At 32.8% G+C, this 72,089-nt stretch overlaps 1 protein-coding gene across 2 annotated transcripts; it reads right to left on the reverse strand.

The window, feature by feature from the left end:
- Positions 1-23,029: 23,029 nt before the first annotated feature.
- Positions 23,030-50,174, reverse strand: LOC142318172 (trypsin-3-like). Of its 2 annotated transcripts, none has more exons than XM_075354717.1 (6): positions 50,083-50,174; positions 49,819-49,934; positions 43,765-43,844; positions 34,985-35,234; positions 26,010-26,150; positions 23,030-23,432 (listed from the first exon to the last, which is right to left on the reverse strand). In XM_075354717.1, exons 1-6 carry the CDS (start codon positions 50,123-50,125, stop codon positions 23,268-23,270), a joined length of 795 nt encoding a protein of 264 aa, XP_075210832.1. In that variant the 5' UTR covers positions 50,126-50,174; the 3' UTR covers positions 23,030-23,267. The 2 variants fall into 2 exon arrangements, with proteins under 2 accessions (XP_075210832.1, XP_075210831.1); XM_075354716.1 differs by having other exon boundaries at positions 49,819-49,937.
- Positions 50,175-72,089: the final 21,915 nt, after the last annotated feature.

Genomic DNA, 72,089 nt, shown 5'->3' on the forward strand with positions numbered 1-72,089 from the left:
CAGAACATCCTTTACGAAATAAAATAATATTTTTGAAATCAATATATTGGATAAAAACATAAGTTAAAAATTCTTTAAAAAATAATTAAAAACCAGTGGTCAAATTGAAAATTTTCTGTTTTTATTGTAGTCAGTTAAACGTAAAATTACGAATGTTTTATCAAAGTAAACTTAACATATTTAGACTTTTATAACATTCCTGAATGTTTTTTCCTCTGAAGCGATTTTATTGTTTGTTGTAAATATTTATATCAATTGAAGTAGATATCACAGAATTATATTTTTTATATATACGAGTATTACTGAGAATTGCCTACATTTAGATAAAGCACGCGAAGGAATATAATTGGATATTATTTGACTGCTCCGGGTCTTATTCCCCGAACTTCACGTACTGATTCAGGTCACCAAAATGAGCAAAAAAGTTCATATCAAGTCATATTTTTCTTTATTTTCCTTCAGGACTCCATTTTGTGGTTCGCAAGAAAAGCATATTTCTCAGGAACGGATAAACCTATTCTAATTATATTTGGCATATTTAAGATTAGTGTCTTAATCGACAAAACACAAAAATTTGAAAAAGTCACCTTCAAAAATGTCGAAATGTCGGCGATCTTAATTTTTTAATTTTCATTATCTTTGTTTGTATCTTGTTTGATGAAATTTTTACTTATTATTTATTTGTACTTATCCCCTCCTAGACTGATATAATCGAATACTAATTTTGTAGAAAATAAAACAAATGAATGATTTAAAAACAGCGTAACATTGTTTTTTTTTTTACATAGGATAAGAAATAGTCCAACTTCCCAATTATAATATTAATATTAATAATTAATTTTATCGCAGAGAGATTTGTAGAAATTCCTTCAAAAACAAATTTTGTCGTTTTTGCAGACGATTATTCTGTGTAACACACAGCCCGCTCACGCTTACTCTCAGCTACGTGATCCGCTGATAAAAAATGAGACTACATTTGAGATCGTATTAGTTACAACAAATTGAAAATAAGATACGCCTAAAACAAGCAGTTATTTTTTTAATTTTTACTAACTAAATTACAAGAAGCAATTTTGTTTGAAAAAGTGAAAAGGCATCGACAATCGATCAGGATTCATTGTGATTTTTTTTTATCAATACATTCTATCTTTTTCAACAAAACTGGATTAAAAACAAAGTTGGACTCATAATATTAATACTAATAATAACAATAATAATAAAAATATATATTCATTTCTGCTGTTACAAAAATTTCAAGTATTAATTGCAACAAATTAATTAAATAGTTAATCACCATTTCTAGTATGATTGGTAGTATTATCTATTTTATGAGGTCGGAGGCCTAGGATAGTGGGATCGCTTGTGCGCAGCACCGGGGGGCCCCTACGGGACGCCGCTGCTGATTAGGTGCCCGAGATTCCCTAACCCATCTTGAGAAGGTCCGAAACGAGAGAAGGGAACCATAAAAGGTGAGAGACAACACAAGGAACCACAAAACAAGAACCCGCGGATGAAGCAACAAGCTGTGAGTTGCGCTGATAGGCGGGTATCTGGTCTCTGCTGTTTAAGGGGTCGGTTTTTTAGTCGGTGAAAGCCCGACACTACCGTCTTATGCGGGCAGACGGTGGATGGCAGAGCTTTTTCCCCCTTCTACAAAACAAAGAAAAAGGTTATCCAGTTAAATTAAACCATATTATTTTAATGGGGAAATATTTTAACAATGTAGATATATTTGTTTGTTATTTTAAAGGAACGAGATATTTTTAAATCTATTGATTGAAAAATAATATTAAAATAATATTATTCTATTCCTATGATTACAATCATTTAAAATCGGACTAAATATTGTGGTGATTTTTTCGGAGTTAAAAATCACCACAATTATTCTTGATTTCCAACAAGAATAAAATATAAAAATAAATAAATAAAGCAAAAATTGATATAAAATTAATTTGAATAAGTTTTTAATGCAAGATCTGCTGACTGAACAATAAATTAACAAATTACATTTTTAGCGTGAGTTTATTAAAAAATATAAATCGATGTAAATATTAAATTCTACGGTTCACTTATTGTTGAAAAAATGGGAAAATCCTAAATAGTTAAAATTCATAAAAGTCTTAATTACAAATGATCTTAAGGTATCATCTGCTAACTTCATGTTCAGATGGCAGATGTAAGGAATTTTTGTGTAAGCCGAGTTACCAAAAAACTAAATAATTTTACGGTACGCTAAGAAAAAAGACGGGAAAATTTATATCATGATGATTAGATGAAACTTTCAGTCAAAACTTCAATCTGATCTATTTTTACAATAGACTCAATCGATTTCTGTTATCATTTTCATTATTAGCAGTAAATAAAAAGAAAAGTTGTGTGTTCACTCTGTAAATACCAGTTATTATATTTGGCACTCATAAAATTAGTTTGTTTTATCATATTTAATATTATAATAAATTTAATTGAGCTATGCTACTTTCATTCGTTTATTTTATTATTGTCGTGTATTCTGATTGAAATTAAAGAAAGAATTTAAAGATAAAAAAAAACATAAATTTCTTAATTTTTTCCTGCACTCTTTTTAAGTAACCTGTTTTGTGGGGAATGAAATTATCTACGAAAAATGATTATGTTTTTTTACCCTCACAGCATAAAAATGGGATGTAAATATTATTTATTCGCTCTAACTGCATACTTCACTCAAAAAAAAAACCGTTAATTTTACATTAAAAAATAATCTCTTAATAATTTAAAATTATATTTTTATTTTTTGTGAAAACAAATATATGCACCAGTTGTTTGATATTGTACCGACATATACATTAATATATTTTATAAATGGTAGTATCTTTTTAAACAGTAATTAAAAAAAAATAACAATAATACTTACATCAACAACATAGTGCTCCACCTCATTTTGTTTCTTTATTCGTTAATGAGTTTAATTACTGTCAAGAAACAGAGCTCTCTGGAAATTTTATTTACATTCCGTTTCTTAGTCTTGTTTTATGACTTTATTAACTTACTGTTTTAATGGTGTTCAGTCAACTCCTTAGCAAAACTCCGTTGGCCAATATAAGGGAAAATATCGAAGTAGAAAGTCGTTGCCCACGCCAGATTTGTGACAAGATATAACTGCAAGGATGTTGTATTGGATTCTCTCCGGGTCTAATACTATTATTACTGTTATTATATTATACCTGTTACAGTAAAGATCTAAATAATACCATATATATTTATCAAAATAATTATTTTTAATTTGATAAATATTTCTGCCTCCTCACTATCTTGTATAATAGTTATAAATAGATTCTTTAACAAAAATTAAATATACGCCTTATGAAATAGAGTATTATTCAGTTTTTTTACTGTTTAATTTTCCGGAAGTCTTACAACCGTTGTAACAGCTATCAAAATAATGCAATTATTTATGTTAATATAATTTTATCAGTAGCATTTTTATTCGTAGTACAGTAACAAAGAATCATTCATTCCCCATATCACATGGCTGCAAAGGAATGACAACATAACGAATTCCATTCACTACAACTGCTGTTGCTTTCAACTGCCTTGTTGTTTGCTATAATTAAATAACAATAAGCAGAAATATATCACATGTAGTATACTAGATTAATTTCTGCAAGTTCAAGGATCTTTACTCAACATTATTTAATTTCCTAAACAGACTACAACTTCCATTAAAATGGACTGACCTTTCCTTATCAACTTTATAGAATATGTTTTAAATGATTAAAAATAAAATCATTGTTTATATTAAAAATGCTTTCAGGAATAAAAACTAGCAGATTTTATTAAATGATTTCTTAAAAAAGTTTATAAGCATGAAATAAAGACGCATGATACTTGTTGCAATACTCATAAGCTAATTTGAATTTAACAACATAAGAAGAATAATCAAATATTCCAACCATTATAATTCAGCACAATAATCTGAAAAATATAAATAGACATAGCTTTTAATAGCAATTTAAATTTCACGAAAGCATCCTGGTATTTATAAGCATCCTTTTTCAAAGAAATTAAGTGGAGTTTTTTAAATGTGTTTTAAAAGTATCTTTTTTGTTCACAAATAATCATAGATTGATAATATAATAATAACAATAAAATGAATAATCATAGAATGAAAACTTTATTAGTTTAGATGCATATGCATTCTTTTAATGATCACTAAATTTTTAACAATTAAATTAAATAAATGTAAAATTTTGTATTTAAAATACCCGAAGAGGAAGAATAAATAATCTCTGAAAAACAATCAATAATAATCATGTGATTTTTTTTTATACTCCTCCAAAACGGGTAATGAGAACAATATTCTCAATACACGTTTTTTTGGAGGAATATAAATTTACTGTTAAGAGAATTTTCCCAATACTATATTATTTCATAAGTAATGATAGAATAAGTATACGCACAATGCTCAATTTTATCTGTTTTAAATTTGACTACATGAGAAAAGGTTAAAAAACCATGCGCTTTTTGGAAGACAACTCTCGTATAATCAATAATATCAGTTTAAATAATTATTAAGACTTTGTAAATTATTATTGGCAAATCGAAACGTTTTGACGTTAGAAATTTTAGTTCCGTTTTAAGGATTTTCTAAATCAAATTTAAATTTTATAGAACCGATTTTCAATTAATAAAACATCTCTTAATGTTGGTGGATTTCATTAACACTTTCCCAAGTTAAACGATTAAAACCACATAAAATTTTTTTAATTCGTTTGATATTCCCTTAATACAAATGCGATTATAAAATATAATAACCCTTTTTTATGAGATAATAAAGTTGATTTAATGCAATTTTTTGACCTACTAACAATAAGCGAATAATACTACTTTCGAAAAAAAAAACATGATAATTACAATGACATAATTAAAAAAACAAATCAAACAGGTTACATGCAGGAGAGAAGGAAAATTATTTTATGAATGAATATGGGTTCACAAACTTAAATTGCATGGCAAATCTTTTTAAATAAAAATACTGCAAATTTTATATAGAAAAACAAGATATTGCCCTGAGGTAGATAATCCCCACGTCCGGAACACAACATCTATGTTCCACGTCCAGGGCGGCAACAGCTGTACCTTTGTACATCACATATAGCTGGCTAACGGGGTTCCGAGTAAATTCCTCGGTTATGCTTTGTTAAGTTCGACCTGGTTCCAACTTCAGGTCACTAAACGGACTGGATTTTTGGCTACCTGCAGGAAATGGAATAACAAACGATTTTGTAAATTGATTCATACCACTCTTAGAGCTGGCGATGTGGCGGCCAGGGTCAATGTTATTGCAGGTGTAACGGAGACCCTTCCGTTGTCCACATGCCCCCTGCGATGGCAAGCATGTAGCAATGGTTCCCATGTATGTCGGTGGATGGGAGCTCTGAAAGCTTCGGTGAGTAGGAGCCTGGAGTCAGTGTAGAGACTGCGCATCCGCTCTCTGCCAGGACATATGCCGGTTCCACCGGAGTACCGGATCGGACCTCCAAGGTTAGTAGCCCTGGAGTGGGGGTGTACCCCGGCGGCTAGCCTTGCTACAGAAGGGATCCACTGTTCATGAATATTGAACAATCAAACGTGGCAGAGGGTGCACGTAAACACCCTCGTTTAGAAACCTCCGATTCGCCGCAAGCGAAGAGGAAAAAAAGTAAAGAATCTGATAGGATAAAGAAAGATGCTGATAGAATCAGTAAAGAATTAAAGAAAAGTCTATTTGGCTATAGCGCACCAAAGCCAAGATTTTTAATTATTACAAGGGAGAATGGAAACTTTCAAAAAGTTAGTCCATTCCTTATCGCAAGAGAAGTTACAAATTGTGCTGGTGGTCCTGTCAAGGAAATTCGTAAAACTTTTAATGGATTGCATGTCGAAACCATCAACGACATGCAAAGCCAGAAAGTTTTGGCGTTGAAGAAGATCGGTGAATTTGCGGTTTCTGTCCAACCGCATAGCACACTGAACTCATCCAGAGGAGTTGTTGTTTGTCGCGATCTTCTTAATTGTACAGAAGAAGAAATTGTACAAGAAATGTCGAGTCAGGGAGTAACTCAATGTCGCAGACTTACTATGAGAAGAAATGGTGAGATTCTTCCTTCGGCCTCGCATGTTTTGACATTTAATAGGCCGAATCTTCCTGAAAAGGTACGAGCTGGCATCCATCGGCTTGATGTACGAGCTTTCATCCCGCAGCCGATGAGATGTTTTAAGTGTCAACGATTCGGACACACAGCAGCAAGATGTGAAGCGCAGGAAATATGTATATATGGAGAGAAAACACATGAGGGTTACCCATGTAAAGACCCTCCAACCTGCATTAACTGTAAAGGGCATCACAATTGTCGTTCAAGAAACTGCCCTACATATAAATTAGAAACAGCAATTCAGGAAGTTAAAACGCTTCAGAAGGTAAGCTATCCTGAAGCAAAGAAGATTGTTAATAAGCGTACACCACGACCATCGACTTCTTATGTAGAAGCAGCGGCTGCCCCTTCCACATCTAAAATTAATGTGGAGCAGTTGCTTAACACGATGGCACCAAGTCTTGCGACGATGATTGAAAGAATCATTGATTCAAAGATTGAGTCTACTCATCAGAGAAAACAAAGTAAAGATGAGAAGGCTCATCCCCGGACTGACGCCGTTGGCATGAGAGACACACCAGCGCCGTTTAAAAAACCAGCTAAATCTGCGATTGTAAAGGCACCAACTTGTGTAAGAATTAAAAATCTTGATTTATCTGACAAAGAGAAACAGATCGCTCCGTCGTGTAGTCACAAATCTAAGGAAATTGTGACAAGAAAACCTGAATCTGCGGAAATGGAGGTGCAAGTTATTATAGAAAAAGCACCAGGCGCAGATGAAATAAAATCTGTACCAATAGAGCCTCCCAAAGCGCAAAGACCAGCTTCGGTGAGAGCATCTATTTCAGCCGGACCCAGTACTGCAGTAGAGATAGAGTCCGGCTCATCCGCCGCGGAGACATCATCGCACATTAATTTAGATTCTTTAGCAAAGATGCTAACAGCGCCGGCGAAAGTTTCATCAACTGACGTCAGCCGAAGAACGTCACTGGCATCCGAAATAGAGGAAGACGATGCCATGTCTGAGGCCTCAGATACGCTGTCATCAGAGGTTGAGGCCGTCAGAAGAATGGAGAAACGTAAAAAAGGATGGCCGAAAGGAAAGCCTAGAAAGTAATTTTATTGGATCAGAAGTTATAAGAAAAGTAAAATTTTGATCATTTTTTTTGACACATGAAAATGTGAATTATTGAACCCTTTTTTTATTTTTTTATTTTTTTTGAGGTGGGATGGGACTAATGACCAAAGTAGTCGATGCCCCTAAAAACCTCAAAAAAAAAAAAACAAGATATATAATGTAGGAGACGTTGATTATGAACACGTACCGTAACCACCCATTCATTAAAAAAAAAAAATAAAATAGTTTGATAAGTCACATAAAGAAATAGGTAGCACCAAAAAGGTCCTACCTATTTGGTGTTCTTCCAGTACAACTACAACAAATATTCACTATCTTCTCTAAGCAGCCTCTTACTTGCAATGAATCCTCTTTAATACAAATGTTGCTTTAAGATTTTACGTTTCATCCTAATACAGAATTTTTGTCATAATGCAAGCTTACAGTAAGTGTTTAAGGATAAAATAAAATATTATGTTTTGTCTGAACTAATTGAAAGTTAACGGAAAGTTTCTAAAAAATTAACGGAATAGTTAAGTTAATTGACTTATATCTTTATTAATCATGTAATCAATTCTGCAGTTATAAAAATTTCAGTGTAAAAACAATACCGTTTTGTACAAAATATCCGGTAATGAACTGAAAATGGTTAGTTAATGATAATGAGAAATCGTTGATTTATTGTGCCAAAATTTTGGGGGAAGTAAATTTAAAAGGGACTGACTAGAAACTTTAAAATATTAAATAAAGCTGCAACTGCAGACGTTTCAGCTGCTAAGAATATTCTTAATAGTTAGATAATATATCTTAAAGTGGTAAATTTTCAGATATTTAGAAATTGAATATCAGTGTAGAAGACCCTTAATTGATTTACATCAACAAAGAAATGTTTTATAGAAGAAGACATATATATATTCAGTATACTTTTCGTATATGTATATTCGGTAAGTTTTTGTAAGGAAAACTGTAAGGCTGATTTACCAGCCTTAAATCCGTGTGTCTTAAATAAAGACAGCGTAACATTTAATAATATTGGGAATAAGGTAATAATATTTTATTTCTTGACAGGAAAATGTCAAATAAAATCATATTTTGAGTTCTAGGGTGCTTTGTTAATTATTCACAAGGAAAAATACATCTTAGAAGTTTTGTTAAAAATTAAACAAACAAAAATTATATTCTTTCAGTCTATTAAAAACAACGAAACTTTAAAAATGTAGATTATAAATGAAACAGAAAAAATTACATTAGTATTTAAAAATTTAGAAAAAGACAGTAAAATGTAAGTATTGTTACACGGCAATTATTTGAAAAAAATGGAAGCGCTAGCAAATGACATCTGATATCTGGTATCCATCTGATCAAATCATGACGACTAACATATATGGTATGCAAGGAAATTTAGTCCTGATTTAACAATCATGTGGGAAAGCCACTTTTAGTAGACGTTTCAAGAATAATAATTTTTTTACTATTAATCATAATGACACGTGGTCTTATCAAATTGGGCCCAGTGAAAATTTTCTTTACGTTTCCATCAGCTTATGTATGACAAGATGGAAACCAATATAGAAAGTTGCTAGGAGATACGAAGATCCATTTCAAAAAAAGCATGAATAAAAACCATTACTGGAAATGCTTTTTACTGTTGTTTAGATAATGTTTGATGACCACTTTATCAATTATATATAAATATAAATATGGAGGAATTCATCTGACAATGATGATTGAGAATATGAAATATATACCACTGTTATATATACTGCGTTGATGAGATTGATGAAGAATTTGTAATTTCCAATGAAATTCATAAAACGGTATTGCCTTAGATTCATTAACATAAATGACTGTATCTTTTACAGTGACATGGAAATTTGAAAAATTCTATTTAGGAAATAAGGTGATATGATTTTAGTTCTATCATATCACAAGATTTTATGATTTTATATGAAATCACTAATGCAATAACTTCAATGGAAATCAAAAAGTGATGTAAAACAAATGGAATCTTGCTTACTTTAAACTAAGAAATGATGTGGGGTGATATTTGTTGCAGGTAATTTACAATTAAATGATGATACTTCTGCGTAGGTTCTTGTATTATAGTGTCTTCCTTGATAGGATTAATTTTATGCAACAAGTAATTTAGTACAGTTTTGCAGCAGCAGACTCAAATACAGTTTTACAAAATCCTGCATAACTAAGAAAATTGTAGCTTTATTTTTAACATGATTTCTTTGAAAAAGTTTGCATATTCATCAAGGTAAAGATACATTATAAAGATAAAAATAAATAACAAAGCATTAATAACAAAAATAGAAATATCGCAGTTGGTTCTCGAGATGAATATTCAGTAAATTCAATGACAGTTGCATAACCTTATTTAATTTCCTAAATAAAATAACAATTTCTTTAATATTGTTCGAGATTCCTCAACTACTTACAAAATAATTTTAAAAAAATTTTAAATAAAAATCAATATTTATCGTAAAAAAAAATCTTCCGTGAATAGCGTTTATCAATTCCAATTAATTAATTTATTTTAAATTAATAAGCATAATTTAAACAAGCACGTTACTTGTAGAGGTAATAATAATTCAATTTAAATTGTACAATGTAACAAGTAGAATATATGATGTTTTCTCCCATGATATATCAATCAAATTGTTACAAAAATATTAAAAATCTAAATTCAACATGTTTTATAGTAGCAGATTTTATAACATGCTTAAAATTTCAGGCACACGCTGAAATCAATTGAATTGTAAAAATTGAGGAGGGAAAACCTTTTCCATTGTAACAGGACCGGTACAACGGAACAGGGTAACGGATTTCTTTAAATTAAGAAGGAAAAATGAAAAAATAATAATGAAATAAAAATCAAGAATAAACTAAAATAGATCCATTTATCAGAGTAACAGGTATGTTTAACAACCTGTTCTTTGTAACAGATAATGCATTTCTAAAAGCTGTTTTTTGGCCAGGAGGGTTATGAACAGGAATAAAATTTTATTAAGGGCACGTACGATGAAAATGATTACGCTTTGAGAGTGAAGGGGGGTATTTCTGCAGGCCAGAAAATATAAATTATGGCAGGAACCAATGAAGAGCGTCAGTAGTTCTGCGAGGCAGTACTCGACGTAGTAATGATAAAAAGCGAAGACAGAGTCGTTTCGCAAGCCGGAGTTCGACGCGGTTGCGGTGGTGGCGATATTAGTAAGCGTGTGATAACTATAATTCAAGGACGCTGACGCCGGAGACGGTGCAGATAGTCATACAACAACCGATGGCCCAGGTCAATACAGTTGGAGAATCTCATAAGACGGTGTACTGGTGGTCGCCACAGCTTGACAGGTTACGTGGTGAAATGCAGGCTAGTAGACGGCGCAAGCAACGGTTGCGACGAACTGGTGATACTACTGAGGAAGTGGTGCAAAATTATGCCGTATGCAGAAGGGGTCTGCACAATGAAATCAAACGATCAAATTGTGAATTCTGATATCAGCTGTGTGAGAAACGAAACAAAAATCGATGGGGCCAGGCCTACTGGATCGCGATTAAACGTTTCGGTAGGCTGTTACCAGTGCTGACGAGGGAGCAGGCATGTGAGGTGTAGCTGAGCCCTTTCCATGTACTGAAGATGAGGTTAAGGAAGTTATTACATGTGATTCAACACGCTTCCCTCTGCGAGAAGTCACAACCGCAATTCAACAACTGGGGAATAAAAAGAGCCCGTGCCCGGATGGCATACCAGCTGCAATCTTTAAAGGATTGGTAGTGAAGATACCGTGGGAACTAGTCGATGTGACCAGTTATGGCGTTGAGAATCGATGTTTTGCACGATGTTGGAAACAATATAGTGTATTGTTTCACTCAAAAAACAAGTTAAATGATGAAATAGTACCTTACACACCTCTGAATTTAATAAATACCGTGGGCAAGATGGCAATGAAGATATTATCAGCCGGCATCATTAAGAACTCAACGATTGTGAAGGCATTAATATAAGCTAATTTGAGTTTTGGAAGGGTCGTTCAGCCATACAGGCGGTTGAGAAAGTAATGAGTTGGGTCAGAGAGATAAGATCCGGTACTTGGGGGACCCGTGGAATTCCTCTGTTTAGACATTAAGAACGTGTTTGGCTCGGTGCCGTGGCAGGTAATTATGGTTGCTATGCAGGATAAAGGTATAAGTCAATATCTCTGTCGTCAAGTCAGAAAATATTTATCCGAGCGATGGAATACTATTGAGACACAGGAGGGTAGGATCGAATTTCAGTCGTTTGTAGAGTCCCCCAGGGCTCTGTGCTGGAGCTCTTGCTTTGGGTTCTAGCTTATAATGGTCATGAGACTTATAGAAGGTTTGGCTGCAATAGCCTTTGCTGATGACCTTGCTTTCTTAATCGAAGGCAAGACTGAAGAAGAGGTTGTAGAGAGGGGAAATTTTTCATTAGTCATGGTCAATGACTGATTAAAGACACGTGATCTAAAGCTTGCACCAAATAAAAGCGTATATACTTTAACAAAAATATAAAAACAGTTTACTCCTATCAGGTTGCAAGTTAGTGATTAGCCGATTCAATACAATACATACGTAAAATATTTGGATGTCAATTGTATAAGAACTGAAAATTCACGGAACATATCTTGCAGAATTGCACGAATGGAAATTGAATATCCTCATTTCACCACAAAGAGTACTCAAAATATCGAAGGGAAGGTTGGTTATGCCACCTTAAATGCTATACCACTTATGAATGCTATATGCGGCAGCCGTATTTGGTGCATCGATTGCCATAAAGTGGATTTAAATAGAACGTAGATGGTTCATTTAAGATTGTTGCTAGAAGTGGAATCTTCTTACAGTACATTGTCGTACCAGGCGCTATGCGTGGTTGTCTCAGTACCACCGATTGACCTTCAAGTTCGGGAAAGAATAGGATATCTATAACGGTGTTCCTAAAGACAAGGCAAGAAATAGAATACTGGATGACTGGAAGGAGAAGTAAAGAGCTGATGGAGATGTTGCCGTGTGGACCAAGAGACTAGTATATGATTTCCACACTTGGCTAGGAAGAATGCATCGAGAGACCAATTACTAACTGATACAAAGCATTACTGGTTATGGTAATTTCGAAGAGTATTTGAAGAGGTTCTGGAGAAGGGAATCCTCCAGATATATGATCGGTGAACAACCAGGTACAATCGAACATACTGTTTTCATATGCCGAGGTGGGACGTAAAAAGATTCCGGGCCTGTATATCTGGGTTAACACCTGGAACCCTCATAGATTATATGTTGAATCCTGTCAAACAATGGAAGGCAGTTGAACTCTTTGTGACAGACTGATTAAACAAAATGACAACGAGGGGAGGTTGTAGGGTTATTATACTTAGGGTGGATAGCCCCAAACGCGAAGGCTCGCTTGCTCCGATGTCTCCAGTCTCAATGAACGGCGACTCCGGGGGGGTTAGTGTAGGTGAAGAGACCCAAACCGGTGAGGGTGTCTCGATATCCCTCATCTGATTGGGCAAATAACAGCCTCAAAAGAGCTGAAGGACGAGCCGAACTGCTATGCCGGACGTACAGCCGGCAGGTGGGGAGGCTCATTTGAATAAAAAAGACATCCCCTGGATTGAGTTATACCCTTCAGTTCGGACCGATCCAGGGGAGTGAGGGGTAAAAAAGCGTACGTCACCAACACACCAGGTTGGTGTAGTGGTGAATGAATCTCTGCAAATCAGCTGATTTCGAAGTCAAGGGTTCCAATGTTCAAATCCTAGTAAAGGCAGTTAGATTTATAGGGATTTGCATACTAGATTGTGGATATCGGTGTTTTTTGGTGGTTGGGTTTCAATTAACCACACACCTCCGAATTGGTCGACCTGAGACTGTACAAGATTACACTCATACATATAATCCTCATTCATTCTCTGAAGTAATTAATACCTGAATTGATTCCCGTAGGCTAGAGAAAAAAAAATGTGTACGTCACAAGAATTCCATTGTAGACAGTGCGTGATTACAGAAAGTTTTTCGTTGAGTTATTGTTAAGCAGTAATGAAAGTGATTTCATTACTGAAGATTTACCGTAGATTTCAGGCGTGAAGTGCACTCCCCCCCACCGAGATTCTCATCAGTACAAATAGAGCAAATCGTCAACAGGACTGCAAGTAGACTGTCTGATAGACATCAACAATCACCTGAGGCTTTATCTAATATAATAAAGCAGCAAATGGACAGAATGGCAGCTAAAAATACAAGGAGGCGCTCCGTATATTGGTGGACTGCTGAAATTGAAGCAATGAGACAAGAGCTCCAGTCCCTTAGGAGAAGGAAACAACGTATTCTTAGAAATAACAGTGAAGGGTACCAGGAAATAGCCAATAGATACCTCGAGGCAAGAAGAACGCTCAATAAGGCTATAAAGAGACGTAAAAAGGATTGCTGGATCAGGCTCTGCGAAGAGCTTGACAGCAATCCCTGGAGCCAGGCATATCGTATTGTGACCAAAACGTTCGGGAGGCGTATGCCTATCCTCAATAAGACCAGTGTTGCAAGGGAGGTAGCCAAGTTTTTCCCGCATACAGTGCCTGATATCCTGAGATCCACAGTTTGCGTCAATAGAAGATTCACCATGGAAGAGCTACAACTTGCAGCGAGGAGTTTGGCAACCAAAAAGAGCCCTGGCCCGGACAAGATTCCCGCGGCAGTGATCAAGGGGCTGGTTCAGAAGGCTCCCTGGGAGATGCTCGAGATTGCCAGCCATGGCATGGAGAACGGAGACTTCCCCGACTGCTGTAAGGAGTCCAGAGTGGTATTCCTACCTAAAGGCACCTCTTCGGAGGAAGATATAACCTATAGACTCCTGAGCCTCCTTAACATGATGGGGAAGCTAGTAGAAAAGATGCTGGCTCGCCGCATCATCAAAGAACTAGAAGAGGGAGCCGGAATCAGTCCTAACCAGTACGGGTTTATGCGGGGGCGATCCACCGTGCAGGCTATTTGCCGAATTTCGGGATGGGCCAACGAGGTGAAGAGAGGCACTTGGCGAACCAGGAGAATTCCACTGATGCTGTCACTAGACATAAAAACGCGTTCGGAACTATTGGTTGGGGTCACCTTAATGACGCAATTGCGGCTAGGGGCCTCAGCCCGTACCTGCGTAGGCAAATTGAATGTTACTTGTCCAACAGAGGATGTCTGGTAGAAGCACAGGAAGAAACAGTACATTTTCAAATGCACGGTGGCGTTCCGTAGGGCTCTGTTCTGGGGCCGTTGTTGTGGCTGGTGATTATAGATGAACTCCTTCAGAAGGAGTTTCCTGTCGGCGTCCAGGTCCTGGCTTATGCAGATGACCTTGCAGTCCTCGTAAAGGGAAGGACGGTCTTGGAGGTGCGGGAGAGGGTGTATGCGGCCATCGACACTATACAGGAGTGGTTGAGGTCCAGGGGTCTGCAACTGTCTACGGGAAAATGCCGGTGTATTGCCTTTACGGGTAGAAGATTGCTAGAACCGTTCAATATTTCCATCAACGGTCATGCTATAGAAGTAGCGAATAACATCAAGTACTTAGGAGTTATCCTCCAGAAAAACGGTAGATACACCGAGCACATTGTCAATGTATGCAACAAGGCAGAAAGGATGACAAAAAGTCTAAACATCATTATGTCATCGCAGAATGCCCCTCGGGCCTCAAAGCGCCGTTTACTGGCGACCACCGTCGTGTCTTCGCTTATGTATGCCGTTCCGGCCTGGTGGCGCTCTATCGCCATCAGGCGCAACAAAGAGAGACTGGCGAGGACGCACAGGTGTGTGCTCCTAGGTGTTGTGTCCGCATACAGGACAGTGTCCTATGCCGCCCTGTGCGTGTTATCGGGTACACCTCCTCCTATTGACCTAATCGCAAAAAAGAGGGTGGAGAGGGCACAAGGCAAGCCAGAACAAGAGGTCAGGGATGCCGTTTATAATCTCTGGCAGGAAAGATGGTCGCAGGAAGCTGTGGGTCGATGGACGAGAACCCTCATCCCCAACATCAAGCCACGGTTGTCGAGAAGATTTGGTGAGGTTGATCATCACCTATCGTAGTTTTTTACAGGATATGGTTCCTTCAATAACTACCTGCACAAAATAGGCAAGAGAGAAGAGCCAATTTGCAAATACTGCAACGAGATAGATGATGCTGAGCACACCTTTTTTGAGTGCAATACGTGGGACACACATAGACATAGTAAGGCGCTCACAGGTATAACTCCAGAGACAACAATAGAATACATGCTAAGAAGCGAGTCAAACTGGGATAATTTTGCTAGTTTTGTTAGACAAGTCGTTCTACAGAAATACTCCGATGAGAGAAGACAAGGTGTTGGCTAGAATAGGACTGGGTGGACAGCCTTGCTGGTGAGGTCCAGCATGCTGCGGTGTGTTGACACTGATGAGCCACCAAGGACTCCACGGGTAACAGTCAGGTAACAGCACACTGAATACTGAAGGGACCCGGCACCGCGTCGCGGCAAACTGGGTCTGGCGTGGTGTAATAATGTGGTGTATTAATATTGCCCTTTTGGGTCCCCAAGGGGGCAATATTGATAAAGATCTCTCAAAAAGAGCTAACCGGTAGGCCGACCTGCCTTGCCGGTATATAGCCGGTAGGTGGGGAGGCCTATTTGAGTTTAAAGACGGCGTAATACCAACAAGTCGGTCCGGCCCAGGGGAGCTGAGAGAAAAAAAAAGTAATGAAAGTGAGAGTATTATCTTCATTCTCAAAGTGAAGGGTAGATCTATTGTAAACAATAAAATTAATATTTGTAGAAACTGACTTGTATGAGCTTTAAACTTTTCCAGTGTTATCTTGTTAATGCAATCTTAGATATTAATTATATTGTTCATTATAACGTTTTGATTAAATCGATAAATTGGACTGCATACCGGGTTATGTAATTTAACTACTTTAAACAAATCTTGTTCTCTTTATTTGTATTACTATACAGTATGTTATATTTATTTATTATTATTTATTTTATTTTCTATGTTTTTAGAGTAATAAGTTTTATTTATAAGAAATTTTTTAGTTTGTTAATCTCTCAATATCCTGGTTGAGCTGCGAACACGCGACAATACGTACAATCAGCCGGCAGTGTTATTACCAATGATTATAAAAAAACGAATAAGAATATTCCTATAAATATTTCAAGACAAATGCTCTAATATCCGTTTTTGTATAAGAGATGCAAGTTAAAAATTAATCGATTTTTCCGAAATAAGTATTACCAAATTATTAAGGTGATAATATGCATAAAATTCATAAAAACGCTTTACCCACGACAGAACGGAGGTGGTATATGCGTTTTGTGTTTGTTTGTTGTGTGTGTGTGTGTGTGTGTGTGCCATTTTAATCAAAAACTACTAGGTATCACTTTAGAGCAAGGTATTAGATATATTTTACAGTTACGGACCACCAGGGGGTGCTGCAGTAAATGTGATTTAAGTAAAACGGTTGGTCCGATTTTGATGCGGTTTTTTTGCATTACATATGTATCACCTCATAGCAGGGTTTTAAATTAGTTTTACGGTTATAAACCCCCAGGAGGCGCTTCAGGAGATATGTTTCTTCAGAAAACTTCGTGGATTTTAAAAATTGTCTATTTTATCACTAGTTAATTTTCAATCATATCACAGTTTATAATATTTTTTCTATCCTCACTATACTTAAAGGATGAAAGAACAACAAAGAATTTATTGAACTAATTCTCCAATTCTAGATATAATGAAGAAATAAATCCTAACACGAAATGAAACATCAATTCATCTCCAAGGAACCTTTTTCAGTTATTAATATCGGTTTCATTTTAAAATTAGTCTAACTAACTGTGATCTTAATCTTATTCAACGTGTTCAAATTCTTACTGTATAATTTGTATGACAATTTTTGGTATTGATTAAGTTTAATATAAGCCTGTTAGAATTAATCCACTTGATTATGAAAACACGGCGTTTCTCAAAGTTTTTCTTTGGTTTTTTCCGATCCGAGTTACTGAATCATCCCTGAATATGATTATTTCGAAATGAGAGACTATTATTTCGAAAGTTAGTTTATAACTGTAAGAAGATTATGTGACACAGAATCACAAAAGTTGTATATTTTCTTTACCATCACTTTTAACATTTTTATTACATTTTCAGAATCATCACCAGTCTTTTGTTCTTTCATACCGTGAATTTCTAAATTAAAACCATACCATACCGTTCCAATCCGTTCAATTTAATTTCTAAATCATTATTTTTAACACCCTTGTCAGTACATTCCACGAGTAACTTGTTAATTTCAGTTTCATAATCTCCATATTTTTATTTAATTTTTAAATTCGCTAATCGATTCCAAATTTTTTTATTTATTAAATAAAAAAGGTTGTAAAAGGTTATTTGTTAAATAAAAGGTTGTTTTAAGATTACATTTTTTCAGAGTTATTTTCATTTCAGAGTTTTTCGTTACCTGGAATTGGGGATGTGCGGGAGCGCCTACAACTGATACAACGCTATACTACTGTTTTAGTAAAAGACAACGCTATATGTATTTCCTGAAAGTCCAGAAGAAATAAAATGCTAAGAATTTTCGCATCCATGACATCTTCTTAAACCGGCAGTGGCTTGTTTTATGTTACACAGACAGACATCGTTTTATATTAGCTTCAACTTAAATTGATATACACCACTTATTAATACATCACTTAAAGTGTTGGACACCACTTCCTACTTTCGAAGTGAATCATATCTCCTACAAAAAAAAATTAGTTAGAGCACGTATTTTTCATCAGATTTTATTAACAAAAAATTGAAAATTATGAAAAAAGAATTCTCTTTCTTCAATCAACAATGAAAGGTAAATTTAACGCACGAACAAACAAGTAATTTTGTATCGGAATAGAAAGCTGAAAACACGACCGTTGTTCTCGAGCGATAAGGATTGAATAATAACAACCAATTAGTAATCGAGATTAATAGCTGATTGTACAATAATTCATTGTACCTATACAGAATTTGTAACAGACGTATTCGGATAGCTTTTTTAAAAAATACACTAAACATCTGTTTGATTTTCATCAATAATGAACAAGCTGAAGCTGGGTTCCCAACAATTAAAATTTTGAGGTAGGATTTCTTAATATCTATATTATATATAAAGCTTTTGTTATTTAAATTTCATATGCACTAATCGCTTATACTTCCAACACTCTTTGAAAAGAAAAAAAAATAAATCCAAATTTGGTATACTAGCGATGGATTTAACTTGGGTTTACTTTGCATTTACATTCGATAAAAGGTATTCCCTGTTCGGTCTTACTTATGAAGCCAACATATGTATATTGCACTTATAATATTACATATCATTGCGAGTAATCGTGTTAAATTACACGGAAGCGCTTTTACGCAATCTAACCATGATCTAATATTTATAAAATCAAATTGATGATTTTGGACATATTTACATTCATTTCGATGAATTACAATCGTTCAGTGTTTTTTTTCTACTCTTTAATGAACCACCTGTAAGTCAAAGTTTATTATTATGTTTTTTTTTATTTGACTGTAAGTTCAGATTATTCGGTTTAGAGAAATTTCTTTTTGAATATTCTTCTATGTGAAAGATTGAAAATTGTGACCATAAAATTTCGTAAACAGATTGCTTTTAAGTGGTAATGTGTAACGAATATTTTGTAGCAAATGTAAAGTATCATGTGTTACCAGATTTAAAGTATGCCATTATTCAAATGAATGATGAAGATGCTACCACTCAGCAATGAAGGTCGGCTTTACGATCATTACACTTGATGAACATATTTTGATGTTGGTATTTAAACAAGTAACTCCGTAATAAAAAAAATATGTTAACGATGAATTTTAGTTAGCTGGTATTCAATTTAATTATTTGTATTTTTAAATTAATAACTTAAATAGCGTTTATGTATTTTACTGAAAAATACATTTGAAATTGGAAGTGTATATAATTTAATTATAAGGTTAAGATGTCTAATATGAAAAATTAAGTTTCTATTATAATAAACGTTTTAAGTATTTTTTAATTTTATATAAATGCCAATAATTTATTTGTTTAATAGATGTTAAGTGTACTTTGTACTTAAGATCCTTGTAAGTTTAGAATAGTATTCTACTTTTTGCAAGTTTTAAAACATAAGACTTGCTCACAGGAATTTAATTACACTTTTCTGAGTTATTATTTCTTCGATAAGATTTTAAATTTATAAGAAGATTAATAAAAAGTAAAGAGCAATACAGAAAATTTTCTATAAACATGAATTTACTCAATGATCTAAAGAGTTTCTTTCTTTTGTTTTTTTGTTAAGTTTATTGTTTTTCCGAGTTTTATCTTTACAGTAATTTGATGTAACAGTACTTGTAAACAAGTGGTTAGTTTTGTTATAAGGGTTTCGCTAATTTCTTTTTAAAAAATCATATATTTATTTCCGTAATTTTTTTACGTAAAGTTACACTCCTAAGATAGTTACACTACTCTCTAAGTTTTATATAATTGAGATAACTGGATGCGGTTTGCGGAAATCTCCCTTGTCAATGAACTTATAATTCCCTTTTTTGAATTTTGAACTGGGTGATCAGTAACTCAAAAATGTCAAATAAGACCAATCGTTTATTTGATATATCAATTAAAAGACTAGAATGAAACGAAAATATGCACAAAACCAAATTATGATCGCCCAACCCAAAATGGTGGCCAACAGTGTGTTTGTTACAGATAGGTAGAACTACAGTTGTTTGCTCCTCTTTAAATTTTTTGTTTTTTGAAGTCTCCCGATTTTTTCTTTGGAGATCTTCTCATACAAGATAGGGTAATTCAGTAAACCCCAGTTCAGAGCATTCGGCTTTCAGGTTGGATGAGGAAAAGGAATGGTGCAAAAATTTTAAATCGGACATATGTGTTCTATTTAAAAGAGGAAACTATCACATGTGATAATTTAACACGCTATCACCTGTGATATTTTGTTCTAAAGTTCTTTACGAGACAAGCAAATCGGTATCAAAAAAATTAAATTCTATTTAAATCAAAATGGCAATTACAAATTTAATGAAACTTGTGATCGCCATTTTGATTTAAACAGTTATAATTTAATATTTTTAACTGAGTATTCCTTTCTCACAGAGACCTTAAAACAACCTATCACATGACCATATGTCCTATTTAAAAATTTTGTGCCGTCTCTGAACCCCGCCCATCCTGATACCCGAGTACTCCAAATTGGGGCTTACCAGTTAACCTCTCTTATAGGGGAAGATTTCCAAAGAGAGAATCAGGATACCAAAATAACAAAAAAAATATTAGGAGAGTATACAACCGTAGTTCTAGTATCTGAAACTAACACATTGTCGCCATTGTGAACTGTAAAACCTAAATTTAGTTCTAATTGTGTAATTTCTTTCATCTATCAAGCTCTAAAACAGGATATATGAAACGACTATTTGTCTTATTTAAAGTTTTTGAGTTGCTCCCCACAACATATCGTCCAGAAATCAAAAAGAATTATGCGTTCATAGAAGTAGTCTCTCGGTGCCAGGAAGAATGCTGCAAAATGAATACAGTTTCTTCAAATAAAAAAAAAATGTTAGTGGAGGGTAAATTACTTTTCAGCCACTCGTCTGAATGTTCTGTAATTATAGAAAACATGTCTTGTGTGATTCATCATCAATGCCCAGCAGAAACTACTGAAGATAAAATAATGAGAATTTGTGAGCACATTTTTCTTACTGTGAAAATGCACACTAAGAAAGAACTTGTTGAAATTTTGGTTTTAAAAGGTTAAAGAGAGTACAATGAAATTACGTTTTTGTAAATTTCTCAGAAACAAACGAAAATCTTTGTGAATATCTAAAAACTAAATTTTATATTTTATTTCATTTTTTTTTATTTCGACATTGAAAAGATGAAGAAAGGTAACATTTTAGAAAAATGTTTGCAAGTTTTTTCCCATTTCAGACTATAATAAATAATAAATTTCCTAGATTTGGGATTATAAATAGTATACATATAAATACCTAAGAACAGTTTTACATGTATATATATATATATATATATATATATATTTGTCTTCAGTCATTTGACTGGTTTGATGCAGTTCTCCAAGATTCCCTATCTAGTGCCAGTCATTTCATTTCATTATACCCCGACATCCTACATTGCTAACAATTTGTTTTACATATTCCAAATGTTGCCTGCCTGCATAATTTTTTCCTTCTACCTGTCCTTCCAATATTTAAGCGACTATTCTAAGATGCCTTAATATGTGGCCTACAAGTCTGTCTCTTCTTTTAACTATATTTTTCCAAATGCTTCTTTCTTCATAGATTTGCCACAAAACCTCTTCATTTGTCACTTTGATTTTTATCATTCTTCTATAGCATCACATTTCAAAAGCTTCTAATCTTTTCTGCTCAGATACTCCAATTGTCCAACTTTCACTTCCATATAAAGCGACACTCCGAACATTTACTTTCAAAAATCTTTTCCTGACCGTTAAATTAATTTTTGATGTAAACAAATTACATTTGTGATTGAAGGCTTGTTTCGCCTGTGCTATTCGCCATTTTATATCGCTTATGCTTCGTCCATATTTAGTAATTCTACTTCCCAAATAACAAAATTCTTCTACGCCATAATCTTTTCTCTTCCTATTTTTACATTCAGTGGTTCATCTTCGTTATTTCTACTACATTTTGTTATATATATATATATATACATATATAAATGCAAAACTTTGTGTCTGGTTCTCTTTGTCCGTTTGCAAGAGCATCACGGGACACCCAACCGACCGATTACATTCAAATTTTCAGTATACTTGCTTTTTATCTCAGGAAACGTATTGAGCCATATTTTTGGACTCTAGGCTAATTGAAGGTGAAATTGTAATTTTTTTCTCGTGAAAACTCTGATTTTTTTTTCTTTTTCAGGTATTTGTCAACAAGTTTTTCAGGTTATTATTCTATTTCAGGTTATAACCATATGAGGAATTTATTAGTATTATTCTCTCAACCATTGTAATAACGAATAACAGGGGCCCAGCGATAGAGCTTTCCGGTTAGAATGTAGCTGGTATAATTATACATATAATATTAAAATTAATGAAACTTTCTACTCACGGATATCATGAAATTAATGTTGTGATGATCATTCATCATGAATTCTGTTTGAATATTACTATTTAAAACCATTATAATATTACATTTTTAATTTTACATCATTATTTAACAACAAGTGGGTATGTATTGCACACATAAAATTAGTTTAATTTATCATAGTTTTAGTTAAGCAAATTCTTAAATTTTTCTTCACCTCTTTTTAGTAACCTGTCTTTTTGGGATTGAAATTGTTTAAAAAAAAATATGTTTCACAACCGCACAGCATAAAAATGCATTATAGCATTTCTTTATTCACTTTAAAAACACACTTCTTGTAAACAAAAGCTTATTTTCACTCTCAAAAAAATAATCTCTTAAAATATTATTTTATTGTTTTGATGAAAAACCGAAAAGTAAGTTAGATCAGGTTAACAACTATCATTTCTATATAATATTTGTTTCAGGAATTGGTTATTTGTTCTTTTTTTTTATTTATACAATACAATTGGATTTAAAAATATAGGTGTAGAGCGCGTTTAGTTTTATTCTAAATTAATATAGCTTGCGGGATCTAAAAACATATTTTCATTACAGTGTGTTAAAAAATGATTTGTGAAAAATTTTTGGAATTTAAGAATTTCATACTAAATAAAAAAAATATTTGTAAGCGGAAATATTTATTTACATTGGTTTTGGGTCTTGTACAAACATATTTATTTTATATATTTGATACATATTAGTGTTTTATCAGAAAAAGTCAATAAATTAAAAAAAATATATATAATTACGCCAATAACAAACTGCTCCAACTGATTTTCTTTCTTTGTTCATTAATGATGTTATATATTTCAAGAAATAAAGCTCTCTGAATTTTATTTTTTGCATTCCGTTACTTATCATTCTTCTTTTATGATGTTTTCAACCCACTGTTTAAAAAGTGTTACGTCAGTGAACAGTACGGGACAGAACGCTATATCTAAACAATATCCTTCGTCTGTAATATAATCAATGAAAACTCCAACTAACTTTCCATCTTGAACTAATGGAGCACCATAATCTCTCTGAAAAACATACGTAGTAAAATTGACAAAAACATGTATATTTTTTTTATTTCTACGTTTCTTTAGAGATTCAAAACACAAGAAAAAACTGTAGAAAATTTAGTTGTAAAATTAATTTTTGCAATAAATTAATCAGTTTATTAACTTATCTTTTGACAACCCACGACCACATTTATTTTAACAGAATTTTTATCCATGATTATAAAAATTGTGAGCATTAATTATAAATAAGGCTAACGAATTTTATTACGATCTACAGAAGTTAAATTTATGTTATATCCAGGTTTAAATAAAAAAATTTATCGACTATTTTAACATAATATCTTGGCGTGTAAAAATTTATTATTTTATGGCTTGAATTTATTTTTGGTAATTTTTAGACGTGATAGAACTTTGTATCACAGTAAATATGATAACATTTGAAGCCAGTATTATTAATATTTATGATGAAGAGTTAAGTTTAAAACGTTAATATCAATTGATAACATACAAAACTTCTACTAGTGTAATAAAGGAGTAAAAGAAATTACATTTCCAGTTAAAACATCATTTGATAATTTATTCGTTTTGCTGAAGGGAAGAATATCTGTATTTAGTATCAGAATTTAGAATATCTGTATTAGTTCATTTATAGGTTAGGAGTATGAGCGAATATTTTTATACTGACCGAGTTTTGGACAAACGTCTGAGATAATTGTTTCCTGAAGATAAAAAACTGATGAGGGAAGAGTTAACCGATAGAGTGGTGTATTCAGAATAGACGAGCTCATTGAAGCCGGGAGGAAGATGAGTTTGCACAAGAGTCCCGGTCACGATGATATGCGGGATGAAGTGGTGCGGTTGTTGGTACCAGTGGAGATATTAGGGGTTATGAACCATATGCTAGCCCAGGAACATATTCCAGTTAACTAGAAGGCAAGACTTGTGATGATATAGAAGCCTGGAGTAAAAAATACAGCGAGGTCGATTTGTCTAATTAACAATTGTTCTAAATCATTCGAATTAATGTTTGAGGCAAGATTACGAGCTAATATAAAAACCTGGGAGGATTGAGTCCAAGACAATATGGGTTTAGAACAGGCCGGTCAGCAGTTGACGCTGTAAAAGAACTGATTCGGATAGCAGATGAGGCCGCCAAAGTTACGTGGAGAACAAGAGAGATGCCTGCTGTGATCATATTAGCCGTTTTAAATGCGTTCAATAGCCTGAGTTGGGAGGCTATATTTGGGGCGATCCGAAATATAGGAGCAGAACGTTCGTTACCTTGGGAATATGATTCAAGAGTACCTGCAGGACCGATATATAATTTTTCACTAAGGAGGGAGTACAGTAGAACACGCGAGTAAAGATCACGCGAGGAGTCCCCCAGGGTTCAGTCCTGGGGCCCCTTTTATGGTGGACAATATATGTTGAAGTACTGAGACTGAATTATCCAGAAGGTGTGGCACCACTGGCTTTTGCAGATGAATTGGCCTTAGTTGTTAGGGTCAGGAAAGAAGAAGAGGTGGCAGCTACGGCTAACACAGAGATAGAGATGATTAGCGAATGGATAGTCGAGAAAGAGTTACAATTATCAGCCGGAAAACTACGAGTGATATTGATGACGGGTAAACAAAAAATAAGACCAGTTCTGATTAACTTAGACGGTAACCCGGCCCAACAGGTTTCAGAAGTATAATACTTGGGTGTATGGATAAAGAGTTGGAGAGTTCATGTTCAAGAAACTTATACCACAGTAAGAAGAATGGTTAAAAACTTGAGCATGCTATTAACGAACGTGGCTGGACCGCGATTACCAAGCAGAAAGTTGTTTGCGCACGTTATAAATTCGGTGCTCCTCTACAGTGCATCAATGTGGACTATAGTATTAGATGTCGAACGTTACAGAAGAAGTATGGAACGGGTGCAATGGCGGATGGTCCTTCGGGTGGCGTCTATTCTTTAGTTCGGAAGCTTCACTGGTTATAGCGAAAATATCCCCACTGAAACAGTTGGCCAATGTTTATGAAACTATAAAAAAATTCACTACCGTTCTCGATTATAATTGATTTTTTATCAAATATATTTTCTACGTTTTAACTTTTAGTTGACAGCTGGATATAGTAGTAGTTTAAATTTAATATAAATTGCTTTGTCGAAGATGTAAACTTCGGAATTTATTTCTCGTGATACATACTAGTACCAAATGGAATACGCTAACATTTTTATCCTTTATAAGTTAAAATGTATTTGCGTTTTCTTGAAGCAAAACAGTCTGAATTTATGGTTTCCTGAGAAATCTGATCACAAATAATCATTATGGTAATTAATAATTCGAGTTAAAAAGAAGTATTTTGTTAATTACGACGTATGTCAATATGGATTTGCCGAACTTTTTTTATGAAACGATCTAGTATTTGAAGTACCTACCGACAACTTATTAGGTACTGTAACGTAAGGACAGATGTATTCCAATGACTACGATTGCTTTTGTCACTTTCAAAAGGTTATAAATTTCTAAATGTAGTCATACTGAATACAATGTGAAGAAAATTGAATGGTTTAAAGAAGAAAACAACAAATAACAAAAATACTTACATTATATCCAATGGTAGCCGGGTTTTTCATTCCACAGATCGCTGTGTTTGATGCTATTGATGCAATATATGCTTCTTTACATGTTTTTTTGTCAATTATTGACAAATTTGCCATGAGAAGGTTATTACTTGGAACATCAGACTAAATAAACACAAAAACAATTATTAATGCATATATGAATTTACTAACCAGAGTAATTGATATTTTATATAAAAAAGATTTTTTTCTTCAGTGGGAATACAGTTTTTGCAAATTTATATTTTATGTTTTAACAATAGCTTTACCATTTCTTATTTATTTTAGGCAATCGAAATAATGCCTATGGCCATATTTTATAAAATTATTATTATGCTTTATTATTATTTTAGTAATTAATGAATGAGAATGACATGTTTTGTGTCGTAATAAAAGATTGATGTTCTAAATCTTACTCATTAGACGTAATTTTATCTATATATTTTCTATTTTATATGTTTATTTGAAAACATTTTTAACGAAAAGACATGAGATTTATTTTTACCTCCAACTAATTGTTAATTCATCAGTTCTTGTTAAATCCTTTTTATTAAAATAAAAACAATTATAAATAAATACTTAATGTATATTTTTATTTTTTATTATTCAATTTTTTCGAATTATTTGGTGTTTTGTGTGTTACGCAAGTAGAGGAGAAATGCCGGTTCTGGGACAAGGTCATACTTCCCCACCAATCGACGTCAATGACGTCACACACCCCCACCTATCATCATCAATAAAGTCACCCCCCGCCCATCGTCACCACCTACCACTCCACTGACGTCACGATCACGTGGCGATCACGTGATCCAAAAAAATAAAATATCACGTGACTATCATGCGGTGATCACGTGATCCAAAAAAATGCGGTGGTGGGGATGAGCGGGTGTGTGTGACGTCATGAATGACAAAGGGAAGGGGGCATACCCCCCCACCACCGTAGTCCTACACCCGGCATTTCTCCTCTTCTTACGCAATATGATACATAACTGAATCAACTATTTTTTTATGTTTTTTTGTTAATTATTTATTGAAATTATGAAATTTGTACTTAATTATTTAATAAGTTAATCTTTTTTTTAAATATCGCAACAATTTTTATTGTAGGTAAATATTTTAGAAAAAAAAATTCTCTTCTTTTTGTTATGACTGTGTTTGTTTATTCTTAGTAAAATTAATTTTAATCTATGTTTCTAATTGAGGGAAGGTACCGTATTTATTCGATTACCCCCCGCACTTTTTTTCTTGGAATTGCAGAGAAAAAATAAGGGTACGGGGCTTACTTGAAGCATAGCCTCTAGCCAGGATAATTTATGTAAAGTAAACGTTTTCTTAGAAGTACGTAAATTCAATCACATAAATATAGTTACATTAGGCTTTCGTTTATCAATACCGGATGCCGCTTATACAGAATAATCCTTAATTATTAAAATTGTGTTCATATTATGGATAGGAACGAAGTTACGATATTTTTATAAAACTGGTTCATTCTGTATAGGCTGCATCCGGTTATAATGACACTACAGTTACAGTATAAGTATCAGTATCGTCTTGTCTATTCGCCATAGTCATTGTACTGTTTGTGTATGTGAACGGTTATGTGCATTTTATCTGTTTAGCTTATCTTGTAAAGTTTAATACGGTGATTTATTTGATTATGACATTAAAATGAGTACAAAAGGGCAGCGTCTACGATCTTTTACAGTAAATGAAATACTGCGCGTTATAGAAGAGGCTGAAAAAATAGGAAATCGGCTGGCAGAGGTAAAATTTGATGTAGTTGAAAGCTGCATTCGAGACTGGCGTAAGAAGAAAAAAATTCTGGAAAAAGACACTAGTAACAAAAGGGCTTTTCGTGGCTTAAACCAAACTACACAGACAGAAAAAAAATTGTGTGACTTTATTATGGAAAAAAAGTAATGTAGTTATGCTGTCACGACAGAAATGTGTCAATCATATACTCGTGAAATCGCTAAATCATTGAATAAAGCTGATTTTAAAGCAAGCCGTGGATGGATAACACGATTTTTTGCACGACATGTTTTGTTAATAAGACGAAAGACGATCATTTCTTCAACGAATTTCTACCGCTTATGAACAAAAAATATTACAATTTTCACAAATAAATAATAAATCTTAGAAAAGATAAAGGCTATTTGCCTTCTCAAATAGGAAACGGTGATCAAACCCCGTATATTTTAAAATGTCATTTGAAAATACCGTAAACAAAAAAGATGAAAAAAGTGTTACGATTCGCAGTGGTGGTAATGCAAAAAAGGTGTAGTGTTATGCTTTGCATTATTTCTGATGGATAAAAATTACCTCCGTACATTGATTTTAAAAGCAAAAATCTTTCTACCGTACAGGTAAATGGAGTTATTATCAAAGCACAGGAATCAGGTTGGATGGACGAAACCTTAATTTTAGATTGGATCAGATGTGTATGGCAAAAGCGATCAGCAGATTTACTTAACAAAAAAAATACCGCTATGCTAGTAATGAATAGTTATCGGGGGCATACGACTGATAAAGTGAAAGACATTTTAAAAAAGTGTATGACAGACCAAGTAATAATTCCAAGCGGATTGGCATCTCTATTGCAACCACTAGATGTCTGCATTAATAAACCGTTAAAATCTGCATTAAAACAACTGTACAGTAAATAGATGGCTAATCTTTCTCACCCTTACAGGAAGAATCAAACGCCCAGATTTTAACCAAATTTGTGTTTGGATGAAAGATGCTTGGGAAGGTATTTCCACGGAATTTGTAAGGAACAGTTTTAAAAATGCGGAATATCTAATCAACTTGATGGTACTGAAGACGATCACCTTTGGCAGAGCGACGTAGAGACTACAGGTAACTCTTCTGCAGACATTGACAGTGACAGTGATTAATTAAAAATAAAATCCCATGTTAAAAATGAATTGAAATAATTCTTTTCAACATCATACTTTCTTTTCGTTTTACTGTCTTACTGATTCTGAACTAAACTAGTAGTTACGGTAATTAATTATTAATGTAATATTAACATTTTAATTTAAATGAACGAATTAAATGATTTACTTTCTGAATATTTTCGTATTTACGTATTTTTTTTATCAAATTTGTTGCACTTTAAAATACCGGTATATGCTCGATATTTTTTTTAGATTTTCGGTCCGGAAAATCTAGCTGCGCGGCTTATTTGGTGGAGGGGGTACTAGAATAAATACGGTATTTATTAGTAGGTCCTACATAAAGAACAATTTTATCGTCTCTATGGTGATAATTTTTGTTGTTAATACCCATACGAGTATAAGTTCTTTCGTTTATTAACCGAGAGAACTTTTTTGAGCTAAATAACTTACTATCTAGCTAATTGCTAAAAAAACGGTTACCGCTAGTCCTGTAACAACTGTGAAACGGGGAGTATTAACGCTTCTTCATCAATTACTACGAAACGCGTCTCTTTAGTTTATTCCTCAAGGGATCAACGAAATTATCTGACACAAACTAATCAGGGATATCTCATTGACAACAGGAGTTTAATCTTAGGAAGCAAAAATGGATCGAAGTTACACATCGTAGACTCCTGAGTAACAAATTATTCCTGTTTTACGCACGACAAAAGCGAGGTGATGTTAATGACAATATATTTCTTACTAAACGTTTCGAGCACCTTCCGATGGAAAGGACGGCCACTACCATTGATCAGGCAGAATATGTTAAACCGTGTCCTCTCATGCGAAATTGCTGACATCACAATGGTAAATTTATCGGAATCCTTGATGATGAAAGCTGATACTAATATGCAAGCAGTAAATAGCATGCGGTCGCAGGATTAAAGATTGCCAATGCAAAGAGAAGAGCATGCAAGCCATCTATGCGTTTTTCCATTAGGATCACCCCGGCGTATTATAATCGTTGTCGGGTGTACAAAGAAATTGATCAGAGAAAGGAACCGTAAAGAATCTTTTATGCTCCTAAGATTGCATCTAAAATACCTCCAGGCTCGCAGGTTAGATGGTGACCGTTTTGTAGTTACATATCGTTGTGCAAAACGGTTGCGACTCTACTTCTAACCATTCTCCCGTAATTCATACTTTTAGTACAACAATTACACGTAAAATAACTATCAAGCAAAAACTTATTTGGCGTTTTACAAAGAATAGAAGGCAGAATTGCGTTTAGATAGTCTAACGAAGTGTGCAAATAATATCGATGAGCCGTGAGATATTTAAGCCAAAAAATGCGGGAGACGTCTTGACGCTCTACGCCTAGTTGAAAACGTGCTGAGCTGGTAGGCATGGACTACGGGAGATAAGAGTGGGACCTGATTTCTGACAAGAGAACAGGACACAGGGCAGCCAATTACCCTGCTTAGTCTGTGCCTGCCAAGTGCGCCGCTTGTAACTTGGTAAAAGGCAGAGATTCCGGACACCGGGTTGGACGTAGGCAGTATAAGGCGTATGAGATTTCTCGGGCGAGAGCTGTAAAGAATACAGCTTATGGAGACTCCTGAATTGGGGAAAGCCTTTGAGGACGGACTCCACCATGCCGATCACTTGCGGCTGGAGCAGTTAAAACTGTAACATTCCCGGGCGGCCACCAGTGAAGCCATAAGGCTCCTTGAGGAGTACAACCTCGAGGACCGTACGCGGTTGGTGGCACGGTGATCGGCTACCGCTGGGTAGATGTTATTCATTCTCGTGGGGGACAGCCGATCTCCGCGGACGTGGTTGGCTCTGATTCATCGGGTCTTATCTAGATGCCCCATTGGTTTGATGAGCAATTCATTGTCATGCAAATCACGAGGGGTACACTCGATTTCGTACAAGTGTGGGATACTTCCAGCTTGGATGGAGTATAGATGACTTTCTGGCGAAGTTGAACAGGATTCTGGACGGTCCCCCGGGCATCAGAGTGCTGGTTACTCTGGACTTTAAGCAAAGTCTATAGCCTGGAGTTCACTACTCACTGACTCCAAAGGCGCTGGTTTCAACAGTTCGTTAAAGCCAGGAACCTCTCTACTTGATTAACGACGCAGAACAACCGGCAACTTTCTCTTGTGAAGTGGAGGAAAGTTACATCGACGTCACTTTGGTGACGGGCGACTTGATACAAAGTACAAGTAGCTGGACTGCCTGACCAGAGGCCAGTATGAGCGAACATAGGGTTATAACCTATGAGATCGTATACGGAGGCCGTCTAAAAGTTCTAGATTCTGGTCGCTATAACCTAAGGGGCCTGGTTCAGAACAGACTGCAGTGCGAGTGTGCAGTTGCTTTAATGGAGTTGGAATGGCGCATGTAGCACAGGGAGGAAATGGAATTGGTGGCTGAACAATTCGGGCAGGCCATCAAGACTGGCTGAAATAGGTTCTGCGGCGGCTATGGACAGCTCTTTAGGTGGTTCATGCCATCAAGGAAGCCAGATTCAAGTTATGGCAAGTCTCCATGCATGAGTTGCAGTACAAACCCTGGCAGCTCACAAAATCATGTTACCGGCCAAAGCCAGTGTACGTGCTTTCCAGTGTTCGATGCGGGTTTGGTGGTCATGACTACACTTTAACATCTGTGGCAACTTACCAGGCGTCTCTGGATACTCTGTTTCCAGATACTCCGGAGACTGAAGCAGATTTCGGCGTTAGTGCAGGAGTTATGCCCTTCCCTGTTGTACGGGCTGTGGATCCCGTTGATATAGACCGAATAATTGCTCGAGTGGCACTGAAAAAGGCACCGGGTATTGACCATCTTGACTAGGATATATTATTCGATTGCTGTCTGTCATAAGAGAGCCGCTTTGCAGGCTGTTTTCGAGTTGCGTAAGCTGGGGCTGCTTCTCGACTTGATGGAAAGTGGCTTTGGTTAGGGTGCTCTTAAAACCAGCATAGGATCCTAGTGAGGTCGGCAGATAGACTCAACAGCCTCTTGCCAGTAATTTACAAGTCGCTTGAAAGGCTGGTTGTGGAACGGCTCTGGGAAAGCAATGAGGTGAACTGTTTTCTAAATCGAGGCCAGTATGGCTTCACTGAAGGGGTTGGCACCGAAAATTGCATCTTAATTCCTCTTGCCGATGTAGGAAGCGCTGACTGTAAATATATTTTGGTAATTTTTATAGACATAGAGGAAGCGTTTCCTTCCTTGTGATGAAGTTCTTTCCTCTACGCATTGGAATGCCACAATGTTCCTATAGTCCTTCAGACCATAGTACGTGACTATTTGTCTATCTGTACGGCTCCGTTTAAGGATGCGCACCTAGTTGTGGAAAAATCATTTCCACGGGAAGCCCGCAGTGTTCCGTTCTCGGTCCCCTGGTGTGAAACCTGGTATTCAACGGATTTCTGGGATTGACATTTCCAGAAGGGCCACGGCCCAGGCTTTCGCCGATGACTGTCTCCTTTGAGTTCATGGTAATTCATAACCACAACTAGAATACAGGGAGCCGGCGGCCTTGACAACCGCACAGAGCTGGAAGGACATTCAAAATTTAATGACTTCTGTGCCCAAAACGAAGTTTATGCTTCCCAAGGATGCAGACAAATTATCGTACAGTCGTCACCCCCATATTAAATATAAATGCTGTGTAATCAGCCGATAATCAATTTGGCGAAAGCCGCATTTTCCGACCGTTTGGGAGTTCCTAGATGTGGTTGCTTTGTTCAGCCGGCATCCGTAATTTGCTTAAGATAAAGACTCTTACCGCATTGCCGTGGGAAGCTAACCCTGAGTATGGCTGTCCACCGGTCAATTATTATGGCTCCCAAGCGCTATAACATGGTGGACAGGTACTTTATGGCGTTCAGCGACCCAGGCGTCGTAGCGAATTGCTGCCTTGAAATAAATTTTATTATGGTTGTCATATATATTTTCAGTAGTTGACGGGGTGCGCCTACCCATTTTAGCAAATATATGACAAATGAACGTTTGGAACACGTAAGTCGGTGGTGTATGGCACTGCGCTTAATCCGCTCACGCTGTTAGGTAAGCTCTAGGAAGTATGTTAGAATACTCGTCGTGTTCGAGGCTCATCTTTCGTTTGTGACACAGACATTCGATCTTATGGTTCAGGGTGACCGAATGGGGTGGAGGAGGAAGAAATGTAAGCAAACCAATTTTCTGACAAAAGGAGGATCACAAATTAGAGGAGCACCTTATTATTTTCTGCTTTATGTACTACCAACGGATGGATTGCGACTATATCACGATGGCTCAGCTGTTTCCTTGATCCTGGCATGGTCTTCCGGCTGTATGATGATGGTCTTCGGGCTGTATGGGAGCTAGTTTTGATTTTATGACCAGTTTTTCCTGATTCTTTCCAGAGGACCATTCTGTTAGGAAGAGGTGTCTAGTGACAATTCTCTAAGGAGTTATGGAAAATAAAAATGTTGCTGTGTTCAACTCTGTAACACATAAGATGTTATTTATGCTACTAGACGACACACTTTGTTATAGAATAGAAACTGTTTCAGGTGTAAATGATCCTAAATCCAGGTAAACCCTCAGAGGATGTCTCATCTTTCAGGATGATTAGCTTTCTGCCGATTTTATCTAAGATCTTCGAGAGGTCTTTTCTTCATAGGCTATAGCCTATTTTGGAGTGTCAAGATGTATTATGCGTCCATCAATTTGGTTGTAGAATTGGTGGTTCTACTACACAGCAACCCGAAAAAAAAATTTTATTGTCCCGTTTTGAAAGAAAGAAGTACTGCTCTGCGGAGTTTTAGACGATCAACAGGTCTTTGATAAGGTTTTGTTAAAAGATATCCTCTTCAAATTGAAATCTAGCATTCCTCAAATCTATTATTTTTGATTGGCGAAATTACTTAGGTGGACTAATTCAACTTAGCTATTCCTGAACAGTCATTAGCAGTAATTTAATTGCTAGCAGTCTTTAGCAATTGACGATGACCGGATTGTAGCATCGGAAAAGCTTTAGTTTTCTTTGAAAGCAATCAGTGGGTGGCTGCTCTAATGGAAAATGAAATTTAATCCAATGAAATATAATCAAGTTACATGTACGACTTCTAGAGGATACTGCATTCCGGTCTACTTGGAAAACGTTGAAATCTCTTGTACAACTATGTGAGATCCTTACCTTACACCTTGATCGACGTATGGAGAGGTCGTGCACTGGAGAAGAACAAAAAATTGACCAGAAATTTAACCGTATATATTAGCTAATGATTAGGGTTCTCAGTTGTCTCTCTCTCTCTCTCTCTCTCTCTCTCTCTCTCTCTCTCTCTCTCTCTAACAAGCTCGTATTATATAAGATCATAAAATAAAAAATAAAAAACACCTCAAAAATCAAAGAACAAGATATTGAGACAAGTAACCTGTTTTCGTTTTTCATGAATTATGAAATACATGCATACATGGCGTTCCCATATACTCGGGACGAAAATGACCATTTCAGTTCTAGTACTAGGTTAGGTTATAAAGATATACAGAGCCCATTTTTTCAACATTCTGGATAACGGTGATAAAATAGACTATTGAAAATAATTCATTTGTTGGGCTTTAGTGATTGTAGTTTAATATACTCTATTTTAATGGTTTTTTTTGGTACTTTTATCTTATGCGTTTAACTTCTTATCTTACTGTTACTTTGTTTCTATTATTGTTAGATATTTAATATTGTTGTTTCAACGCTATTACCTTTTGTCATATTCTTGCTTTGGGTGCAGGTGGTGAAGTTACAGGAACCAGTGTTAAAAGTACTTATGATATAATGTGTGTTTATTCTATCTTACGTGTGACTATAACTATGCTTATTAACATAGACGTTTACTGTTATTATAATTAAATTTGTGATTATAATATAACCTTTTACTATTTTTTTGAAGGTCATCATTTGATAGCCCTCTCTTATGTGATATGGTTTTTTGCACGCTAATGGTTTCATCAGGCAACACCATTTTAAATTTATATTCTATACCCAAAAAAAAAATTGAAACATAATAAGTAAAGTAGTTTTACCCCGGTCGTATTCGATCCCCATCCAGTAACCACTGCAGCGCTTTCGGGTTTTGGAGTTTCAGAAGCAATGCTTATATTTTGCACCTTCTTTGAAAACTTCAGAGGTGTTTTTAGTTTAAGCAGGGATAAATTATAGTCCGTACCACCACACCAATCGGGGTGAATTATAACTTTCTCTACTTCCATCCTATTTGCTTGTTCGCTTAGTTTAGTGGTTCCAACTGCTACTTTCAAATAAGATGGATCAGGGCTGTAAATTAAAATTCAATATTATTTGATTAATATTAAATAAACGTCTTCCTTATATATATATTTATACACCGTTGACATCAGAGATAATGTATTATTGTGTATTATTAGAAGTTTTATATTATCTGTAACTTATTGTCGGATCAAGACAAATGCAATTTTTATTTTCAAGTACAATCATTGGAGGTTAATCGCTGCAAAAAAAAAAATCATGTTCTTTTATAATAATTTCTATAGTCTTATTATACAATATACCTATAACATACATTTTCTTTAATTATATAATAATACATTATATCGCTTTTTTGTGCCAAAATGGGTTTATTTTTAGTAAGTTTAATTAATAAAGGATACCAAAATTAATTTATTGTGTAACTGACAGATTTTTCCCACGTTTTTAATGCACGTAGGAAACAAAATATTATTGTAAACTATGTAGAGAAAATTTGATAAGTATTATGGTTAAGAAAGGACAGGGTGAAAGGTAAGTGATACCTCATTACCGAATTTCTTATATGAATAAAATAATAGTAAAGTAACCACCGTTGTAAGCCATAAAGTTACTTTGTGGGAAAACAGAAAAAGATTCCTCAATCGCAATTGAAACTGGTTCACTCAACAAGTAATTTTGATAAATTATTTTAATAATAATGTTAGTATATTTTAATGCTGGGGAAGATGATGGCAAAGCATGATTCCTATATTTAATTAATGGTGCTCATTAGGACATTAGTATAATTTTATTACTCTAATTATTATTGTTACTATTATAATTATTATTGTATTATAATAATCTGCTTTGTTTTATTATTTTGTTTACTATTTATTTTATAATATTTATCAATTTATAATCTAATTTAGATAGATACTGGTTTTATTTTTGTGTCCCTACATGTTTTCTTTTACACAAAAATACTCCATTGAATTGAATAAATTTTTTTTTGTAATATAGTAATATTAAAAATATTAAAAAAGGCAACCTAAATTTATCTGGAAAAATATTTAAATAAATATAATCTATTTTTGGGAATCCTTATAAGCAGAATTTTATAACAAAATTTTAGAATTGCAAAGATTTTTTAATTGTATACACATCCGCAATATATTTTTACTAGTATTTATAAATATATTAAGTATTTAGTATTTACGTCCAGTAAATAATATTCATGTATATTATATTTCTTAACAATTTAATGTTTAAGAGTGTAATAAGGATTTACTATTTTTCTATTCGATTTTTTTAAAATCCACATTATTCGTTAAGCTCAGTTCACATACAGCTGAGATTTATTTATTTATTTTATTTATTTACAATTTAAAACTTACATGATCATCCAATAGACCTAAGTCTGTCGACAGATATACTAAAGAATTATTATTACATTATTAAGTGGTTAATGTAATAACCAATTTTATGTAACAACTAAAGATATTATTTGTTTTATAATAGTTATAATAGTAGTACAATTATAAAAATTAATTTAACAAAATTTAACTATATATTTAAAAACTAATGAACTAATTATTTCTTTAATATTTGTTATGTATTAGATTTAGTAACTAAAACTATATTCATGAAACAAAACTATACTTAATTACAACAACGAATTACACAATTTATATCTTGTTGCAACAATTACATAAAGAAAATAAATAACTAAGCTTTAACCATTCAGCAATACATTATTTATTGATTTACAATAATTATCAACATTAAAATAATAACTATAATCATGTTATAATTGTCTGGACTGCCAGTATAAATCCAACAAGAATCCTCTTAGTACCTATTACGTTATAGTTAATGCCCACTCAATGAGAAGTTTTTTTAAATCATTTTTTTTCATTTTTACATTATTGAGGTGATTCGGTAAAGAATTAAGTAATGCAGGAACAACATACTTCTTTAATCGTTTACCGTAAGTATTATTATTATATCTATCAGTAATAAAGCTTATTGCTCTCAAATTGTATCCACTTTCTACATTTACCCTGTATTCACTGTTGTCAAGTTCTTAAAAATAATTAAGAATTTAAATAGACCTCTAGCTGAGAGAAACCTTGTAAGGTTATTTAAATTAGTGTCATAATTGTTATCAGAATCATAAAGAGCAATATCATTAAGGACCCTATTTTGTATTAAATTTATTTTATTTATGAGATAATCTGCTGCTGATCCCCATGCTGTCAAGCCGTATGGAATAACAGATTCAAACAAGGATGAATAGAGTAAGCGTTTACAGTGAATTGATAATAGGGGTGAGATGTGGTGGAATTTCATAGCAACCACTCTTAAATTTTTACACATATGTTTTATATGGTGATCCCATCTAAAAAAAGAGTCAAAATGTACACCCAAATATTTGTATTTGTCAGCATTCAGGAGATGTTCACAATTACAGTTAATCTGGTAATATTTTATACAGTCACATGTATGACAAATAATTTTTATTGGTCTTTGGGATCGAAGATAAGGAGATCTTACATGTAAAACAGCAGTTTTTTTAGCGTTAATAATTAGGCCTTTGTCATGAAGCCACTTTAATAGATTATTAAAATCTTCTTGCATTAAAAACTCTAAATTTTCTAATTGCTTATGTCCAAATGCTAAAACACTATCATCAGCGTATTGCAAAAGACGTGAATTAGAGATCGCGCTAGACATATCATTAACGTACAGATTAAAAAGTGTTGGGCCCAAGATAGACCCTTGAGGCACGCCACTATCCGTTTCGTATCTATCACTATATTTATCTTTAATTTTAACAATAATTTTTCTGTTACTTAAATAGTTTTATAGCATATTATTAATAGGGCCATTAAACCCTAGCTTATTTAGGGCATCTAGAAGTTTATGATGGTCTAACGTATCAAAGGCTTTACGAAAATCTATAAAAAGTAAGATTACATGGTTACATTTATTTAAGTTAATATTGACAAAATCGGATAAATCATTTATAGCATCATTAGTCCCAATCCCTTTTCTGAAACAATATTTAGTTTCACTGATTAATTTGTTATCATCAAGGTACTTAGTAACATGCATAGAGACATACCGTTCAAAAACTTTTTCGATACATGACAGTATAGAAATTGGACGATAATTATTTAAATCTTTAAAAGAACCAGCTTTATAGATAGGTCTAACAGTAGACATCTTCAGTAGATCAGGAACCCTCCTTGATTTAATTATATTGTTTACTATAATTGAAATTAAAGGGCTGACTTTATTAACAACATATTTCAAATCTTTGATCCGTATGCCATCTACACCTGGCAATTTTTTATCATTCATAGATGAAATTATATTTTCTATTTGTTTAGGAGAACTTAAAGGTAAATGAAAAGACACAAGCTGCATGCAATTGCCACCCGTGAATTTCAAGAACTTATGTATAAAATTATGTTTAATATCATCTACCGAAGTTACAAAGTGTTTACCGATAATGTCTGCAGCGACCTTACCCGCGTTATTAGATGAACTGCTTACATGTTTAATTATAGTATCGTCTAAGTTACGCTTCGAGGGTAACCCCATCAAAGAGTTAAGTAGTTTCCAGTTACCCTTAATATCATTCTTTTGAAAATTTTTAAATTTATCATTAAAATACTTCTCCCTCGCTTTTCGTATTTCAATATTAATTTTATTTCTATATAATACGTAATCTTTTCGAATTTCCAGGTTAGCTGGTGCTTTTTTCCATTTTTTGAACAGTTTGTCTCTATACTTTATTTTATTTAGAATGTCATCCGTCATCCATGGTTTTTTCTATTTTGAATTTTAATCCTATCAGTATTTCTGCGAACTAAAGAACTGTTATACACAGAATTAATTATATCAACGAATTTCTCATATGCAGATGGATTATTATCCATCTTATTACCTAAGGTGTTATAATTTATGCTATCTAACTTATATCTAATTAAGGCATTATCTAATTAAAATGAACCAAGACTGTCATCCATCGATCGTTGGGATGAATTCTTGTACAACAGATCTGCTATTACCACATAGTGATCAGAAATTTTAGTTTCAATTACTCCAGAAAAAACGTAATCAGGAAAGCCTCTAATAAAAATGTGATCTATACAAGATCTAACAATTACCCCATCTCTTATTTCCTCCCTCGTTATATCAGATATGCAACACATGAATCCTGTTGTATGCAATAAGGTTTGATAGTAACTAACTACAGTATTTTCCTTAGTAAGATCAATGTTCATATCTCCGATTAAGACCGCATTATTATTATTACAGTTATGTAGAATATTTTCAAGATCATGTAAAAATTCACGAACATTTAAATCTGGCGGTCTGTAAAAGCATATTATCGTAAAATCATCGGTCTTAACGCCCAATTTCACTGAAACCTGAATGCATAATAGTTCACAACTTGAGACAGTCAAATCCAACATTATTCTTTCAGCACTGAGTGTGCTACGACAAAAAATTAAAATACCACCACCAGACCTAATATTCCGGACACAGTGATAGGAGTCATAGCCATTAATCTGATAAAAATCAATTAAACTTATTTCATTATCCGTAATCTTTATTTCCGTGAGAACTATCAAATCTACGTGACTATTACCTAGGTGAAATCAAGAATTCATCCCAATGACCGCGAATAGCCCTAATATTTAAATGAAGTATACTCAGTTTCGATAAAGTGGAGTAATCTTGTTAAAATTCGTCTAGGTTCGAGCAGTAATTATCAATAGCCAAAAACCAGCCATTAAAAATATTATTTTCATTAATGTTTTCCATTTCAATAGAGATTCGAAAATATGTCTAAAACGCACAGATTACATAAGCTATACAGATTATAAGATTATATAATTTGTAAACATAATATAAACATTTTATTTAAAAACATATAATAAATTTTATTTGTAAAGACTAATTTAATACTAATCGTTGTTATGACTAATGTCTTATCTACGCAAAAACACAGTATAACCGATTTTGTTAAAGGGGTGGGAGAACATATATTCGATAGAACAAACGCTCGAATAAGATCGTAGGTGTAACTTAATGATATCAGTATCGTATTATTTGATATCAATGTCGTCACCATAACAGAGATAACATTTTTGAGATAGGCTCGCAAGAGAAATACATCGTTATGCAAGTCAATTATCCTTATCAATTTAAAGCCAGTTTCTAAAAATAAAATATTTTTCATTAAACTATTAATCACTTTAAGAAATAAACTGATGCTTATAAACATAGAAAAGTAGCTGCTGAATTGAAATAAAATTAAATTAAGTGAAAGTCTTCCTTTTTTATACTATTGGAACAGTAATACCAAGAATCTTGAGTCATCAATAACAGAATATGATAAATATAAAATGCAATAAAAAGATAGAAATAACTAATACGTGAACTTACATTTACAGAACTGAATGTAATGTACATAATAATATTATTACCAAACAATTCTATTATACTCTTAGGGATAACGCTATCATAGTTACAAATTTATATAACTCACTTGATTTTTTTGCAGATCCGCCTCAGTATTAATTTTAATAGCAAACACATCTTCACTTTTCTTAACAAATATTTTACCATTTCGTACCCATTCAAATTTGTACTGAAGTTCACCCGCTTTTTGTTTCGTTTTATAAAGTAAGTCTTTTATTGATGTTACTAGATTTTCATTAATATACACTTTTTTGTCACTTCCATCTGTAAGAACCATATCATTTGTTAGCTTCTCGCGCTTTTTGCTGATCCAGAAATCTCGCGTTTTTCTGCTGCTAAATTGCACTATGATCGGTGTGAATCAGTCTTCCTCCTAGTTGGTAGTCTATGAACCGCTTCCACACCGTCCAAGCTGAAAGGAATATCTAGTTTATCAGCGATTTTCTGAAGAGAGTCATGTAAATTTTCCTTACGGTTTCCATCGGGGTGTAATTTTAGCCCGTGAATTTCAATATTTTTGTTTCTTCCATATTGTTCGAGTTGTATGATTTTATCCTTCTCTGTTACGCTTTCTCGGAGTTGTTTCACTTCTTGGAGAAGATCCTTGTTAGATTTCTGTAATTCACTAATTTCATTTTTAATATCGTCATAGAACAGGGATAGCCTACCAAGTTCATTTTCGGTCCTACTGGAAGAAGCTCTGACTTCTGCTTTGAGTTCTAAAATGATAACTTTTAATTCATTAATACGGGTGAAATCTAATATTTCTTTAGTCGAATCCACTGATTTGTTGTCAGTAGATTTGACTGATTTGCGACACTCACAACACATCCACTCTTTTTTCTTTTTCTGCGACATTCGCTGATATGTATTCTCCGTAATTCCAACGCATTTATGGTGGTAACCATATAAACAAAAACGACAAATAATGTATGTTTCATCAATCGGTAATTCTCCCTCACAGGTATTGCACTTCTTCATTTTCAAATATTTTTTTTTTATCAAACAGGATTACAATATAAAAAAATATTTAACACTGGTATATAAAATACAACATAATTGTTCAAGAAAATATACAGTTGTGTATTTAAGATAAGAACTGCTTATCTACTACACTCTGAACAGGAATGCGAATAGAGCGACACACGTCCGTTCAGTACAGCAGCCAGACGCAGACTGGATGTGACAGAATTTGATAAGGCCATTCTACAGTAAACTTATATTACTACTAGAAAAATGCTATCTGAAAGTTTGCTGTTGTTTTCACTTCCTTTATTAATTGCAATCGAAATTTAATAAAATCAAAGAAACAACGGATCAATTATTAATCAGTGATACTGATTAAAATATTAACCTTCAAAAATGCTATGCTATTATTTATTGTGGAAATAAAAAAATTGATATTTTTTATAAAAATACCATTTTATGGTTTGTTTGTTACTAATATTCTTATTATTAATGATTGTTTTGTTGACCCATTAAATTACGTTACATCAAAAACACTTGGTGATTTGTAACTTGTGAATGAAATCAAATAATTCACTGCATACTCTTTGATATTCTTAGCAAAATAATGAGAAGATTACGTGTTAATTAATTTAAACTGTTTTAGATATCAATAGTTCTTATGATATTGCCATTTGTCATGGCATTTCAAAGCAATTTTCTAAGTAAAGGGTGCAAATAAAAGGGAGTTAGGATTGAAGAGAAATAATATCTCTAAAATAAAAATGTAGAAAGGGATTTGTTAAGTACAACCACTCTTTTTTTATTAAAGAATAACAATAGAAGAAGAAACTTTTAAACTAAATTCTGGAGGCTATTACATCAAGTGATTTTGTTATTAAATATTCAAAATCACAAATTCAAATACATTCCAGTCGGCTTGCACTTTATAACTGTTTACGCAAAAATATAAACCAACTGGTTAGAGATATTTGTTTGAACAGAGCGTCGTTCACCATATATACGATAAACAATAACGAAAATTTGCATTCACGGGGGATTAAATTCTCTGAATGAGCTGTTTAAATACTTGGATTACCTAGTAATAGTTCGTATAAAAATTATAAATATGTCATTAAATGGCTGCTGAATTTACAATGTTATATTTATGTTTCTACTTTTATTACACCGGTAACAACGAGTACTTTGAAATAAACCAAGGTTTAAAAAATAAGACTGTTTCAATGATGAAAAATTTCATCTTTATAAACGAATGAATTTTGTGGTTTTAATTTGGGCAATATTGAGAGTTCTTTTGAATGAAATAACGGTGAGTCCCATTAAGCACCCTGTTAATTTACGGTAATTTTTTATTCGTTTTAGTCATAATTACTTCACGTTTATTTGACTATTTTTTCTATCGATATAATAAATTAGGAATAGACATAATACTACTAAATAAAATAAAATATATGTGTATTTGTAAAATTCTCTGAATAAATATTTTGGTGATGTAATGCTTACAACCAAGCATTTGTTTAGTGATGTAATGGTCTTGATAGTCCAGTTAATCTTAAAACATTTACCTTAGTGATTGTCTGGGGATATGTATGCATGCGTGTATCTGTGTTTCTACATGTAAAAATTCAATAAATTATTAAAATATCAATCTTAAAAGAAATATCTTTTCCGTTTACGTTACGTATCTCACTTAAAATGTGCCCTTAAATATAATTACATTTCCTTCAGATTTTTATAAGGAATTATTGCTAAAACTTGCATAAAACATATACTGAAAATAGATTTTAAATTATTAGAATATGGCTTTAAAATATTTAATGTACCTTCGATTTGGTGTGCAATTTAATTTTACCTAACCGCTTAATAACCATGTTTATTCTCATCAAAGATGACGTGAGTGGTTTCATTATTTGTCCCATTTCATCGTTTTATCAACATTATATTAAAACTAAAATTATATTACAATTTGAAACATAGTAACAACTCTAATATCTCCTTTCCTTATAATAATACAAGGTAACAAAGGAATCATCCTTCGTTATTTATTACAACGAAGGATGATTTATATTTTCTATTTTTGTATAGACTAAATAAAATAAGTAAATATATTTGTTTAACTATATTTTACGTTACTTACAGTGTTGTTGTTGAAATTATCCAATTCTTATTTAATATAGCACCAGAGAAATAAAGCGTGCCTTCAGAGTAAATTGCAGCCTGCAAAAAGATAATGAAGATATAATGAATAAAACCACTATTTTACCGGAAAATTTAAAGAGTAAAATTGACAGAAATGTTTGAAATCTTTAATAACTGTTTCCTAACTGCTCGTGGAAAAAAATATAAGTACACGTAAAATAAATAAGATTGAGTCTAAAGGAGAAGCTACTGCTTTTTTCCACGTAAACAATATGATTTACAATTTCGTTTTGTTAGTAAATAATAATAACAATTTAAAGAAATAAAGGTTTTATCAAGAAAAATAAAATAAAATTCTTGAACTTTTGAATAGATGTAAATTTTTCTATACCGGAAAATACTGTCGCCGAATGGCTTCGACTGCACGGAATTCATAACCTTGTAGTGGCCGCGAAATGGGCCGTTTTTTGCGTTACCTCTGACAAGAGCTCTTGGGTCCGGAAGCTGATCTCTGGCGAAGTAGGGAAGTTGTGGCTCATCCATTGAAATCTGACCGGGCTTTCCCTCAGCGGCAGTGGTGATCCCCAGAGCTCCGCAGTGTCGGATCGGTGTCGGTCGTCCTTCGCCGGCGCGGCCAAGGCTGGGGATTCTCCTGCCGAGTCCGCCGGCCAGGGCAATTGAAGTCCGGCGAGTTGGAGCTGGAGGGGAAGGCAGCGTCCGCGTCCAGTGGGTCCCTCGGGAACCGGCCGGGCCGGGTGCTCCGGCGGGGATGTTGGCATCCACCGGGTGTTCCCATGTTGAGCCGGTCGGGAAACTTCTTCTGTCTTCTTCCATCTTCTTCTTCTTCTTGGTTTTCTTCAGGTAATGGTCGACGATGAATTGAAAATTCACACTTGTGCACGCTCTTTTACTGGTGCTTGAGAGTGGTTGGGCCGCTGCGCCGCTATGATGGGAGGACTGCGCGGTAATCTGCGCGGCGGTAGTGATGCTTGTATCAGCGCGATCGTATACTGTACGCTAGCTCACACTGAATTATTACACTGTTCGATATTAAATTGGGCATACATGTGTAACAATGCATATGTGTGTGTTTGTGAGGGGGGTTGTTTATTTGTTGTAAAGATATTACAATATAAAAAAAATTTCTTTATAGGATTGTAGGTTTTTTTTTTTTAATGAAACTGGAGAATGATTTGGTCATAATTTTCAATATACTATAAGCTACCTACCATTTAAAGATCATTCCAAGTATGTGGCTACGGTCTGTAGGATAGAAATTGTTTTCTTATTATTTCGCCGCATGAATATCCTTTTAATAATATTATGTTACATAAATCTCTGTAATATATTGAAATACTTTTTTTCAAATAATATTTTATATTTCGAAATTTATATTTTCCTATTATATTTTGAATGACAGTGTGAGTAAAACAAAAAATTTCCAAGTATGTTAAAATTAAAAAAAAAAAAAAAAAAACATTTTAAGGAGTCCCTCTAAAAAGGCTGCAACCTAAAGATTTTCATATAGCGAAGTTTTAGCGTAAAATTGTTATTTATACTCTTTTCAAGCTAGTGGTGCCATCTTGTAGTAAATTTTATGACAATTTTGATTCTTTCTTGGTTTTAAAAATTTAGGTCAGTGAAGAAAGGTTTCACATGCAGGCAAGATGGCCAACCAGGCAATAATGTCTCCTACTTTTCTTGTGTTAAAAAGACAAATCACGGTTAAAAACGAAAAATAAAATAAAATCAGTGACAGCAAGTGAAAGAAGAGTGATTAAAAGACAGTAAACAGAGTTTCGTGGACTCCAAAAATGTTGTTAAATCTGGCAAACAGTTTTCCAAATAAGGTGAGTCTAAAAACGTTACTTGTGCGTATCTATCTACCCTATTCTCTTCAGTTACTTTCTTTTTTTTTTTGTTATTACTCAATTTTATCTGTTTGACTATAATTTAAATGATGTAGTTTTAATTTTAACCTAATTTTTTGGGTAAAAATAGTATGCTGTTTGAGGTTAATTTTATTTACTGTAAGTTACGAGTATTAACAACTATAACTGTTTAACTTGTTTTTCATGGCACAAATGAAGTTCAAAATACAGCTGACAACGTGTTGATAGTCTGCTTTCTCATTCATTTAGATATAAATGATTTAATATTAAAAACCAAATTTTAGGTAACTAGCTGTAACATTTTTTTTTTTTTTTTAATTTGTGGATTAACTAATTTTAAATTCAAATTCAGTCATAATTATCTTTCGGTTGATACATCATATTGTTTTCTTAATATTTGCAGTGAATGAGAAAAACAATTAAATCAAATTTTATGAACTTAATAACGACTCCCATATATCATGTGTGAGAAATATTTTAATTCAGGTTATCATTTTTTTTCTTTCAAGATTCAACTTATTCTAAATACTACACTTATGATGGTTGCGCAAAGCTAAATCAAAACTGGCAAAAGTAGCTGAATTTTTTCTATTGGTTTTATAAGTACAGGTACAATGAGCGACAGCGTTTCCTCGCAGAAGCATGAAGGTGAGTGAAGTAAAACGAAGGAACTTGGATGAAGTCATCTCAAAACGTCAGAGTACGGTTACGTACTCACTCCCAATTGATAAAAGCTCATCATGGCAGCAGGTATGTCAAAAATAGCTTTCACCTCCTTTGAAAGTTACTCGTCTTAGATTACAGCTTCTTACTGCTAAACTGAATTGTGGCCAAAGTGATGAAGATGGACTGGTAAACATGAAAATAAACCCAGAAACAATCTACACTGCGACAGATTACTCGTTGCTGAACATATTTCATCCTTTCCTTCTTAAGAAAGCATCTTAAGCTACATGAGTAACTTCTCCAGCAAGAAAAATCTCTCGCCCATAATCACTCCGTGAAAAAGATATATGCACTCTTTTTGAAGAAGTAGTCGGATATTAATGTGAAATTACACATTTATACGCTGGTTTACAATGAAAACTATAATCGTCATTTTGTGGTACCAAGATCTGATACGTGAAAATTATGTAAGAAGCACTTTATACAGATGGCCGCGGCACAGAATGAAGAAGAATTGGAAGAATTACGGTCTGTATTGCATCACAGAAAAGCTGATAAATCCTATAAAACTTTGGCAGATGATACGAAGGCTGTTAAAGAAAATTCCAACAAGGTCATTCTCAGCGCTGATTTGCAGCAAGTCATTTTTACATCCAGTTTCATACATTCTTATGAACACTATCGTAGACAGTATTCAATTTATAATTTCTGTATACATGTTATGGGGAAGAATGCTGCAGCAATGTGCTTTAGGCACGAAAGTGTCAGAAAACGGGGATCACCTGAGATTGCATCTTCTGTCTTTCGCTTCATTTAAAATAATTTTGAAATACTGGGCGTTCATCAAGAGAAAATAGTAATACTTTTGTCTGAAAACTGTGTAAGCCAGAAAAACAACTGGATAATGGCTGCATTGTGTCACTACCTACTAGCTTTAAGAAACTTCACATAAGTTAACCAAAATTTCTGGTGACAGGGCACAGCTTTCTGTCTTGTGACCGTGATTTTGCAATTAATCAGAAGTGCAAGAAGACAGCATCCCTTTATACACCTCAGGACGTAATCAACCTGTTCAAGGCTGATCCTATCAAATCTCTTCAACTATTTAAAAATGGAAGGGCAGTTTTTGGATTTGGCACCGATTGAGAGCCACATATATAAATACCCTGATGTGGAGTTAAATGAGACTAGAAGAATTCAGTTCACTTGTGAGGAACTAACTATGATAAGGAATCGGACATGTCGCAGTAGTATTAAAAATGCTCAGTGTATAATGTAGTGAAAAAGCACCTCAACACTTAACTACTGTAAACCGAGCAGCTAACACTGCGGATCTGCAGAACCTTTAACCTAGAGGAAAATTGCCAATAAATCCAGAAAAAATGACAGATCTTAGGCTTTTGTATTACCTGCCTTCTGAACAAAGAACTTTTTGAATCATTGCAGTGTGCTACAGAAGAAAATTTAAAGTAAAAAGAAAAATATAAATAAGACTAAAATATTTTTAAATTGTGCCTTAAAAAGACTGACAACACTTTAATTATTTAAACTAATTTTAATTTAAGTTTATTACTTTATAAGTAAGTATTATAGTACAGTTTTTGTTTTCAGTAAACATTATTTTATTTTTTTATTAAAAAGGTTTATAGACGTACTGTGAAATATATATATATTATTATATTCCACATTACGCCTATTACATTTCTGTAAAAACGACACTAATGCATTATTACTTTCTACACTAATTGATATAGAAAGATTACATATGGGCATTTGTAAAGTTTTTAGTCTAAAAAATTCTTAATTACGTAATAACGATACCATTTAAGTATAAAAACAATAATAAATGACAGAAATTGAAATATTATCAACAAACTAATTGCAAAAACGAATTAGAATTATAAATTTTGACACAGAAAATACATGAAATATTTTTCGCACTTCCTCAAAAAAATTAATTTAGTTGGTTGTAAACCAACCTCTTAGAGGAACATCTTCCTTTATTAATAGAAGAGGTAGCAAAAAAAGTTAAAATTTCTAATAGTAGGATGTTATCTACTGGTCAAAAAGAATTTTAAATACCCATTCAAATTACGATACAAGAAGTAGATTTTAAAGGTTATTTCTTGATATTAATAATAATGAAATAATTAATTCTATCAGAAAGATTGAGAGAAACCTTTAATACTTTTTGAGGAAATGTTCAGAGGTTTTTTTTTTAATTTTATAAAGCTATATTTTATAAAACACAAATTTTAATGGTTGGGAAAAAATATCTTTTATTTTTATTTAATTTAGTCTTTTAATAATAATAACAACAGCAATAAATAATAAAAAAATCAATAAGTATTATTATTATTATAACTAAATATGCAATACTTTTATAGTTTTCAATTCTAATTTATTACATTTGTAATGATAATATATATAACTACAGTAAAAAAGATTGTAAATTTACGTGGTTTTTTTTTCTCTATATAAGCAATTTTTTATAAACCCATGATGTATTAATCTTCTTGAGAATTTTTTTAAAATTCGGACGATAAAAGAATTTACGTAAACTACCCTTCCTGTTTGCTATTGGACAATCGGGTGTTCTACTTTGGACTTACCATTTCATTGGAAAGCAACCTTGACGTCACCTCATTGTGCAAATTTAATTTATTTGTTGACGAAGTAATAACAAAAGACAAAACACCACAACTACGAGTATAATAAACCGCTAGTATAACAGGCTTATGAAAAGAAAAACAGAAGTGACCTTAAAAAATCTACTTTCTTATGCAAAAATTCTTGGTTTGTTACGGAAAAGTTTTGAAAAATGCTCCCAGTTAGATAGAAAAATATTAAAGAGGAAAGGAAAATTATTTATTTTAATTAATTTGAATTAAACAAAGACTTGATAATTGTACAGTTGAAAATATGTTGCATCATTACAAGCGATAACCTTACATTATTACTTTACAACAGTTTTGATAATATTAAAATCGAATTCCTTTTCTTTGTTCAATGGTACAGTGTATTACAACAAACCGGCCATCATTTAATTATTTAACCTTTAATTATACCATACGCTTCCGCTAATAAAACTTTAAATGCTTTCTAATAAAATTAAGAAATTGGTTAATATAATTTAAAAAAAAATTAAAAATTATTAATATATAAATTTATTATAAATTTATATGGGAATATTAGTATAGATATATAGTACACATTTTCCAAACAAAACAAACTTAAGAGTAAAGGCGAATGTCGTAAACAGAACTAATAACTAAACCATTTAAACTAGAGTTGACGTGTAATAAAAAAAATCGATTATATATTTTAATGATTGCTTTTTGATATATTGTATGATGCTCGTAGCGATGCTCTATAAAAGAAAACGATGTTGTGAACTAAAGTTTATTAACTTGTAAGTTATTTATGTGAAATTAAAATTACAATCTGAAAAATTAAAATTTACTGAATTATAATCGTTATGTATAAAAACAAACCTGATATGGATGGTGTAATATGTCGGTGGGAATACCGTGAATTATTTTATATGATCCTTCATTCTGAATCTGTTTTAAATTATTAAATTGAGGAAAGTGTAAATTCGAACTCGCTGCTGCTGAAACATACAACAAATTTATAGTAAATAAGTGTTATTTACGTGAAATTTCACTAAAACAGAATATTATATTAGTGGTAAACTCTTTTTTTTATTTAATAATTTTTAAATACATTTTATGCTAAATATAAAAAGTTAGTTATACCTATTGCGATCGATGAAAGAACTAAAAATGTTGCAGCAATCATGGTTGGTTGATGTGGAAGTGAATTCTATCTGTTCCGTATTTATTTTGTACTATTTTATACCTTTGATAACATAAGTAAAATATATTACATCAAGTGTCACCTGCAATGAGTTACAAGAATTTAATATTATTTATGGCAGTAAACTAATAAAACTTATTTATTGCAAGATATAAGTTGAGTAGTTGTGGGTTTTCTGTGTCTATTTTTTTTTTAAAGCTCATGTATCTGTACACTTATGTATACACGGTGTAGAATAATTCAAAAGACATCCTTCCTGTATATATTTATATGATTATATTACATGTTGACGTATTTTGGCGGAATAGTTCAAATTTGAATACGATGTCAGAAGTTTTGAAATGTGATCCCAGAATCTCAGCTCAATATTTGACCAAAAATCGAATATGTAATAAATTAAATAAACATTCAAATTTTTTTTTTTTAATTTATCATAACTTATACATACACTTTGTTCATAGTCGCGTCAACAATGAAAGTAATTAGGCACTTTGATTAAAGCTAAATATTCACAAGTAATTAATATTCTAGTTAAACTTACATCTAGTTTACGCTCGATTAACATAAATATTTAATAATAAATAAATACTTTACATTTGATTATTTTTTACGAAGAACTTCAGAATAAACGAAAAATCGGTGAGAGAGCTATTTAGTGTAAATGGCTACATTATAATTTCCTCATTACTGGTGTTAAAAAATTTTAATCAGGGTATCAATGGACATAAAAACAATCCCATTTAATCATAAAGACTCTTTTGAGGAAGCAAATATATTGAGTATCGCATTTAGTAGGTAGCTTGGTAAACTTCATTCCACGAGAAGAAGATAGATTGCTTAGGACAAAATTTTACATTGATCATTTTATTCACCTTTAAAATTAATTCTAAAAAAGTGACTCCAATGTATCAAGCAAAATTCTTACGCAAAAGACTGTCACATGTTTGACGAAGAGGTATATTTGTTTTGGGCATATTTAATGAGTGAGATGTAGATGTAACTTCGAGTAGATTCGACAGTTTTCAAATTATTTATGGCACAAAACTTTGTTTTGGAGTAAACTTATATTTAATAAAATAGTCTTTTTTTCTAAATATACTTCACTACTTGTTCACTCAACCGGCCTCTGCAATTTTCTATGAAGATTTCTGTAATAATTTTTCTCTAAGCAAATTGTGTTATATAGTTTTAGTAAATTTTTTTCAGGAACATGTTAATGGATTCTATAATTATATGGTGATGTAGAATTCTTTTATCTTTTTCGAGCATAATAACCAATTTTCCTTATTCCTTTTGCAATGAAAAGGAGTATTACAGCTGCCGCATATAAGTACCGTCTTTTATTTTCGTAAAAAGCAGGTTTAAATTTTTTTCTATGGTTTGGAAAATTCAAAGGAAAAGGAAATTTTATTCACTAAATTAATAAAAACTTAATAGGATAAAAAAATGAAATGAGAGAAAGTGCGTACACTCCTATGTGTATATCTTGAGTGAGTGAAATATGTATACTTGTAACAGCAAGTAATATAGTAGGTGCTTATAAATAGTTAAGAAATTATTTTCATGATTACAGTTTGATACAACTTATTTAATTATATCTTGCCCTAAAATCGATTCATTATTATTTATACAAAGTCCTCTTTCAATATAGAAAAAGTTATATTTACACTACTTACAATGTTATAATGGAATAATATATTTTCCTGACGCAAATTACTCTCAAATTTGATTTCATTGGTTTATATATTTCCAGTTCACAGTTAAATTACCTAAACAGTTTTGGTTTGTTATTTGCAATGAACATATTCAGATTGGTTTCAGGAATTATGTCGATGGTATCCCAAATTTCAGAGTAAAAGACTCCTTTGGCATCATCTTGACCTGATTCTGTAGTCGCAAACACAGTGATGATATGTGTACGGATTGTTCCAGCTGATCTCAAAACAGCTAAGCAACTAGAAAAGTGTTAAAAGTCATTACGTTGTTGGTCGTTTGACGATCAAGCGCAAAACCAACGCCTTCGATCCGTTTTTCACCACCAGAGTAGAATAATGAGATCACTTCATCAGTATCTGGCACCTGTACTGTCGTAGTACAACAACCCATAAGTCTGAGTTTTAAAAGCGCTGCGATGGATATTTTGTAACGTATTAATCGTCGTGCAATGATTTCTTTTTGGAAGACATGATGGGCTGTGCGCACGATATATTTCAAAGTATAGGTTTCATGCATATATATTCAAATTGTGTTTCCTATTTAAATGTGGAGGATGACAAGTTGTTTAAAAAGCTATACGTTAGTGCCAATAAATGTATATATATATTGCCAATAAATGTATATATAAGTTATTATATATATATAAATGTATATATATAAGTTATTGGGATGGCTTTTCAATTATCTATCGATGTAGATCGAGTAAATAGGTTTTTATTGACATATACAAAATATGCGTTAAAATAAAAACCAAAAGTGCAATACTTTGTATATATATATATATATATATATATATATATATTATTTATTTATTTATATACGGGCCGCTAAACTCGAGTAAAAAATGTTTTCAATGCCCTCGCATTACTTTCCTTAAATCCTGGATACATTAACAATCCTAGGTAAAATGATAGCTTTCCATTCATTTCCATCGCCGTATAAATTTATGGAATGGAGCTCATTTGTACCCGTAATTTAACTATGATGGAAAACAACTGTTGTCGAGAAATGTATTTCAGGTTCAAGTAAAATCATGTATCAGAATTAATACAGAAGACAGCCTTGTTCGTATAAACTAGAAGGGAAGTATTTAATTTTCGATCAAGCATTCAATTTAAAATATTTAAACTATATCTGGACGCAGAGTGGTTTTTAAGAATATTAAAAACTTTTTTCCTAATCCGGTAGCAAATATTTTGTTTTTATGGTAGACTAATGATATTAAAAGATAAAAGATTGTCAGACTACACTGGTGAATAATAGCATTGAAAAATATATAAATTATTATTTTTTTTGAATAAATATATGTTATATATTTAAATTCTTTTATTTTTATTTGTTGTATATGTAACCACAAAATTAACGTCATATTTTATTATCAGATATAAGATAAAAATAAAAACATTATTTTCTTTTAAAACAGTTTTATTAACAATAATTCTGTTTAAGACCTAAACGACATTGAAAAATTAATAAAATAACACTAAAAATTAAAAAACAATTAATTTTAACACAGTTAGATAAATATTAACATACATATTCCCATAAATCAGATATTATTTATACCTTTTAAACAATCTGTTATTTTATTCCTTGAATAATAATTTAAACGCTTAATATTAAATATATAATTAAATTTTTCACTTTTGCGTCTAGATTTTATTATTTACACTACACTCAACCATATCTACTCAAATAGAAATTCTGTAATCATGAATAATTAAATTAGCACCATCTATTTTTGACTAAACTGTACATATTAATGATATCGCACGAGTTTTTGATATATGACTGATCATCCAAACATTGGTCCATGGTTGGGTCGTAATGTTTGTTTGGATATAAGTAATCATAAATAAAATTCATTCAATATTTATCTCAGTATCCATTTTCCTGACACAACCTGTAGATTGAATGTGATTTTCTTTCATATATTTTATATAATTTTTATTTGGCATAAGCTTTATATGGATACTTAGAAGCATTAAGCAACCGCTGTATTCTGATATGTAGAGTGAAAAAAAAACATCTTGTTCAAAATAAATTTCGGACAGTGGATTAAGCATTTTCCATTTAAATTATTAAGTAGAAATTTGCGTCCTGATTTAATACTAGCATCAAAAACGATTTGCCTTATCTGAAAGTTTTTTATACCAAATCCTAAAATTATATTAGTCTTTTTCTTAAAGAAATATATGTTTTTACTGGTTTTAACATACACACACACCTGAGATCTGAATTCATAAATTAACGGCGAACACTGTGTCGTATTGGATAGTAAAAATTTGTAAATCCTTCTTCATAATTTCATAACTTCGTGAATCCTTCACATTTTATAAAAAGTTATGTTTTTGATTTTTCTGTAGGAACCATTGGATCACAGATATATTAATTTGTAAACACAGTTCTTGCCTTGATATATTTGTGCATAAAAAATAGCAGCTACCATAAATTTTTCACTGTTTTCGTTTGTAATTTGCGCTCTACTTGTAGTAAAATGTAGACGAAATCCAAACAACGTGACTGTGCTACTTTTATTATTTTTGAGGTAGTTTTGGTAAATTTGCAAATTCTATTGGTGACAAATAGCATGGAATAATATTACAATGTAAGTATACAAACGTTGTTTTTCCGTACCCGTTGTTTTTTTTTTTTAATAGAACGGGCTAGACTTTTCCCTTCTATCTGTATTGCATCTGTTACGTGCTTTAAATTGAGAAATGCAAAGATAAATGATGTCTGATGAACCAGAAGAATTGTAATAGGATACAGATCTCTCGTCTAGTTTAGCGTCTTTTTCTGGATGTTCGTAAGCCATTACAATATCTGCGGTACAGCTTCCAGACAACAATGGATATAGTACTCCATTATCGGATCCGATAGCGTATTTTCTGTAAAATCTGCTGCGCTCACGAAGCTTTAGTATTGCCGGAACCCAAATAGTTGTGTCTAGTAAAGTACTGGCGGGAATATAGCATTCCCGTCTTTTACATACACACTGACCATTCCTACTCTTTCCTCCACAGCTAACTGTAGGTAGGAAACAAGATTCTAACAATCTGGTTACAGTGCGGATCTTTTTCTAATAGATCCAGTCCCTGTTTGACAGCGAAACGTAGCTCAAAAAGACAGACAGGCAGGGAGACGGGTTTGCAACTGAATCGGAAGAGACTTTTATAAATGACCGAAGAGTGTACGGAGTTGATGATAAACCAGCGCGTACGAGCGTAGGCTGTCACCAGAATCGCGGAGGCGGAGGTTGATAAAACATTCTAAGAACATAAGGTCGTAAAATGTGTTTAGCCCAATTAAATTGACATTGAATATTTATCATTTTTTTGTGAAACAATGAGCAGTGTAACTACAGATTGAGTGAGCGGCTAATCGATACCTTTGAATGTTTCTTTAACGTTATATGCTAATCCCGATCATTTGAATGAATGTATCTAGTTAGATTTTCTGAATTACAGATTCATTCCGTTTTCAATAATTTCGTAATAGTTTCCTTGAAGAGATACGACCCTTTTCCCTTCCAATCTCATATATAACTATTTAAGGGCGTTAATGCCAGATTTAGGAGATAAGGTAATGAAAATAAAGTTTCGGTTTATACATCAGAAAAATCTCCATTCCGTACCATAAATTCTTATTAATGAGCACTGTTGCGACAACAACGGGATGCCCTTGTTCACCAGCGTTGCGGTAGATTTTTTTAGCGAGGTTTGACTGTATGTGTTCATAGGTGATGAATGAAGACAAACTTTGTTGATTACTGAAGGATTGTTTAATTGTTCGCCGTATTGGCGGTTTAAAATAATTTTGTTACATAACACTTGTAACTCAACTTTAAAGATAGCAAACATAAGCTAAATAAAACTTAAAATAATGTTCATCCGAACAAGAATTGAGAGAGTTCATCCGGACGTGACCGCCTTGGGTCAGGTATGAGTGAAGACTCGCTTAGAAGATGCTACGTACAGTGCTAGAGGGAGCAGCTTGTGACGTAGAGTGGCGTGTTGGTCTTCTGACCATTGTTTGCTGTGGGTTCTCTAGCCACCGCTAGGATTCAGCAGCCACTGGGAAGAGTGGGTGAAAACGTAACAAGCCCCATTTTAATTCGCAATACAATTTTTTTCCTGTTGCCTTTACTAATGTTTTATAGAATTACAGACTCAACTGGATTTTTTCTGCTCATTGATGCACTGTTTGTATTTCAAGCCGCTTATTTAGAATACTACTTCGTCTCATTTTTACATGATTACAAAAATTATGTTTGTTTTAATTCACAGAGTTTTTTGCCTAAATAACGATACTTTGTTTTTAAAATAAGTCAATATAAATCATGTATGGAAACAATAATATTAAAATAATTATTATAATTTATTAATTAAAATATGCTCTTATTTAGTGTTCCTATTAATTTTTTTTATCATTTATAAAATTCAATTTGAAAATTGTTATATAAACAAAGAAGTCAAGTGTTTTCAGCTGATATAAAGTATTTTTTTTTTTTTTTTTTTTTTTTGTGAAATTACACATTAGAAATCGTTATTTATAAACAAATATTTTTAGGTTTTAACAATAACGAATGGCAAAACAAACTTTTCTTCTTAAGTAATTTACCAGAGTTGGAAAATGAAGGATCACAGTATGTAATTGGTGGCATTCCCACCGATGTATTTTATCATCCATATTAGGGTTGTTTCTATAAATTAAGATAGGCTTTTTCATATTGTAATTTAAATTTCATAACATATAATTGACTAATTAATAAACTTTAATTTACAACATTTGCTTCTTTTCGCGTACTACGAGCATGATAATAATAATATTAAAAATAACATTTATTATATAAAGTACAATTCATATTTTGTAATTATATGTAAACTCTGTATTAAATAATCAACTTCTTATGTAAGTTTACAATATTTGCCTCTTATATTATATATTATTTTGTAAGTTTATTTCGTTAAAATGAACAATTTAAATAATTGACAGGCTAGTTTAGAATACGTTTTGCACTATATTACTCCGGAGTAAGTTTTAATAAAAATTTAAGTATCATATATTTCTTCAATATTTTACAAATAAGACGGTTTATCTGTGTTTATGATAAATGTTCTCGTCTTTTTCTCTATTACTAAACCGGAAATCAGAAGTTATTTAAGCAAATCATCTTTTGTCAAGACAAATTGGTTTTCAACCGAAAGGCTAAAAGCTGTTCCAAGTAAATATACTCATATTATTGACTGTTTAGTTTAGGAAGCTACGTGCAATTGATGACCGGTGTCATATTCTGAGTAATAAAACATACCTAAAATAAAGATTACGGTACGTTTATATCTAGAAAATAGGGGTTTAAAAAACGTTTCGTTTTACAATAGGTTACAAAACATACAGAATGTACGCAATCATTTTTTATCCTTACCATTACGGTTATAATTGAATTAAACATTATATAAAATTATATTTAATAATTCTATTGATAATAAAAAGTTCTAAAATTATGTTATGAGAATAAAAATAGTAAAAATATAATAAGTAGGAGTTTATAAAAAAGCTCATTTTCGTAAGTAAAATATACCTGAAAATTTATTTTTATACTAACTCTTCTTATAGTCCTGTATATGATTCTATATATTCATTTTAAAAATTAGAATATATATATATATATATTCTAATTTCAATCAATTAAATCAATCCATATATATATATATATATTTATATATACATATATATATATATATATATGTATTGATTATTTAAAAACTTATTTTTCCACTTATACAGATTTTTTTAATGTGTTTTTCTTACATGTTAAGATTTTTTTTACTTGTCATTTGAGTGGTTTGATGCAGCTCTCCAAGATTCCCTATCTAGTGCTAGTCGTTTCATTTCAGTATACCCCCTACATCCTACATCCCTAACAATTTGTTTTACATATTCCAAACGTGGCTTGCCTACACAATTTTTTCCTTCTACCTGTCCTTCCAATATTAAAGCGAATATTCCAGGATGCCTTAATATGTGGCCTATAAGTCTGTATCTTCTTTTAACTATATTTTTCCAAATGCTTCTTTCTTCATCTATTTGCCGCAATACATCTTCATTTGTCACTTTATCCACCCATCTGATTTTTAACATTCTCCTGTAGCACCACATTTCAAAAGCTTCTAATCTTTTCTTCTCAGATACTCCGATTGTCCAAGCTTCACTTCCATATAGCGACACTCCAAACATATACTTTCAAAACTTTTTTCCTGACATTTCAATTAATTTTTGATGGTTACAAATTATATTTCTGACTGAAGCCTCGTTCCGCTTGTGCTATTCGGCATTTTATATCGCTCGTGCTTCGTCTATTTTTAGTACTTCCCAAATAACAAAATTCTTCTACCTCCATAAACTTTTCTCCTCCTATTTTCACATTCATTGGTCCATCTTTGTTATTTTTAATACATTTCATTACTTTTGTTTTCTTCTTGTTTATTTTCATGCGATAGTTCTTGCGTAGGACTTCATCTATGCCGTTCATTGTTTCTTCTAAATCCGTTTTATTCTCGGGTAGAATTACTATATCATCAGCAAATCGTACAATCTATATCTTTTCACCATGTACTGTTACTCCGAATCTAAATTGTTCTTTAACATCATTAACTGCTAGATCCATGTAAAGTTAAAAAAGTAACGGGGTTAGGGAACATCCTTGTCGGACTCCCTTTCTTATTACGGCTTCTCTCTTATGTTCTTCGATTATTACTGTTACTGTTTGGTTCCTGTACATGTTAGCAATTGTTCTTCTATCTCTGTATTTGAACCCTAATTTTTTTAAAATGCTGAACATTTTATTCCAGTCTACATTATCGAATGCCTTTTCTAGATCTATAAACGCTAAGTATGTTGGCTTGTTTTTCTTTAATCTTTCTTCTATTAATCTGAGGCCTAAAATTGCTTCCCTTGTCCCTATACTTTTCCTGAAACCAAATTGGTCTTCTCCTAACACTTCTTCCACTCTCCCTGCTTTCTTAGGTATCATGACTATAACACTTTTTTTGAAGTCTGACGGAACTTCCCCTTTTTCATAAATATTACACACCAGCTTGTATAATCTATCAGTCGCTTCCTCATCTGCACTGCGCAGTAATTCTACAGTTATTCTGTCTATTCTAGGAGCCTTTCTGCCATTTTAATGTTCTCTTAAATTCAGATCTCATTATTGTTTCTCCCATGTTCCTCCTCAACTTCCTCTTCTTCCTCTATAACACTATTTTCTAATTCATTTCCTCCGTCTAACTCTTCAATATATTCCACCCATCTATCGACTTTACCTTTCGTAAAATTTTCCTTAACTTTCCTGTATGCTCCGTCTATTTTACCAATGTTCATTTCTCTTTCCACTTCTGAACATTTTTCTTTAATCCACTCTTCTTTCGCCAGTTTGCACTTCCTGTTTATAGCATTTCTTAATTGCCGATAGTTCCTTTTACTTTCTTCATCACTAGCATTTTTATATTTTCTACGTTCATGCATCAGCTGCAATATATCGTCTGAAACCCAAGGTTTTCTACCAGTTTTCTATATTCCGCCTAAGTTTGCTTTTGCTGATTTAAGAATTTCCTTTTTAACATTCTCCCATTCTTCTTCTACATTTTCTACCTTAGAAAATGGTAGACCACTTTTTCTTCAGCTTTCTAAATCGCAATTTACATTTCATTATCACCAAATTATGGTCGCTATCAATGTCTGCTCCAGGGTAAGTTTTGCAGTCAACGAGTTGATTCCTAAATCTTTGCTTAATCATGATATAATCTATCTGATACCTTGCAGTATCGCCTGGCTTTTTCCAAGTGTATATTCTTCTATTATGATTTTTAATCTGGGTGTTGCCAATTACTAAATTATACTTTGTGCAAAACTCTATAAGTCTGTCCCCTCTTTCATTCCTTTTGCCCAGCCGTATTCACCTACTATATTTCCTTCCTTGCCCTTTCCAATGCTTGCATTCCAATCTCCAACTATTATTAAATTTTCATCTCCTTTTACGTGTTTAATTGCTTCATCAATCTCTTCGTATACACACTCTACCTCATCATCATCATGGGCGCTTGTAGGCCTATATATGTTAATAATCGTTGTCTGTTTAGGTTTTGATTTTATCCTTATTACAATGATTCTATTGCTATCCGTTTTGAAATATTGTACTCTTTTCCCTATCTTCTTGTTCATTATGAAACCTACTCCTGCCAGCCCATTATTTGAAGCTGTGTTTATTATTCTAAAATCACCTGACTAAATCCTTCCTCTTCCCACCGAACCTCACTAATTCCTACTACATCCACATTTATCCTATCCATTTCTCTTTTTAAATTTTCCAGCCCACCAACCTTTTTTAAACTTCTAACATTCCACGCTCCGACTCGTAGAATGTTACTTTTTAATTTTCTGGTGACCCCCTCCTTAGTAGTCTCAACCCGGAGATCCAAACTGGGGACTAGTTTACCTCCGGAATATTTTACCAAGGAAGGCGCCTCCATCATTGCTATATGAAAATGCAGAGAGCCACATTTTCTTGGAAAAAAAGCAGCTGTAGTTTTCCATTGCTTTCAGCTGCATAGTACTCAGAGGACTGAGTGATGTTGATATGGCCGTTTAAGTCGTCCTGACTCACGCCGCTAACAACTACTGAAAGAGCTGCTGTCCTATTTCAGGAATAATTCCTTAGTCTGGCTCTCAACATATACCTCTCCGATATGGTTGCACCTTCGGTCCAGCTACTCTGAATCACTGAGTACTCAAGCCCCCTCACCGACGGCAAGATCCCATGATTCATAGAGGAGGAATGTTAAGAATATTCAAGATATATGTGGCTCGTTACGGTGATTTTGAAGAGTAAAATCAGATTTTTAATCGTTTTTAGTAATAAATGTCTATACCTACACACTGCTTTTATTCTACAATAGGTTTTATGATTTATAATTTGTATATGGTATATAATTCTACGTAGTTTGTAAATTTTACTTTTCATGCAAAATTGCAAAAGGTTTATCTTCGTATTCTTGATAAATAAAGTGCTGTCTTATAATTTTAAAAACAAATCTTCTTCTATAAGTATTTTTTTGTATTAACAACGAAAACATTTTAATGATTGCGTTACTAACAAGCTTGGTTGTAATCTATTAGATAAACAAATATATTATAGATGTGGTTTAATTTTAGGCGGTGTTTCAAGTTAATAATATGCTGTCTTTTTTATTCTATTACAGTCTTCAAACGATTTCATTTATTAGAATCTGGACTCATACCGTAAATAGTTAGTTTTTGTTGGTTTCCAATATGATAAACGCAATTGAAGCCTTTAGAATACAAATTGTAATAGAAGTTATTCTTTGAAAACTAATAAGTTGATTGCTGGTTACGTCAACGTAACGTAAATATAGAACTGATATTCCGACTAATCGACCTTCGTTACGGCTAACGTTAAATAAAGTTTTATTTAAGTCAATTGTTTGAATATTCGTGATCCGATTCTGCATAAATCGTAATTCTATAAATTGCTGATTTAATAAATGAAAACAGTTACTTAGTTACATTGTAGTATCAGGAAATAAAATTTATACAATGTACCTTCGCCTTTTAAACCTACCTTTAGATAAAATACGTTTTTTAATGTAACACAGAACTTAATAATAATATTAATAAATCCAATTGTTTTTATAAAACTGTAAAAAAATAAATTATACGTTAATGGATATTGATTTTAGTTGCATGGTTTTATAGTAATTTGAAGGTGATCGTATTAAGTATTAGACACATATTCTCCAGAACATGTATTGCATGCACGTGGAAGCCAGGAATAGCAATCAATAAATTATCCTTCGACATATTTCGTAAAAGTTCACTACCTAAAAAATAATTTCTTGTGTTCATTGCATTTTTAATTTTTGTGGGACCATAATAAGCATATCCTGGTAGAGTAATTTTTGGAATTTTTCTGGGGATATCTTACAAAAAGGAAATTGAATACACAAATCTGTATACGAGATCAATTTTAGATGAAATTTCTTTTATCAGTAATTTATTTCTTGAAATTATATCAAATATTTCCATGTTTTTTGTTAAATAATTTAATTATATTCAAACCATTTTAAATATAGGCAAAATCCAGCCTTAAAAAACCTTAGATAAGATTTTTTTTTTTAATGTGGGAAACGTAGACTAGTCTGCATTTCACATTCGGATAAGATTTCTACTTTTTTGTCCGCTTTCAAAAACTTGACTTTTACATGAAGATGACCATAGGGAGTTTCTCTACTTGACAAACTTTAAACAATTTCAGATACCGGTCATTTACATTTCTGTAATATGCAAAACGCACAGATTACTAGAAAGTTTTTTTCTGTCCATTTTATGTATGGATGAAGAAAATAAACTTTTTTACAATGAAAAAAAACGTTCATTTAATATATATATATATATATATATACATATATATATATATATATATATATATATAGAATAAATCATGAAGTTCTCCCGGGACTTTCATAAATTATTCTACTCGTGGAAATAACGGACAAAGGCATATAAACTTATGTCCTATAATAATATCAAATAAAAGTAATTAAACTCAATTTCTTTACAGAATTAATTTATTTAAAAAAAAAGATTACTACTACAATCTGTTTTGCTGAACAGTGACTATTACTGGCAATCAAAAACATTAATACTCTTTTTACAACACTGGATTACTATTGTGCTAGATGAAGAACGTATAAAGTAAATAAATGGTTGTGCAATAAAGTACGAGAAACATTTAGGTCATAACTTATGTAAAATATAAAAAATTAACTTTCAATTCTACAGAAATCAGTTTTCGTCATTATTAGTATAAAAAGTGTTGGATGCCAAGGTTTAATTCTTGAGGATTGTCTGACTAGATATACAATTAAATCACGAAAACTACTTAGGAATTCGTAGTGACTGATATCCCTTTTACCCCATTGGGAATTACTAGTAAGAATGTTATGAACAAAAATGGTCGACCTGAGACTACAAGACTTCACTTCATTTACATTCATATATGTCATTTTCGTTTATCTTCTGAAGTAATACCTGACTGTGGTACCAGAGGCTAAACAGAAAAAATAGAGACAGTGAGAGAGAGAGTTACATCATTTTCATGATATCTCACTTACATTCTTCGGCTTGGAAAAGAAATATTAATTGTTTAGATTTGTTTAAATAAAACTTCCAGTTATATTAATAAAATTTAATCACAACTTGATGAATTACCCGATCAGGTCTTTAGTTATTCATTTTTACTTCATCAATAAGACATTACCAGCCACATGAATTATTCACCCAGCTCTTTAGGTTACTCATTTTCATTAAATCAACAATGGGATATTACAAGCCGTAACTTAGAAAATGCTATCTATGAAGGATTCTTCAAATTTTATTCGTATAAATTTTATGCTTACTATGATTTTTACCTTAACCATTGACCATAATAATAATTTCACATCGAAGAAAACGTTATTTACTAACTCAGAAAAGTATCGTAAGAAATCTTATCTTCTCAGTATGTTGGACAGCTGAAATTATTGGCTAAATGCATTAGCCGTTATGACCCTCAGAATATTATTAAAAAGTCAACTTGAAATTTAAGTCAAGAAAAAGTTTACGTGTTGACGAAAAAACTTTCGTTACAGAAATAATCCACCCATTTAATTCATTCTTCCATGGATTGAAAATTTACTTTGAATATATTTAATTATAGACCGTATTTTTTTAATAAAAATTCAATCATAATTTGTTTAAGAGTACGAAGTACAACTACACTTAAAGTAGGAAAATTATTTATTTTAAAAATTGTTTATGAAGAAACATGGAAAATAGATTATTATAACACTAGCGTACCCTGTCGCGACTTCGCCCATAATATAGATGTAGATTCACTCGAAATGCTTTTTTAATAACAAACTTATTTTTTTATAAATAAAAAATATTTAATCAATATTATATTTAGATTTTCATTAAATCCTGATAAAACGGTAAATAAATTTTTTTTTAAAAAATACTGAAGGAATATACGATAAACAATGAATGGTTGCCCAAAACTTAAATAAAGGAAAACATAATGGAAGATAAGAACATTGAACAATATTTGTTAGACCAATCCATTTTATGAATTAAAATAGTTCAATATAAAGTCCAATAAAGATAAACAAAAAATGCATTACTATCTCTAATCTAGCATCCCCATCGCGGCATCGCCCATTCTCTATGGTTACTTGCGCTTCCCGTCACGATAAGAGGGTCATGGGTCGCTTCGCTCTCCCTTCCCGTTTTCCTTTTCCTTCTCACGTTTCTCTTTTCCTTACTTACCTTTCCCCTTCCTCTTTTCCCATTTCCCTATTACCCTTCCCAATTCCTCTTAACACTATTCCCTTTCCATTTCCTTTTCCCGTTTTGCATTTCCCCCTTTTTCTTTTCCCCCATTTTCGCCTTTTTCTTTTTTCCATTTTCCTTTTCTTCCCTTTTTACCCTCTTCCCGTTTACCTTTTTTGATTTTTTCCTTTCTCCCTTCTTCCCCACGCGTAAATCGGTCCAGTAGTTTTTTAGTCTATAGCAGACACACATATCGACTACACTGCCATGGAATCGTAAAATATTTAATATAGAGTTGCTTTTAGGTCCAACAGATAGCGTTGTTAACAGGAATTTTATTTTTTTATCGATTTGTACCCCTGAATATCAAAATTTCGCAAATCCTTTCTTAGTGCCCGCCTACTTAAAGATACGAAGGTGCCCTGAAAATTTCAAGTCTCTATAATAGTTTTGGTTGTACGTTGATTATGAGTCAGTGAATCAGGCAGGACATTCTCTTTTATATAAGAGATTTATCAACCGAAGGAAAATATAAACTGCTGTATAAAAATGCGAATATTTAACGAAAGGAAAGAAAGTTTGATTCGAAAATCTGAGTTTTTATTTCTAGTACTTTCTAGTAATGGTGTGCGAACAATCAACTCGGTAAACGTGAAAGCTTGTTTTGAACTTCCTCATATTTGCTTCCGGCTAACCATGAATCTAAAGTTTTCTTGATAAATCATATTATATGTATATAACAAAATTACAATTATCGACGTGACAAACTTTCATACTTTTTTAAATAATTTTTTTTGTTTACAGTTAGTATCGAACATTTTTTTCTGATTCTTTTTTCTCTTCCAACATCCTTCTCAGAAATATATATTATAATTATATATATTCTGAGTAACTATTTCTTAAAATAAAAGGTTTTCTTACTTAAGTGAAATATCTTTGCTTGCACAATTACAAATTAATTATTTTTTACTGGGTGTATTAAAGAATATTAGAAAGTGATTTAACTATTATTGCTATTATAAATATAATTATAATGGGATTTTAATTCTCTAGGTCTTTCTTGAAAAATTGATACTATTTCACCTGATGCACACTTCTATGCTAAATGTAGAATTAAGGAATTGAAATTCTTTTGCTAATCTTATCTTGGAGATTCATCCCATTGGTACCATCTCTCTTCATTTTTCCCATCTGCATTTGACACTGTCGGCCGCTCACTTGAAACCACGTTTCTCATCAGGTCTTGTAAGTTCAGATGGTCATCATCTACCGTTTAATATTGATTTAAAAGTTTTTAAATGTATAAAATATTTGAATAAGACAAAGTCTTTCAGTTATAACAAGGAATCTGATTAATTGATCTCTTGAGTACAGTCGGACGTGTACTAGTAATGGTCTACAAAGGTTTAGACATGATTCTTATCCTGACTGAGATGGAATTTTACGAATTTTCAACTTCTAGGAACAAATGAGAGTCACTCTCGTCTTCAGATTCCTAATTTTTTGACGGTAAGATCTATTTTGATTAAGTTGAAGTGTACAACCGTACATATGGTTTCGGCCCTTACACCATTATTGTATCGCTTTGTGTTCCTAGAAGAGGTTTATAATATTTGTTGCAATTTCCTACCTTTCGCCGCTGCAAGTGTCTGGCTTGCTACTTGAGATATAAGAAAATGGTGACTAAATTATGGAATAAGATTGATTGAGTTGCGACTGATGGCAAAGTATTCAAATTTTAACGAAAGTATCTTTTGTAACAAGATTAAAAAAAAAAAACGGCTGCTGGTTAATATTATTAGTATCTCAGTAAATATCTATAAAATTTTTTGTTTGTAAATTTTGAAATTTGTTTATTATACATGATATAATGGCTTCTGCAGTTAAACAAATAAAAAAGTAATAATAGACAAAATTTTTATTATTATTATTGAGATTATAACGAAAATACCTATACAGATATAGTTAAAAATAAAACAATTTTTGATTTTAACAAATAATTCATTCTTACAGGTTGCTGCATATCTAAATTTCCAAAATAATGATATTTCAGTCTGTTTATTAAAAATTACTTCTATAGCAAGGGGAAGTTACATTCTTCACTGCTTACTGTGAGATCTATAAATGTACATAATTTCTGTATACTTCCAAAGACTTCTAACTTAAAAAAAAGAAATTTAAAAATATAGGACTAGGATAATCAGAGATTAAATAATATATTTTCAAAAATTTAATTTTGAAATATTTTGTTAAGTAATTTGTATTAACTTAACTTTCATAAATGATACATATTCTTGTAACTCATTAAACTTGACAGTTAATAACGCAAGAAATTAGTTACGCCAAAAAAAAAGATTTATTATGATTTTATTCACGATGCTAGTATCTTCTTGATGAGAAACCTTTATATTGAAGCTTCTCCCTCAATTATAACGGAATAATATCTATCCAGTTGCGAAACTTAATCTAATTTTCTATCGTTTCCTTGTATATTTCGTGGACAATGTTGATTTAAATAGTTTTTATTTTGTACTTTAGCAAAATAATAAAAGTAATAAAAAGACAAAGTAGAGTTATTAAAATTGAACCGTAGAGATCACTGAGACAACACAAATTAATCATAATTGCGGATTTTTTAAAAATAAAATAAATTACCGATTGAAACAAGGATACATCAAAATATTTATTTCAACAAAGTAATATAGTAGAACCACCGAATAACGAAATCGCATGTAACAAAAACTTGTAAAGAGCAACATTCCGGGATTTATTTGATTATCTATCTCATTAATGATAGATTAACTTGCTTTTAGCGAGGTATCGACGCATCATAAAATGGTTATTACGAGCATTTTCATTTTATTAAATACGGTAATTCAATACAAGTTAAATAACAACCATGTAATCTCAAATTCCATTTCTTCATTTACGAAATATACTACGATTTGTAGGTAAAGATTGTGACATTTTATCATAGACTTGTTCAGGTCAGATCTAAAGGGCAAACAAGAGGTTTGTAACAGAACGTAGCACACAGTATGTAAAATTCAAGTACATAAAGTAAAAGTTTCAGTGCGGTATTACAAAGGCTGGTATTCATTCTAATTATTCGGGTTTTCTGTTTGCAAAATTTCAGGAAAGACTGGGTCAAACAATGATCCTTCAAAACCGCCCAACCAAATTCATCGAACTCTATAGCACATTTTAAACGATTTAAGCGAAAGTTTGAAGAGGGGCGTGGTTAAAGATGATTTTACCTGTCCTACTCACACTGGTAAATTCAGTATTAATAATTTTCAGTTTTAAAATACAGTACTGTACCATAGAATCAGTTAAACAAAGAGTATTTCGTTATAGTAATCGATCGGATACCCATTTTTCATTTTAGTGTTTCTTGCTAAAAAGTATGGCATGCAATATTTCGTCGGAAGGTTACCATGATGAAGACGATAGATAAGCACTGTTATTCACTCTATGAATGGATTCAAACTCTTAACTCGACAAAAAAATCAGCCTCTGAAAAGTAGTCAATAGATGACTACGCAACAGCTGATGACGACGTACACACTACAGAAATTCTGACTGATAAAGTCGGAATTTCTGTATTGCTGAAGTATCTCATAGTCGTGCAGATAATAGCGAAGCTGAAACTGAAAGCCAAGTTGAATCTACTGCTCTCCCAGTCGTATCAATGATTGACGATAAAGAATTTTTTAAAAATTTAACGGTGTTTAGTGTTTAATGTAAGTGATGAATTTGTGGGTTACTTGACTAAACTACAAAAGTGTTTTGATGACTACAGGTATAAGATTATTAAATAAACAAAAATAACCGATTATTTTAAAGGTAATTGATTTTTATGCGCTAGTAAGTTTTGACGTATTCTGTTGGAATGAAGAAAAATTTGATTGAATAATTTTTTTTCGATTAAATAAATAGAAGATTACAAATAGTCATTGGTTTTCATTAATTAACAACCCTCTACTTTTGTTGATTACATGATATATTATTATACATATCCCTTTTCTTTCAATTTAATAATATTAGGAAAATGAAAATAACCATTTAAACTGTTGACAGATAAATGTTACGCCAAAAATGTTATCACATTATAGTGCATTGTTAATTATTCAGCAAGAAAAAATACACATACCAAGTTTTAGTAACTAAAGGATAAAAGTTCACATCTTTCAGTTTAGTAAAAAGAATGATATATTAAAAGCACTGTTATAAGTCTATCAGAAAATAATTTAAATTATTGTAAAATATGTAGAAAATATCAATGTAAATTTTATCGTCACACGCTTAAAAATATCTATTTTTGTTCAGTATTTATTTTAAAGACAAATTTCAAATGATATGATATTAGTTATACGTGTGTTATCCATCTGAAAAAATCACGATTACGATTATGTACATATAGTACAGGGAAATACAATTCTGATAACACATTTAACACTCATTCGGAAAATTATTTTTATTTTATTTTTCGTTTAGGAATAATATCTCTAGATTTTCGACTTTTCTTTTTTTTATTAATAAGTTCGATCATACTAGCCACAACTGGTACCAGTTGCAGGATTACCTCTTCTGGCTTAAAGGGACCTGCAGCAACCTGTGGATAGTATGCAGTCCGTAGTGGTCTGCCGAGTGAAATATTTCTAGCTTTACAGTAGCTGACTTTGTATATTGGATTGACCTCTTGTACAGCTACTTCTTATTTATATATTGGACAATTCCCTAATATCGCCAAATAGTGCCCACGACAATTGAAGCAGACAGGTTGATCCCTGCATAGGTCAACATGGTGTAACGACTCGCCACAAATATACAGATTTGCTTCTTAGTACATCTTAACACGGGTTGTCAGAAACGCTGGCGTCCAGAGCAACGGATTGAAGTCGGGATAAACGGAGGAAGAGCCGATCTATGGATTCCAGCCTTTATTTTTTCTACACACATCGGTCTACTGAACGTTAACACATGGGACGCGGAGGGGATACACTTGTGATTATAAAGTTCCTCGACGATTTCCTAAATCATGCAGTTTAGTAAATCCCTGCACATAACCACCTCTTTTGATGTGAGATATCCATCTCGCTTTAAGAAGTAGTAACTATTGTGAATCGCTGACTGTTTCAACACAAATTAAAATAATAGTTTCTTCGTCTCCTTTACAGGTCCTCTTGCAAATTCCAGGATGCCTCGCGCTATTACGAAAGGATTAATGTTTGAAAATTCAGCTCCAACAGCTCGGGACCGCCAATCCCGTACTCAACAACAGTGGAGCTCCTAATCATTGCCCAGTTGGCCAACATAAGTGAAGTCCGGAGTCGTTACCTTAACCGGAAGTATGCGGTGAGTTCATGTTATTGCACAGACACGTGGTGGGAGTTTATCCGGCGCGAATTAAATATCATTACTACTATTATTATCATTATTTTTGTAATTTTAGAGCATCAAATGCTGGGGTCATTTATTTTTTAAGAAGTAAAAAAAAAAGAAAAACTTTTCTCTTCCAAATGAAAAACTGGTGCGACTTTGGCAAAAGAGTAGTCTTTTAACCTAGAAAATTCTGTAAAAAAAACATGTCAATACGATATTAAAATCTTAAAAGAAAACAAAAGATGACAAAGCTGTAAGAGTCCTTGCTATTTAAAAGACGTAAACCATTTCAAAAAAAATTCTGTCACATCTATCAAAGCAGCTTCAAAGCCACATAATTATTAATAAATAACTTATCCTTTCAAAAAATAAATCATACATATCTTATTCTTATCGCCTCGGTTTTGTCTTAGGCCGTCCTTCATTTCTTATTTTTTCATCTTCTAGGCCAATTAGCTGATCTCGCCGAATGATAATTGCCAAATACAGATTGATCTTAGCACAAGCCATCAGAATATAATGGTTCTCCACGCACAAATCTGTTTTTTCGTACATCGTTCCTCAGTGTGTCCGAATCTCTAACATTCAAATCAACACAATCGAGTCAGGATTACCAACGTACATTCAATCTATGGAATTAATCTACTTGGCTTACATTAGCCGTAATTGTGAGACACTAACCGTTTCTATAAACAATAATAATTGTTCTTCTGATTTCCTTTACAGGTCTTCCTGCAACTTCCGTGATGGCTTCCGCTTTCAAGAAAGAACTAATCTTTTAAAAATCACCTTCCTTTCACTTAATTACTAAATACTTCGGAATCGATCCGAAGCTCTTGGGTCGAAACTTAGTTCGATCCTTCTTTTCCTGGGCTATATACATTTCCTTATCACTGAACAAAGAAGAGTGTAGTCTTCTTTGGCTTCGCGTCAGAAGATAAAGTTTCTGCTCTAAGGTTTCATCGTGGCCTCTCTGACACGGACGTTATCGAAATAGAAATATCCATAACCTATAGAACCATCAGTCACTATGTTGTAAGATGCGTGGAGAGAGCTGGTTGTCCCTGAACCGGATCATTCATACTGCCTGATCCATTACACCGACTTCCCAGGGCTTGATAATAGGATTATGGCTTCGATAGACTGACCTAAAGGACAATCGCAACCAACAACCGAAGTCACTAATTGGAGGCGCAAGACTTGGGCAGAGATAAGTTCACAGTAGTCCACCCACAACCCGACTATACAACCAAGAAAAGAGATGAACACTGCCCGTCCACACACTGCCCGGTGACGCCACAAACACATCACGGTCATACCTCCTGCCACAACTGCAAACACCGTAAAAGAGAAGCACAAGTGCAACCAGCTCGGGACCACCAATCCCGTACTCTACCCGGAGATCCTGAAGAAGACTATTGCCGCGTTGGCCGACATAAGTGATAGTAGCGAAGTACAGTGTAGTTACCCACCTCGTTCCTCGATGTTACTGTACGGACGTATTGTTGGGCTTTGCCCAGGGTATTATTTTTTTTTTTTGAGGGTTTTTAGGGGCATTGACTACTTTGGTCACTAGCCCCTTTCCACTTCAAAAAATAAAAAATAAAAGAAAATAGATTTAATATTTTCACATCCGTAATGAAATTATAACTGTGAATTCTTTCATTCTTACAACGTCTAACAATACAGAAATTTAATAACGATGAATTTGGATTCTTGAACATATCACATTTATTTGTTTACCTCCTAGGCTTTCCTTTCGACCATCTTTTCTTGCACCTTTTTCCCTTCTCCTTACGGCCTCAACTTCTGATGAAAAAAGCCTCGGACATGGTACGGTCCTCCCTTTCTGATACCAGTGAATTTCTGCGGCTGACATCAGGTGATGACAAATTTTATAGAGAAGGTAGCATCGTTGTTATCGAATCTAGACTTGAGCGATCGCTAGTGATGTAATTTCGGCGGCTAACGAATTCGATTCGATCTCCAGAGGTGTACTTGGAGCGGCTGAAGTTCACGTCCTCTCCTTAGCTGTTTTCTGGTCTTTTGGACCTAATAACTTATTATTTAAATATTACTTATTACTTACTTAACTATTATTATTATAGTTAAGTAATATCTTCCACCTTCATTGCACTACACTCAGATTTTTTCTGTACTCTTACCACACTCTCCTTTGCCTTATGACTGGTCGAAGGAATGACCTTTTTGACATTTTCAAATATGTATTTATCTTAATGTACAACATTCATTTGTGGTGTCATGGTTGCGGGGTTTCCTGCTTCTTTACGCTGATCAGGTTCGTTCCTTGTTTTAACAATGTCAATCTGGAGATGAGTCTTCATAGGTTTTAATGGTTCTTTCCACTGATTAGGCCCAATCTTAGTATCAGTGATTCTCTCTATCATTGTAGCAAGACGTGTTGCATTCATTCCTAGTACCCAATTGCTCCATG

The sequence above is a fragment of the Lycorma delicatula genome, chromosome 1 (assembly GCF_047948215.1).
Source record: "Lycorma delicatula isolate Av1 chromosome 1, ASM4794821v1, whole genome shotgun sequence".
Classification (NCBI taxonomy): domain Eukaryota; kingdom Metazoa; phylum Arthropoda; class Insecta; order Hemiptera; family Fulgoridae; genus Lycorma; species Lycorma delicatula.

Bases quoted from the DNA above. Each gene is read 5' to 3' on its own strand.
- LOC142318172 (XM_075354716.1), bottom strand. From the start codon at position 50,125: ATGATTGCTGCAACATTTTTAGTTCTTTCATCGATCGCAATAG. The intron at 49,938-50,082 runs GTATAACTAACT...TGTATGTTTCAG, and splicing joins TCTTTCATCGATCGCAATAG to CAGCAGCGAGTTCGAATTTA. The intron at 43,845-49,818 runs GTTTGTTTTTAT...ATCTTTTTGCAG, and splicing joins TATTACACCATCCATATCAG to GCTGCAATTTACTCTGAAGG.